The 72,089-nt window shown below is 38.4% G+C and overlaps 1 protein-coding gene across 1 annotated transcript; it reads left to right on the forward strand.

Annotated features, from left to right (window-relative positions):
- Positions 1-7,383: 7,383 nt before the first annotated feature.
- On the forward strand, positions 7,384-44,060 carry LOC134309156 (solute carrier family 45 member 4). Its single transcript, XM_062990790.1, has 7 exons — positions 7,384-7,705; positions 23,783-23,971; positions 32,791-32,970; positions 36,191-37,257; positions 39,920-40,019; positions 41,134-41,345; positions 43,495-44,060. Exons 1-7 carry the CDS (start codon positions 7,402-7,404, stop codon positions 43,873-43,875), a joined length of 2,433 nt encoding a protein of 810 aa, XP_062846860.1. The 5' UTR covers positions 7,384-7,401; the 3' UTR covers positions 43,876-44,060.
- The last annotated feature ends 28,029 nt before the right edge of the window (positions 44,061-72,089 follow it).

The raw sequence follows: 72,089 nt of genomic DNA on the forward strand, positions 1-72,089 counted from the left end.
TCACATTTCTGCAAATATTTCATTATATCTTTTCATGGAACAACACTATAGAAATGAAACTTGGATATAACTTAGAGTAGTCAGTGTACAGCTTGTATAGCAGTGTAGATTTACTGTCTTCTGAAAATAACTCAACACACAGCCATTAATGTCTAAATAGCTGGCAACATAAGTGAGTACACCCCACAGTGAACATGTCCAAATTGTGCCCAAATGTGTCGTTGTCTTTCCCTGGTGTCATGTGTCAAGGTCCCAGGTGTAAATGGGGAGCAGGGCTGTGAAATTTGGTGTTTTGGGTACAATTCTCTCATACTGGCCACTGGATGTTCAACATGGCACCTCATGGCAAAGAACTCTCTGAGGATGTGAGAAATAGAATTGTTGCTCTCCACAAAGATGGCCTGGGCTATAAGAAGATTGCTAACACCCTGAAACTGAGCTACAGCATGGTGGCCAAGGTCATACAGCGGTTTTCCAGGACAGGTTCCACTCGGAACAGGCTTCGCCAGGGTCGACCAAAGAAGTTGAGTCCACGTGTTCGGCGTCATATCCAGAGGTTGGCTTTAAAAAATAGACACATGAGTGCTGCCAGCATTGCTGCAGAGGTTGACGACGTGGGAGGTCAGCCTGTCAGTACTCAGACCATACGCCGCACACTGCATCAACTCGGTCTGCATGGTCGTCATCCCAGAAGAAAGCTGACGCACAAGAAAGCCCGCAAACAGTTTGCTGAAGACAAGCAGTCCAAGAACATGGATTACTGGAATGCCCTGTGGTCTGACGAGACCAAGATAAACTTGTTTGGCTCAGATGGTGTCCAGCATGTGTGGCGGCGCCCTGGTGAGAAGTACCAAGACAACTGTATCTTGCCTACAGTCAAGCATGGTGGTGGTAGCATCATGGTCTTGGGCTGCATGAGTGTTGCTGGCACTGGGGAGCTGCAGTTCATTGAGGGAAACATGAATTTCAACATGTACTGTGACATTCTGAAACAGAGCATGATCCCCTCCCTTCGAAAACTGGGCCTCATGGCAGTTTTCCAACAGGATAACGACCCCAAACACAACCTCCAAGATGACAACTGCCTTGCTGAGGAAGCTGAAGGTAAAGGTGATGGACTAAACCCAATTGAGCACCTGTGGCGCATCCTCAAGTGGAAGATGGAGGAGTTCAAGGTGTCTAACATCCACCAGCTCCGTGATGTCATCATGGAGGAGTGGAAGAGGATTCCAGTAGCAACCTGTGCAGCTCTGGTGAATTCCATGCCCAGGAGGGTTAAGGCAGTGCTGGATAATAATGGTGGTCACACAAAATATTGACACTTTGGGCACAATTTGGACATGTTCACTGTGGGGTGTACTCACTTATGTTGCCAGCCATTTAGACATTAATGGCTGTGTGTTGAGTTATTTTCAGAAGACAGTAAATCTACACTGCTATACAAGTTGTACACTGACTACTCTAAGTTATATCCAAGTTTCATGTCTATAGTGTTGTCCCATGAAAAGATATAATAAAATATTTGCAGAAATGTGAGGGGTGTACTCACTTTTGTGATACACTGTATATATGACGAATAAAGTATATCTTCTATCTTCTTCATCTCCTAGAGACTAGGAAGGCAAATGTTGCATATTTTTAATAACTGATCATCATCTGTCAGCAGTTAACCGCTAACCAACAAGCATTTACCTTAAATGGGCAAAAGTATGGGGACACCTCTTCTAATTATAAAATTCATGTGTTTCAGTCACAACAATTGCTAACAAGTGTAATACATCCAACTTTACAGCTACAGTTTAGAAAAGGCCCTTTCCTATTCCAACATGACAGTTCCCTGTACACAAAGCAAGGTCTATAAAAACACACTGCATTGTCAGAATATTGGCTGTTGTTATAGCTGAAAAGAACGCATAGAGGTCACTCTATTTTAATACCATTTGTTTTTTTAGAATTGGAAAATTTTTTTAAATTAGAATGTCCAACAAGTTCATGGTCAGGTGTCCAAATAATTGTGGCCATATAGTGAAGCTTCTAATCTCCAACTTTCCTTAAAATAATATATTTGATTATGAAGTCAGAAGTCTTCTTCTTTTCGATACAAGACAAAAGTATTATGACAACTATTCCAATTATTATATTCATGTGTTTTAGTCACAACAATTGCTAACAAGTGTAATACATCCAACTTTACAGCAACGGTTTAGGGAAGGTCCTTTCCTATTCCGACATGACTGTCCCTTGTACACAAAGCAAGGTCTATAAAACATGAAGAACCAGCATCACTGCCTAGCCAATCAAATGCTCTTTTGACTGAATGTGCACGAATTCCCACAGACATACTTCAAAGTCTTGCGAAACCTTCTTAGAATAGTGGCTGATGTTATAGCTGAAAAGATTACATAGAGGTCACTCTATTTTAATACTATTTGTTTTTGAAATGGGATGTCCAACAAGCTCATACCCAGGTGTCCAAATACTTTTGGCCATATAGTGAAGCTTCTAATCAAATATGAAACATGTCACTGAGCTTCACAGCAACATGTCTTTTATAATATAGTAAACACAGATCCTCACGTGCTGAGATTAACATGCAGTCAGACTCCAAACTGGCACTAAACAGCTTCTGTTTGTGATATTAATGCATAAGAGTTCAATAGTGATTTCAATAATGCAAATGTATTTCCTGTTTGGATTAGAACTGCAATGTGTTTGCTGCACAGCTGTATGCAGAAGTGGTGCATGTTTACTGAAGGTGGGTGAGAGTGAGCACACACAGAAGTGCCGAGTGGGCGATTTGTAGCTCCATTATTTATTAAAATCATGTCAGCTGTTGGAAATTAATTAAAATTTCAAATAAGATAGCCTCTTGTGAGAAGTCATGCCTAATGTTTGAGGCTGGTATTAATACAGATTGTGTTTATAAGAGCAGTTAATGCTCTAGACAGTTCACGTGTCTAGAGCCTCGAGCTGAACGCTGCATGAACTTGCTTTATTAAGATATTTGCAGGAGGCTGTAAAACGTTTCCCTGAACTTAATCAAAATGAACAAAGGCACCAAGAGAACTGAATGTGGTGGTTGGGATTTAAGTAAAGGACGTTATGAATCATAGTGACTGCATGCTAAGAATTCCCTTTGCTTCTAGAAAAGCTTAGTTTCAAGTGGACTGCTTTAGATTATTTTTTTATTCATTTATTCATTCATTCATTTAATGCTATCTATCTTATTGAGGGTCACAGTACGTCCAGTCTACTGGGAGAAAGGTAAGAAAAACACTCCGGACAGGTCGCCAGTCCATCACAGGATTATTTCTGAATGTGCTTTATTGAGTGAGGCACAACAAAATACAACTCTTCAGGCTGGTAAAATACCATCTAACATCTTTTAAGCTTCTATTTTTTGGACACACATTTTTCCGTATATTGAAAACGACACAGCTAAATGCAGATCTTCACCCTAGTAAAATGCCATAGTGATTCTCTCAAGATTTCTCTGAATGTCTTGAATTTTGCACAGTGGCTTGGTAGCACTGTTGCCTCACAGCAAGAAGGTCCTGGGTCCGATTCCCACGTGGAGCAGCCCGAGTCCTGTGTGGAGTTTTCATGTTCTCCCTGTGTCTGTGTGGGTTTCCTCTGGGAGCTCCGGTTTCCTCCCACAGTCCAAAGAAATGCAGTCAGGTTAATTGGAGACACTAAAAAGTCTTTGTGTGTGTGCGTGCGTGCGTGCGTGCGTGCGTGCGTGCGTGCGTGAGCGATAGAGAGAGAATGTAAGTATGGCGACCTGTCCAAGGTGTTTCCTATCTTTCGCCCAGTGAATCAGACCCACTGCGACACCGACCAGGATAAAGTGGTGGTAAAACAGACAATAAATAAATTAATGATGTTTTAATGACTTATACAAACTAGAGAAAAAAATAAGAAATTAAACTTTTTTAAAAAATTTAAATTTACCATACTTCCACTTATTTACACAAAACGTCTTTGTTCTTAGAAAAATAATGTATTACAAAGCATGAACCAATTTATGTAATAAATAATTAAGTACATTAAAAAGTATTCACTGTATTAAAAAATATATTTAATGTTTAATGTTTTGCATAAAACTAAACCATGTTGTTGTGCAAATTGAATTTGGTTTTATAATTAAATTTGTTGGCGTTAGTTAAGAAGATTTCATGCAAGTCCTGTAGCAGTCCTGATGACAATGAAAGAAAAACAAAACAAACAAGTCAGATTCATGGAGGTCCCACCTCACAACTTACAAGAGTTAAAGGATCTGCTTCTAACATCTTGGTGCCAGATACCACAGCACACCTTCAGGGGTCTAGTGGAGTCCATGCCTCAACGGGTCAGGGCTGTTTTGGCAGCAAAAGGGGGACCAACACAATATTGGGAAGGTGTGACACACGTGATGTAATGACATGCTTGTAGACTTATGATAATATGGGTAAAAGAGAAGCTAGCAGTTATATAAGAACATGAGGAAATCCCAAACCTGCAGAAGCAACAACAGCAATGAACTGCAATACAACTATCTCTGTTCTTACACCTTATTTTAAAAAGAAGCACAGACCCTCATACTCACTTCAATTGGACCCATTTTTGGGAGTAGTAACTTAGTCGTTATGGCTCTGGGCTATCAATCTTATTCTTGAGGGTTTGAAAAGAATTTCAGTGCCAGTTGTACTGTGTATGACTATGTATGTGACAAATAAACCTTGATTTGATTTGATTTGATTTTTGATTTGAAAAGCTGCTCCCGGTCCTTGAGCAAGGCCCCTAACACTATTGGTTTCATGGGTGCCATATGATAACTGACCCTGTGTTTCCTATGTAAATATGTAACAATAAAAATGCTTTCTGTTCATTTTCAGCCATTCTGTCAAACACTGTGTATCTTAATCATTACAAGTGTACCTAAGTTATAACCTGTGGGAAACTAAATTGATTTTGGAGGTGAAGCTGTTGGGAACCCACAAAGCACTCCTACAGTCTCAAATCTTTTATAAAGAAGAATTGGTTCCATTAGCTAAGTGCTGAAGTCTGGTCTCCTACTGCTCTGGTGGCTGATGTGCTGCAATGTAATTGAGAGGTGTGATCGTCACCAGACAGCCTGAAATAGAATAAGATCACTGAATGAGATATGAGTCATGTTTCAGGCTCAGTGGAGATTGTTTTGTGGATTGAACATTGGATCTGCACATCCATTTTGAGCTCAGAGCAGGGTCTCATTAATCTGGACTATGAAGGCTAACCATTCAGTGACCTCTACGAATGTGAAAAGCAAACGAACTGTAAATTGACTGTAAATTAACTGAAGCGGTGGTTGCTGAATTAGCTGCAGGGATTGGACTTGGGGCATTTTGAACAGAAGGTAATCAAATCCTGTAGCAATCCTTTAGGAAAAGATTTTAACCTGTCTTGGGTTGCTGTTATACTGATTATTCTCTATTTTAAGCCGTGAATTGTGTTATAAAGGTTTTACATCCTATTGCATTTATTTGAAAGTCTAAGGTTTTTAAAATCACAAAAATAGTGGTTTAAAAGGTAATTGTGTTACATCAACTTTGCTTACTACAGGTATACTGTGTAAAAAAAAAAAAAAGTATGTGGACACCTGATTATGAGCTTGAACATCCTATCCTACCCTTTAAAATCATAAGCATTACTATTAACTTTGCCCCATATTGTGGCTATAACAGCCTCCAATTTCTGATAAGACCCCCCCCCCCCACCCCCATCAAGATTTTAGAGGCTGTTTAAAAATGTGTGTCGATTCAGTCAAATGAGTGTTTTGAGGTCAGAAATGAACATTTGGATGAGAAGACCAGGCCTGGCTCACAATCAACAAAGATGTTCAGTGGGGTTTAGATCAGGGCTCTGTACAGAGACCACTGAAGTTCCTCCACACCAAACTCTTAAAACATGTCAGCATGAAATCACAGACAATGGCACAGTCATGATGTAAATAAAGTTGTACTGATGCCATAAAGCTAGAAGCATGTGATTTATTAAACATACCTTACGAATACCTTAATTGTCAGACTTTTTTATATTGTTAATGTGAAACAATAAACCTATTTCTTACCCTATATTTTCCATTAATTCTGGAACTTCCTGTATATGTATCTGTGGGAGATGGATACAAATGTAGGTTTCAAGTCTGTGCAGATTTTTAAAAAATTATGTTAACTTTTTTGCATACTTTTACTAAAGATCTTAGCAGCTGATATTGTTCTTTTGGTAAACGTGATCTTACTTGGGTACAAGTGCGTACTTGCTCAAACCGGTCAAACATGCTAATCCACTAATTATTCGAATATGAGCCAACAGACCTTGATCTGTGTGTATTAAAGTTATAATCAAGGTTGCTGTTCCTAAGTTTTCAGTAAGTGTGTGCACGTGTAAGTGCACGTGCATAAACAGAAAGGTAGCTTTTATATGTGAAAGTGTATGGGAATTATGTTATTTTATGTGACTGTTGGACACAGAGGTGATCCTATATCCAGAATCAGTTTTGGGTGATGGCAACAGAAAATTGCCTACAGGATGAAAAAAAAGTATAAATCCAATTTAGAATTGGAGACAGTGGTAGCCTATTGGGTAGAGCTTTGGGCTATCAATTAAAAGGTTGAGAATTAAAATCCTGGCTCTTCCAAGAAGCCACTGTTGGGCCCTTGATCAAGGCTTAACCCTCTCTGCTCCAGGGTTGCCATACATTGGCTGACCCAGTGTAATTTTGTTGTTTTGTACATGTGTATAGGCATATATGACAACTGAATATATTCTGTTTGTTCTATTATATGTTAATAATAATAGTGAGATGTACAGAATGCTAACCAACCCCACTCTCTTTGACAGATTGATCAGCCACTCGATGGGGATTTACCGGCGAGCTCCCAGCTGTGTCCCCTGCCCTTCGGCCCACTGCCTGCCCTCTCTCTACAGCACCTCCTCCACCAAAATCATGAAACTAGTACTAACTGAATGGCAATTGATATGGATTTTTACCATTTCCAGTAGACAGTAAACACACACACACACACACTCATACACACACACACATATTGACATATACACACACTCTCACATACACACACGCACACACTTACACACACCCACATATACATGAACACATTCCTATGGTTATATACATAAATTAAAATTTTGCTCACACCAAAGGGAGTGACCTCATAAAGCCATTTCACAAGTGCATACCAAAAAACCTGATGAAGCTCTGCTACATTTTCTTGAGAGATCTATACGGAATGTATTTTCTGCACTGAAATTTTAATTTCTTCAACGTTCACCAAAAGAAGCTGCTTGGATTAAATCTGCATCGTTTTTTAAACCCTCATTTGGTTTCACTTTAATTTTGCACATCCTTCCATTGCTGATTGCATGCCGACGACGATGGCACCCCAGAACAATGATGCGGATGCTATGCAGGTGCAGGAAGTCGTGGTGGTTCCTGCTAAAGCAGCCAATGGATCCACAAAAGGAGTAAGTAAAAGAGAGGGTGCAGCTAAGGAAGCAGGTGGAGTCGGCGGGCGGCATGTGGAGAGTCAGGACGAGTCGGCGAGCGAGGGTTCTATAGACCGCATCCCTATACGCCAGTGGGTCATGCATGGAGCCATCATGTTCGGCAGGGAGTTCTGCTACGCGATGGAGACAGCCTTGGTCACGCCCGTATTGCTGCAAATTGGTAAGATGATCAGTTATTAAGACAACCACACCAACCTACAAATAAGCTACACGACCCCAGTCGAGTACATACTGATAAATAAATTGTGTTACCATTCTTTTTTAACCCATCAAGAGTACCAAGTAGGGAAATCATTTGCTAGAAATATTGCTAACAATATATTGGTTACAGCTACAAGCACATTTCTACTGGACACTGCAGCACAGTAATCAGTATTAACCAGTTTAATAGGCAATTGAGCTTGACTTTAGCATCTTGGCTAATCTAGCAATTAATTTTATGTCAGTGCAATTTTACATAACATTCACAATATATATATACACTGGAACCTTGATTTAACAGTCTAAAAGGGGAGCACTGGTCTGAAAAATGCGAATGTCCGAAACAGGGAGTTTTTTTTTCCAGGGGGTGGGCAAATATACGAAAACACAGCACCAAGGTCCACAAAGGTGCTAAACACGCACATATGTTAAACCGTAAAATAAACAAAGGAAATAGACATGTAATACAAAACCTGTAAAAAAAATATTAAAATTGATGTACTGTACTACTTTTTTTGCCGTAATCGTATATAGAGGGTACTCAGAGTATCTATTATTCTGAATTTGAAGCACTACTGGTGGCTACTGGAGCAGTGTTGGTGCATAACTAAGCACTAGAACTGCAAAAATTAAGCATAAAGCACTGAGAAAAAAGTGAGAACAAAGTGAGCCTCCTGACAAAAGCCTATTACTCATGTAAACAGAGAGACATGCGCAGGCTAGCGGACAATTACTGAACTACTGGTGTTGGTACGCTTCTTGCAGGAATTTTACTCAATCGGACTGGAAATTTGGTTTTCCAGATTTTGTCCGTTAAATCCGAAATCCGTTAAATGGAGGTCTGTTAAATCGAGGTTCCACATACAGACAGACAGACAGACAGATAGATTATAATTCAAAAAGAAGCTGTGTACAGTGCCTTTGGGCATCTGGTAATAGAGCCCTGAAAGGGAGGGTTTTGCATCAACCTGATCCAGTTACAATTCAGTTAACATTTTACATCAGCCAGGGTGGCCAGAGTATAAAAGCTGCACTCACAACAAAGATTTTACTACAATACATTTTACATATTACACAGTGGAAGTGTTTTTGGTTTCCTTGTTCCTCCTTTAATATTGATCTGGTCTTATTGTACCAGAAGTCTTTTGTTTTGTAGATGTTCCTTGTTTGTTTATATTTGTGAATACTTTAAAAGCTACAGTGTATCACAAAAGTGAGTACACCCCTCACATTTCTGCAAATATTTCATTATATCTTTTCATGGGACAACACTATAGACATGAAACTTGGATATAACTTAGAGTAGTCAGTGTACAGCTTGTATAGCAGTGTAGATTTACTGTCTTCTGAAAATAACTCAACACACAGCCATTAATATCTAAATAGCTGGCAACATAAGTGAGTACACCCCACAGTGAACATGTCCAAATTGTGCCCAAATGTGTCGTTGTCCCTCCCTGGTGTCATGTGTCAAGGTCCCAGGTGTAAATGGGAAGCAGGGCTGTTAAATTTGGTGTTTTGGGTACAATTCTCTCATACTGGCCACTGGATATTCAACATGGCACCTCATGGCAAAGAACTCTCCTGAGGATGTGAGAAATAGAATTGTTGCTCTCCACAAAGATGGCCTGGGCTATAAGAAGATTGCTAACACCCTGAAACTGAGCTACAGCATGGTGGCCAAGGTCATACAGCGGTTTTCCAGGACAGGTTCCACTCGGAACAGGCTTCGCCAGGGTCGACCAAAGAAGTTGAGTCCACGTGTTCGGCGTCATATCCAGAGGTTGGCTTTAAAAAATAGACACATGAGTGCTGCCAGCATTGCTGCAGAGGTTGAAGACGTGGGAGGACAGCCTGTCAGTGCTCAGACCATACGCCGCACACTGCATCAACTCGGTCTGCATGGTCGTCATCCCAGAAGGAAGCTGACGCACAAGAAAGCCAGCAAACAGTTTGCTGAAGACAAGCAGTCCAAGAACATGGATTACTGGAATGCCCTGTGGTCTGACGAGACCAAGATAAACTTGTTTGGCTCAGATGGTGTCCAGCATGTGTGGCGGCGCCCTGGTGAGAAGTACCAAGACAACTGTATCTTGCCTACAGTCAAGCATGGTGGTGGTAGCATCATGGTCTTGGGCTGCATGAGTGTTGCTGGCACTGGGGAGCTGCAGTTCATTGAGGGAAACATGAATTCCAACATGTACTGTGACATTCTGAAACAGAGCATGATCCCCTCCCTTCGAAAACTGGGCCTCATGGCAGTTTTCCAACAGGATAACGACCCCAAACACAACCTCCAAGATGACAACTGCCTTGCTGAGGAAGCTGAAGGTAAAGGTGATGGACTAAACCCAATTGAGCACCTGTGGCGCATTCCCAAGTGGAAGGTGGAGGAGTTCAAGGTGTCTAACATCCACCAGCTCCGTGATGTCATCATAGAGGAGTGGAAGAGGATTCCAGTAGCAACCTGTGCAGCTCTGGTGAATTCCATGCCCAGGAGGGTTAAGGCAGTGCTGGATAATAATGGTGGTCACACAAAATATTGACACTTTGGGCACAATTTGGACATGTTCACTGTGGGGTGTACTCACTTATGTTGCCAGCCATTTAGACATTAATGGCTGTGTGTTGAGTTATTTTCAGAAGACAGTAAATCTACACTGCTATACAAGTTGTACACTGACTACTCTAAGTTATATCCAAGTTTCATGTCTATAGTGTTGTCCCATGAAAAGATATAATAAAATATTTGCAGAAATGTGAGGGGTGTACTCACTTTTGTGATACACTGTATATTATTGATGACTCCATCGTCCCATATGTTGCCATTGCAGTTTCTGTACAATAGATGGATTTTAAAATGAAGCTGTAAAGTGCCACTGGAAATGGAATTGGACAAGCAAAAAAACTAAACTAGTTTTAAGAATGTACATTACTGATAGCTATTTCATACAACTACATCCACACATCTAAACCTGCACTAATGTACACCTACTGCTCTGACTGGATAGTACATTGCTGACTTGCAGGATCTGTAGGAACTGAAATTTATGCAGTTCTTTACTGTCACGTTCTTCTCCAAGCAATTAAAGCTTACTGTTGCAGTGGACTGTGGAACCAGCTATGTGCACATGTGTAAGGATCAGCCATGTAAATGCAAAGGATAAAGACCTCATGGGAATTAAAATCTGTCAAACCAAGCTAATAACAGAGTAGGTTGCTGAATCAATTGGCTCTACAACACATACTACAGATGATGCTTCTATGTACGAACTAAGGCTGTAAAGTTTGTGACATGACATGACAGTCGGCTGGGCGGCATCTAGTGGGCATTTTTGGAAGTGCCTGCAGCAGGTACTAAATGGCCACCGTGTCTGCAGGGTGGGGGCCGGACTTTGTGTGGCTGGGTCTTCGTACTCTGTGTAAGGACCCTGATTGGTGTAAGAGACACCTGTGCAAAGTGCATGGGCGAGAAGAGGAGGGCTGTGCAGGTGTTGGAAGAGGCGTGTACAGTGACGTGCTCTCCTCGGATGCAATCTGGTATCCCTCAGCAGCGGAAGACAAATTGAGTGTTATAAAATCAGGAGGAAAATAGGGAGAAAATGCATTAAAAAAAAGATATGCATAATGGACATGTTATGTGTAAAAACAAATGAAGAAACTATTGATTGGCTGATGTTTACTTTATTTTTTTATTGTCTTAATATACAGTAGAAAGGCATAGAGTGATCAAATTATTGCAATTTTTTACATATTTCAGCATACTGTTGTCTTTTGGATTCATTTTATTTATTTCCTAGACATGCTGACATGTCATTTACAGATCTGCTGTATGTGATCAACCCCCAAACAAGAATAAGGTTATGTTGTTTGTATTTTCATCTTTAACTTATAGTTATAACTTATAGTTATGAAGTCTATAGCAAAAGCTAGGCCATCATGCTGTTTTGAAGTTTGGACTGGAAGTCATAAAATATTAAAATGTTATACTTAAAGAGGATAGAGGTACAAAACAGTTCTATAAGCTTGTAAATGCAACACCATTAATAGCTTTGGCGCATCTGAGTGATTGCATTCCACTTTGTGGGCTTTTGAAGGTCAGCTTTCGTGTCAGGTTGTGTTTGTCACATGAGTCTTATAGTTGTCACGTGAACCCTTTCCACTTTACACACTGCTGAAAGAGGAATAAAGTATTTGACAGATCCCCCACACACACACACACACTTCCCAAGCCTGTTGTTTAAGAGAGAGAACTGTCAGTCAACTGGCAATGATTAAATGTAAATTTGGACCTAATACTTAAAAACTATCACTGATGCAATTGGAACCATCTTAAATACCTGTTTAAGTAGATAAAAGATATTAATAACTCTTAAATTATTTGTATGGGTGTTTGTTCTGGGTCCAAGAAAGATTGTCACATGCACAATTACTAGACACATTTTGTTACTTAGGATAAATTTTATTGTTGAAGGCATAAAAATGCTAAAATCAAGAGCTGAGATCTCGAATACATCGTATCGATGCCGGCTGAGGCTGAGCGGCCATACGAACAACGATTGGCCTGTTGTTCAGATAAGGGGTGGGATTAAGCCGGATAGGGACTCTCTCCCAGACTAGTGTGATTACGACCTCTGCTGGCTGGTTGGTGGCACCTGCACGGAAATGGGAAAGGAGTGCGGTAGAGGGTGTGGCTCTCCATACACAGCGCTGTACTGCAATGCACTCGTCAAGTGTAGGTGATAAGAAGTTCGATTGCTGTGCACGTGTCGGAGGGGGTGTGGAGCAGCCTCGTCCTCCCCAATCAGGAGCAGGGACCAGCATTAGTGAGAGGATGATTGACGGGCAGAAATTGGATGCGCTAAAGTGGGAGAAAAAGGGGGGAAAAAATGCTAAAATGCTCTGTCAATGTAATATTATTCAACCTCAAACATGTATGTTTAACAAAGGAAAAGTAGGTACTGTGTTGCTCAGATGAATATATATATAACTTCTTTAAGGTTATACTTCCCCAAGAACTCCCAAGGACTGTAAAAGCTGTTATAGCTGCAAATTTGGCTATACAACAAAATATGTTTATTTATTTATACTGATCTGTCCTAATACATACAATGATTATTATCCCTTAGGTCTTCAGTAGTATATTAGGTATATAGTAGTATACTGTACTTTATATATAACATACAGGTGTACCCACTAATGCTTGACCAATGACAAGTGATTTAGGTATTTTACTAGGGCAGTACGGAGACCACACTGTAAGCTGAGCCCATGGAAATACACAGGGTTCGTACACAGACACAGTTTGTGGGTAGAGTTACAATGATGTAAAAGACAGCCTTTGCTAGCCTAGCTGATTTGTTTTTGATTAGGACACAGAGAACCTTCTCTTGTCCTTTTTTACTTAATTACACCTTCATTAAAAGCATTAAAATAAATACAATGCTAGTAAGGTCTAGATTGTTTTAAGTTTAAAGTGTGATTAACTATTGAAATGCAATGTGTAGCACTATTGTTATCAGTTTAGCTTTTTTTTTTTGTCTTATCTTCATGACTGATTTTAGTCCAGTGCTTTATCCTGTACTTTTCGATATATTGACACCAAAACAACTTTAGAATTTTATGTCTGATTGTAAGAGCTGTGCTTGCGTGAAGATTCTGATTGAATGTTGTTACGCAGCAACAGTTTATTTAAAGTTAATTTTTATGTTCATGATACAAGAACACTTGCAACATCCTAATAACCACCAGGAATACAGTAGCAAACATTCAGCAGCATCCTGGCAATCACATGTGATACAATAGTGTTAGGTAGTTAGCATGGTATACCAGAGGTTGCAGGGGTGTTAAAAGCTGGTTGCTGTTGTATTCCAAAATCTTATATGACAAAAAAAAACTGCCTAGCAACACTGTAGCAACTATCTGAAGGACCAAAGCAACTCCCTAGCATCGGCCTAACAAAACTCTGGAGACCACCTAGCAACATCTTACTTGCCATCTAGAATACCCTTAACACATACACTTAGCAACACCCTAGCAACCACCACAATTACCACGGCAACAGATATTGGGGAATTGCTTAAGCTTTCCAGTCACTGTGCATTGACTGCGATACATTTACTTTTTTGCACTTGTTATTTTTCTATTCATCTCGTGTCCATTGGGAATCTTTGCTTTTGCTCTTATAGTATATTTCTATTAATATCTTATCCGTTGGGAATCTCTTATTAAAACTTAGTCTAGCCTTTTAACTTTAAGAAAATATAATTCATGCCCTAGACTTAAAAGTGGGAACTGCCTCTTTACCAGGGAAACTGTAAGTGCTACGCTTCTGACAATTTGAATGGCTGCTATTGCTGGTTCTCTGTACTTTAAATGTAGCCAGAAATGAGGAAATATATATTATATTATTTAGGTTTGATAATGCAACTATGTAACTTTACTTAGATAATGTAAAAATACAATCAATAATAAAATTATTCTAAATCTTATAAAATAAGATCAAGTGAGGCTTTTTATGGAATTCCTAAAGAAAATCATATTGGCTGACAAAAGATTTATAATGTGTATTTTGGGGGCATAGACAAAATACAGGGCAGGGGGCCCTTATTTAACTGTGTTTACCATAGCATGTGCGTGTGTGTGTGTGTGTGAGAGAGAGAGAGAGAGAAGACACTCCAATTTCCAACATAAGACATTTTGGTTTGTTTAGGGTGATGTACAGTACAACCGGGTTCATTTGGCTGGGTTGAAGCTTTGGAGCATTGCCTATTGGCTGGGATTAGACTAGTGCTAGATTAGTGTGTGCATGTCAACATTAGCTGGTCATCACAAGAATACATTGTGTTTAGTAAGCAGAAAGTACAAGTAGCTGATCTGATTTAATGATGCAGGTTGTTTGTTGACCGCATTGAATGTAATGGCTCGTTCATGAAGTGCTAGTCAAGATTTTTCCCTTTTCATTAATGTAATAGTATTTTGTTCTTATTGTCTACAGTGATAACTGATAATCATATAATGTTTCAACAAATAACATGCTGTACATATAGAAACAATGATCTGTTGTATGAGAGAAGTGGCACGCATTGTTATGAGCCAGCGAATTGTTTCAACCCTTCTCATCTATCCACAGTGCATTATTCCATGTGAAATGTGAGTCAGCAGTCAGGGCTGTTTGCAGATGTAGATAGAATGCCTCGGATGATTATCAGCAGCGTTAGAGAAAATGCTCCTGTGTAAGCCATGGTGAAAATGCATGGCTCGGCTGGTTCTGGTTGGTTCTTGGCTTAGGTGATGCTTTTTTCCAATTTTACGACTCTGCTGACAAGGGCTGCAGGCAGTAAATTCTTTTTCTTTAAACTTGTTGCCATTTCAGGACATTTTCTGCCATGTTAAGCACTGCACACAGTGCAGAAAGTGTCCTCTACACATGGTTAGAATCTGTGTTGGAGCTGTTGCTATGGCCTGGCATGGCTTGGCAAATGCAGGTCTGTGTTGGGTGGGGTTGGGATGTGAGATTCATATTTATCAGTAAGAGTGAATAGCTCTCTGACTCTGCACTCTTACAGCAGTGTCTGGGCAAGAATGATGATTCAATTGCTGAAATTATTATTTATCCATTACTTACAGTTAAAATACCTTTATTTTTGTTGCCCACATTTTTGTACTATTATTTTATCAATTGATTTCTAAATATTATTAAAATATTTATTATCAATCCCCTTATTATCTGCTACATAATGTAGTTGTGTTATGCACATCACTGCAGCAGCTAAAATGTTTAAAGATGCAGAACTGATCAGCTTTATATGCGAAAGAGATGGTATTGTGAGGATGCTCCTTTTTGTCTTTGGCACAGAGAACTCGACATCTGTTTTTTTCCCCAGAACAGTCTAAAATATGGATTTTATCTGAGCATAACACTTGTGTTTCCACTTTGTTTTGGTCTATCTGAGATAAGCTTTGCCCCAGAGAACTTAACATCGATGTACGTTTTTTTTGGCAGTGGCGGACTGTGTTAAGTGACAATGGTTTTTAGAAGTATAGAAGTTTTTTATGCAATGCCATTAACAGTGGTTTCTAGCCTTGCCTTATATAGACTAAGGTTTCTCCGGTTCCCTGAATCTTTTCACAATATTATGTATGGTGGATAGTAAAAGACCTCAGTTATTTGTAATCCTGCATTTTCAAGAAATTTGATTGAAAATACTTTTAAGAAGGTTGGCACAAAGTGGTGAGCCATGACCCATCATTGCTTGCAATGACTAATACATTGGAGTATTGTCCTTTTATATTCCATCATTAATCCTCGCCATTAATCCTTACCAATTCACCTGCGGTATGAAGTGTGTGGGCATTAAATTTGTTAAGATTTTTTATTTATTTATTTATTAGGATTTTAACATCATGTTTTACACTTTGGTTACATTCATGACAGAACAGGTAGTCACTCGTTACACAAGGTTCATCAGTTCACAAGTTTAACATCAAACAAATTGTCATGGACAATTTTGTATCTCCAATTCACCTCACTTGTATGTTTTTGGACTGTGGGAGGAAACCGAAGCACCCGGAGGAAAGCCACGCAGACACGGGGAGAACAATCCAACTCCATTTAAAAGGACCTGGACTACTCCACCTGGGGATCGAACCCAGGACCTTCTTACTCTGAGACAACAGTGCAACCAACTGAGCCACTGTGCAGCACAATCTGTTTAATAACAAAATACAATCAAGTTGGTCAGACAATTAAACTTTAAGCACCGGAGACTATTGTTTCCTGCAAAACCTTTTTGGTCACTCTCCAGCATATTGCTGGGTTTTTCACATGGCCGCTGAGCAGTTTTGCTTAAACAATGGTTATTGCCCTGGTCACCCCAGCCATCTGGAACGACAAAAGCAGGAAATGGTGGGTGCTATGAGAAACTGTAAGGGTTTTTTTTCCTCCATGCTCAGGGTGGGTAAAGAAAGGGCAAGGTGCTATCAAGCTGTGCTGAAATCTAGAACAGGTTTATACACTGTCCAAAAGTATGTGAACCCCTCTCCTTATTATTATATCCAGGTGTTAGCCTTGGTATAAAATGGTACACTGATTGCCAGACAGGTTTTTTAATCCAACATTAGTGCCTATTCATGCAAATAATCTTTTGACTGAAGGACCAGTTTAAACAGACACTCTTTCCCAGACAAAGAAGGAGTATACAAGCAACAAAAGTGGGTGAAGGACTCCAAATTATTGCCTATGGTTTTGGAATAGGATGTTTAACATGTTATTTGTTCATATAATGTAGTTGCTCTGCAGTGACAGAGCTGTTGTTTCTCCGCAATGCGCTAAATGGTAATGAGTTTTCTCATCACTTTGCAGTATGTGTTAGTGGGGTGGAGATTAAAGAGATTCTCTGGTTGTCCTGTTCCTGTCTGATGTACTGCTGCAGTGTTACATAATGTAGCTGACTCAGAATTACGAGGTGTGTGTGCGTGTGCACGTGTGTGTGTGTGTGTGTGTGTGTGTGTGTGTGTGTGTGTGTGTGTGTGTGTGTCATAGACCAATGCAGGTTAGCTTTACTTATGGCCTACAGGAATTGGAAAATAGGTCCAATTGCTTCAAAAATAGGATAGAATGTACTTGTAGCTACTTACAAATTGCTAGTGCAACAGGTAGGGTAGTCACCACACAGCTCCACAGTACCATGTTTTAAATCTTTTATACATAATTTCAGTCTAGGTGTATATATAGCCTAAAGCAGCCACTATTCTTCCCGAAACATACATTTTATGTTCAGTTCATACAAATATTATAGACAAAAATAGCAGGTTGCAGAATTATTAGATTTTTTTAGGCTAACAGTATGTGCTATCTGTACCTTTGTTTTTATTTCATTTTTCTTGTTTTATTTTTATATGTATGTCTTTAGTGTTTTTATCATTGTTTGCTAAATAATTAATAACTGTCAGGAGTAGAAACAGTAAGCTCTGATACACCATATAAATATTTTATTCCTCCATCTGTTGGTGACTGCAGAACTTAAATAGGCTGCTTCCACTTTACCCCTTAGGATACCTGAGCTAATCAGAGCTGCAATTTTAGGTGTTCTGTCAACCTCCAACACTAAGATCTCTGAAATCTGAGTTCAGAGGTTCTATCGACTGGACAGGCGTCTACACAGACATGATTGACAGTGTCTGAGGAGGACTGCTAAAGTCCTGCAGTTAATTGCCACCCTGTGCAGTGTGTTTCTGCATTGCACCCATTGCTTTCTAGTGGAATCAGCTCTGACCAGGATAAAGCGGTTGATGAAAATGAAGTGAAATGGAAAAACACACACATACAATGCTCGCTTTTGGTGAGGGAAATGTCAACAGTCTATAGTTATCTTCACCATAATAGGTGCACATAACCTACAGTTACTACAGTGTAATACCTCCCCCTTGTGGACAAACTTTCACCTGACCAATCTCAGGCATAATAAATATTTATTAAATATTTAATTTAGTTTAAAATATATGATAAAAGATCAACAAAATACTACTCATACAACAACAACTAATGATATGTATTGCGTAGTATTGCATGAATTCCTCAATAATTTTTGTGATATTTTTGTGATTTGAATTTGTTTCCTGCAAAACACAACACACTCCCAACAAAAAGTTGGGACAGAGACAAAATAAAAGTGTAATATGAAATGTAAATGTAATGTAATAACTATGTTTAATAATATAACATTAAATTATATTAAATAATAAAAAATATATTAAATAATATAAATTATATTAAATAATATAAATAATATTTAATTAATAATATTTCATTCTTAACACGCACATGATTTACCATCTACCACACAAAATATTTGTTGAAGATTTATAAAATTCTGACCAATCTCAGTCCCTGTATTACAAGACCAGAAACCACAGTTAAATGTGGTTGGCCTACACCTGGCACAATCATATCAGAATAAAACACTTTACCTTGTCATCACCATGTAGGTGTCATTGCAATGCTGAGAATGTTCCAGCCCCCAACATAATTTTGTCAGTGGAGGTCATATGGACGGGACGCTTTTGATTGACAAATGGGATACAGAGTGGTGACAGAGTGTACAAAGCTTCACTGAGTAATTGTATAACCGCAAAGTTGATCTGTATGGTAGTTAAAGCTTATACAATATTTAATGAACCAAAGTATATATATATACATGCATTTTTGGGTGTCACGGTGGCTAGCACTGTCACCTCACAGCAAGAAGGTACTGGGTTTGATCCCCAGGTGGAGCGGTCCAGGTCCTTTCTGTGTGGAGTTTGCATGTTCTCGCCGTGTCTGAGTGGGTTTCCTCTGGGAACTCCAGTTTCCTCCCACAGTCCAAAGACATGCAAGTGAGGTGAATTGGAGATACAAAATTGTCCATGACTGTGTTCGATATAACCTTGTGAACTGATGAACCTTGTGTGATGAGTAACTACCGTTCTAATCATGAATAACCAAAGTGTAAAACATGACGTTAAAATCCCAATAAACAAACAAACATACATTCTTAAAGAGATTTTATTTATGTTTTATATCTATATATACGCTCTGTCGTACTACATTCTGTAAATACTTTAAAATTCTGATCCTATATAGTGAAGCCTGTTTTTCTACTGTAGAGCAGCTGATGATTAATGACTGCAGTAGTGTTCATGCTGTATGACTGCAGCAGTATTTATAAAACCAGGCTTTGGGCAAGTTCTTGATAAGCATGCAGTACATGCATATTAAAAGAAACTAGAAAAATAGATAAAGCACCTGTTTCTTGCTGCTGTTTTCTCAAGGGGTAAAGTGATTGAACACTACACTCCCCAGCACTGTTGCTTACACACAAGTGTGCGCACACACACAAGCACACACTGCAGTCCCATGACCTGAATTACATGTGGTTCAAACCACAGGATAATCCAGCCTTTTTAAGACTGTTTCCTCTCTCCTGCCAATAACTGAATGTTGTAATATCTTGTTTAACATCCCTCTCATGGGTTTTTATAATTCAATCCTAACCCCCATGATGCAATGTGGGTCCCTCAGATTTTAAATCATTAAAAATACGTTTTTGAGCGTTGAGTGTTATAAGACTCATCAAGCTGTAGTGGGGTGTGGAAGATGCTGACTGTCATGTCTAATTCATGTTTAAGAATTAAATAAAGTAATAATAACAAAAGTTATACTCTTAAGGTTGGGCAGATCTTAAATTCTATTATGCTGCTTAACTGAATTTGCTTAATGACAAGTTACATCTTGGGATGCTATGAAACCTCAGATAAATACTGATTTTGCTATTTTAGATTTATTATAAGCAATTTTTAATTCATAACTAATAAATTATAGCTTTGTATAGGCTAGGGCTGCTGTATAGTCTAGTCTCTTCAACATAATAAATGCACATAACATTAAGAGTTACTACAGTCCTAATACCTCCCCCTTGTGGACAAACTTTTACCTGACAAACTTCAGACAGAAATATTTAATAAATATTTAATTTATATTCCGCTAGCACACCAGCGCCGAGATTCTGAACTCCTCGGTTCGAAACTCGGCATTGCCACCAGTCGGATGGGTGCCATCTAGCAGGCATAATTGGCAGTGCCTGCAGCAGACACGGTTCTGCTAGGGCAAGATGACCGGGCTATGTGGGTGGGGTCTTCAAATGCTGTGTAAGGACCCTGATTGGCAGATAGAGAGGCGCCTGTGCAGAGTGCATAGGTTAAAAATGGTTCCGCAAAGGGCTGCGCGCGGGTCGGAGGAAGTGTGGGCAGCAATGACATGGTGGTGGTGTGTTAGTGTGTGCTGTGCTGGTATGAGTGGATCAGACACAGCAGCGCTGCTGGAGTTTTTAAATACCGTGTCCGCTCACTTTCCACTCTATTAGACAGTCCTACCTAGGTCCACCACCCAAATAATACCTGCTCTGTGGTGGTCCTGGGAGAGTCCTGACCATTGAAGAAAAGCATGAAAGGGGGCTAACAAAGCATGCAGAGAAACAGATGGACTACAGTCAGTAATTGTAGTCTACAAACTAATTCCTTTTCCGTCTGCCACCATGTCTGTCTATGCTTTCTGGAGTCCTACAACTCACAGTGCTCTCAGTATTGTTAGCCAATTCTGACCTGCCAAGGAATAAACAAAATCCCAGTCATTATTTACTACGATCTGTCTAGCTTCCTGTTTAGTTGTTTACTCATTGTACATTTTGAGGAAAAAACAAATTGCTCACCAGTGAAGTTCTGTTACTGCTGCTTGGTCATTTTCCCCAGGAATTATTGTCATGTTTGTGAACAATTATCAGGCAAGTATAAAAATAACATGAATCTTTTGCTAGATTGAATGATGTAAGTTGGTGGCGTATGGTGCACATTTAGTACCAATGTGACAGAAGTCCCTGACTTTGAGTTAAGCAGAGACATGTTGTTGTGGTACATGCACTCAGGCACGTTCCTGCTCCCACTATGAACCTGAGAGGAGCTTTCATAAAGTTTTTCTCATGACTGCTGAGCACATGCTTTTCCTGCTCACAGACTTTAATATGTTAACACTTTCTGCTTTAATGGATGCAGGTCCATAGCAGGTGCCGGAATCAAGTGCAGGACCTGTGCCAGTATTTGTGTGCCTACATTCCTATTGTCTGGGCGCTCTCCACACCACTATCGTACAAAGCATGTACCCCGATCAGCCAAAACATTAAGACCACCTCCTTGTTTCTACACACATTGTCCATTTTATCAGCTCCACTTACCATATAGAAGCACTTTGTAGTTCTACAGTTACTGACTGTAGTCCATCTGTTTCTCTGCATGCTTTGTTAGCCCCCTTTCATGCTGTTTTTCAATAATAAAAACCCCCACAGGACCACTACAGAGTAGGTATTATTTAGGTGGTGGATCATTCTCAGCACTGCAGTGACACTGACATGGTGATGGTGTGTTAGTGTGTGTTGTGCTGGTATGAGTGGATCAGACACAGCAGCGCTGCTGGAGTTTTTAAATGCCGTGTCCACTCACTGTCCACTCTATTAGACACTCCTACCTGGTTGGTCCACCTTATAGATGTAAAGTCAGAGACGATCGCTCATCTATTGCTGCTGTTTGAGTTGGTCATCTTCTTGACCTTCATCAGTAGTAGAACTACAAAGTGCTTCTATAGGGTAATTGGAGCTGATAAAATGGACAGTGAGTGTAGAAACAAGTAGGTGGTTTTAATGTTATGGCTGATCAGTGTATGTAAAGGCCCAAGAACCTGCCCTAGAATACAGACACCTGAAGCTCGCTCTTCAGTACATTGTCAAACTTCGAAGAAAACCCACTAATCCAGCATATGATGCCACCTTCATCCGTCTGTGCCCTTTGCTGTACAATGCCAGGCCAAACTATATACAACCCTTTAGCCAAATAATCAAACATCATCTTAATGCACTGAAAATAGAACCAAATACCGTATTTCAACCATACACCAATACACCTCCTCCATGGAAACTTTCAAAACCAAACATCATGTTGTATTTTGCCAAACTTCATAATAATAAACACACACCCAAACAAATACATAAAGGAATTCTCTGACATTAGAAGAAAATTCCCTACCCACACGGAACTCTTTACAGGTGGCCCAAAAAACCACAGACTTGGTATCAGCAGCAATAGTACGGAACTAGTTTTTAAACTGAAAGTTACTTAATACATTACTAAAAGTCAGACTATAAGTCAGTGGATGTGTTTTGGAAGGGTCCGAGTTTGACTTGTTGAGTGTTCCTTATATTCTCTAGGAGTCTGAATGAACTGTACAGCATTTAATAATAATTATAATATTAATTTTCAACATAAAATCCAAATTCAAGCCAAACAGCATGTTTTCTGATTTACTTGCATTTAAGATTAGCCTTACTTTTTACTTTCAAACAAATGATCACTAGGAGATTGGGGTCCTCTTATAAAAGAAAGTTGTTTTATTTTCATGATCTAATGTTGCCCCTGACATTTAACAGCATTTATAGCATGATGATTCACATGCCATTTGGTTATTGGCCCAAATGTATTTGTTCTGAGTGTAAAACACTATTTAAATGCATATAGGCTAATACCAACCACTCTCACCAGTACATGGACTTCTCCATGATTTTGACCTTTTTCCTAAACAGCCAATAGGATTCAAGACATCCATTACACCCTTGTTACGTCCCTGTTTGCTAAATGTGGATCAGAATTTCTCACTTTTCTCACTGCCAACTTTGCAGATCAGATTGATATCCTAGATGCAGAGGCCCTGTTTGTTTTTGGAACAAAGCTGTACATGTGAGATTCTCAGACAGAGTTCATGGGTGGGACATATGCAATTTCAGAAAGTCTTTAATTAAGTGCACATGTCCCTGGGTGTACGATGTCTCATACATATTTAGTTTGATCACTTGAGATGATGTGTACAACAGGCCCAATTAATGTCTGAGGGAAGAAAAGTTGGCAACTCCTATTGTCTGGTCGATGTGCTGGCAGGTTTGACTAAAGAATACAGAGAGCATAGCAGGGTCCTCTGTACATGTTAAGGCTCCCTTTTGAAAAAATACTTTTACGAATGTGGAATACATGGCACTCACTTCAATCTATTTTGAGTCACTAACTATACAAGTCTTGCTAATTATATATATATATATATATATATACAGGTATATATACACAGGGTGTCCCTAAAGTCTGAACGCATAGGCAAAATGCATCTTTTTAATACATTTCGATACATTTTTAACAACATTTTATTTCTATTATTAGAATATTAATGACATCTTCAATGTGTTTTCCACTATTTGTGATGCAGTATGTGTGTGTATTTTAGTAACCATATAGTTAGTAATAGTTAGTGATACTGCCTTTGTGTCCAGACTTTAGGGACAAAGTTTTTAAAAAATGTAATAAAAAAATCACAACAAGTATTTATTTATTTCCTGTGATAATCCAAATTATGATCAGGTGGATATCTGAGTTAATGTTAACCTCTGGCTTATGCTGTTCTCTGCAGGTCTTCCAGAACAGTATTACAGCCTGGTGTGGTTCTTGAGCCCTATCCTCGGCCTAATGTTCACTCCTTTGATTGGATCAGCTAGCGACCGCTGCACGCTGCGTTGGGGCCGCCGGCGGCCCTTCATCCTAGCCCTGAGTGTGGGTGTGCTCTTCGGCGTAGCGCTCTTCCTTAATGGATCTCTAATAGGTGAGCTCCAGGAATGGGGTGGATTTGGTTATGTATGTTAAATATATTATATTTGTTTGTCTATAAATACACAACTATTTTAATTTTTTAAAATGCTACAGATGATCAGTGTTCTTCTGATTCTTGATTATTTTCATCAAGACATGATAACATGATAATTTTCATGTGCTGTCTGAATTATTTCCATCAAAATACTTATATTATAAGCATTGTAACATATAATACTATGAACATTAATATAATATATTTATGCATATGTCTAATTCTAAGACCCTAATTTTAAACTGTTATAGCTATATGTTAAAATAATTTATTTTGTGTTTATCCTGCTATTATACGTACTATTAAGTTAAACAGAAGTAAAGTTTCCTTACAGGTATTTTAATGTTCCACCAGAAACAGTCCACAAAAATAGTATGGAAATATTTAAGCCTGGAAATAATTAAATGTTAAGTATCCATTGAAGTCATTTTAAATGGTTTAAACACAAATTTGGGTTATTGCTTAGCTAAACAGTTTATGATTTCAAATATTTCTGTGGAGCACAATGGCATTACTCCCTCACATTCTTTCTCTGTATGACAAATTTCACTGTCTATAGTATCCATGGGTGTCACAATCTTGTAAGAATAAACAAAATCACAGTATCTTTTCAGTATTTGGTATTAAAGTTAACAATAAAGCCATTTCTAAGTTGCTCTGTGGCACAACTGGCACAAATGATACATCTGTCTAACACTTTCTTTGTGGTGCTAGACCCATTTATTTATTCACTGTCCGGATCGCGATGGGACTGATTCATTGGACGAAAAAAAGCAGGCAACACCCTGAGCAGGTCACCAGTCCATTACAGGGCAGACACACACACACACACACACACAGGGCAATTTTAGTAGCTCCAGTTGGCCTGACTGCATGTCTTTGGACTTTCTCTGTATGACAGTCCATTGGTGTCACAATCTTTTAAGAATAAACATAGCACAATCTGCAGTATCTACAATTACAATCCAAATTTCCAGAATTAGGATGTTTTGTCCAAACTTTTTTATGTGTGTATAGTTACAAAGTTCAATTAAGTTGTTCATTAAAAACATTTGATTTTTTTTCTTCGAACTCTTGTCAGGTAAACAAAGGATTCTTGTTTTTATTGCACTTCACAAAATGTCCAAACAATTCCAGAAATAGGGTTTGTACTGCAAACTGTCATATTTTTATTGAGCAGTTATCCAGTCCCTACATAGCTGATAACACTAAGTGTGTAATCATATGTGTTTATCAGTCCAGGTTTTCTGTTCTTTTCTCAACAAAAGAAATCGATGTAATGATTTTCTGTGGTAATTGGCTGTATTGATTGGTGCAATGGATATAGGAGAATACCCCGAAAGAACCCAGGGAAGTCTGCAGTTTACTTAAGCTGTGGTTCTGCTGGTTTAGGAATCTAGGAGCTGGTATGTGTTACACTGCAACATGTAAGTGTAAGACTTTTAAGAATTCTTACATTCAGTGGCCCTGAGTGTGCTGAGCCTTCCACAAATGCACTTTTGTTGGGAAATAAAAAAACACTTTTTTTTCCTTTTTTTAAAAACCCCATAATGTGTGATTATTATATCAATAAAAAGAGCCTATATTGTGTCTGCTGCATCCATGCTGATGAATCAGTGCCTGAATGCTAAATCATATCAGGATGTCAGTTTATGCTTTCTTAGTGTCAGTGCATTTTTAATGGTAATCAATGCACACATGCTTTAGGTCTCCATTAGCTAAAGCTAAATCAGACAGTACAAGCAGTTAATCCAATCTTAGATTTGAGTCCATAAAGCTAGATATTTCTGTTGTCTCTTACTGTCCTGGACTCATTTAGAACTTAGGGCCTTAGAGTTAAAGGACTTACAGTTAAGGGCCTTGCTCAAGAGACCAACAGTGGCAGCCTGATAGCATTACCTTCTATTTTTCTCAGTCTTTGTTGTTTCCATATGTTGTTTTTGTTTTGTTTGAGACATATTTGACCCTATCTAAAAGCCACTGCTGCTGAACCTGTTACAAACTGATCTTTTGTATATGTATTACTTCCTGAATAAGTTTATGTATTTGTGTATATGTTATTTAATGACTATATTACTATTATTGTTGCATTCCAACAATCTAATTGTGGTAAAAGTACATTTCTCACAGAACAAATGACAATGCAAAGAAGATAAGAAGAGTTAACATCTTATTTTATGATAATTTTATATACTGTATATATGTGTATATATATATATATATATACAGTGTATCACAAAAGTGAGTACACCCCTCACATTTCTGCAGATATTTAAGTATATCTTTTCATGGGACAACACTGACAAAATGACACTTTGACACAATGAAAAGTAGTCTGTGTGCAGCTTATATAACTGTAAATTTATTCTTCCCTCAAAATAACTCAATATACAGCCATTAATGTCTAAACCACCGGCAACAAAAGTGAGTACACCCCTAAGAGACTACACCCCTAAATGTCCAAATTGAGCACTGCTTGTCACTTTCCCTCCAAAATGTCATGTGACTCGTTAGTGTTACTAGGTCTCAGGTGTGCATAGGGAGCAGGTGTGTTCAATTTAGTAGTACAGCTCTCACACTCTCTCATACTGGTCACTGAAAGTTCCAACATGGCACCTCATGGCAAAGAACTCTCTGAGGATCTTAAAAGACGAATTGTTGCGCTACATGAAGATGGCCAAGGCTACAAGAAGATTGCCAACACCCTGAAACTGAGCTGCAGCACAGTGGCCAAGATCATCCAGCGTTTTAAAAGAGCAGGGTCCACTCAGAACAGACCTCGCGTTGGTCGTCCAAAGAAGCTGAGTGCACGTGCTCAGCGTCACATCCAACTGCTGTCTTTGAAAGATAGGCGCAGGAGTGCTGTCAGCATTGCTGCAGAGATTGAAAAGGTGGGGGGTCAGCCTGTCAGTGCTCAGACCATACGCCGCACACTACATCAAATTGGTCTGCATGGCTGTCACCCCAGAAGGAAGCCTCTTCTGAAGTCTCTACACAAGAAAGCCCGCAAACAGTTTGCTGAAGACATGTCAACAAAGGACATGGATTACTGGAACCATGTCCTATGGTCTGATGAGACCAAGATTAATTTGTTTGGTTCAGATGGTCTCAAGCATGTGTGGCGGCAATCAGGTGAGGAGTACAAAGATAAGTGTGTCATGCCTACAGTCAAGCATGGTGGTGGGAATGCCATGGTCTGGGGCTGCATGAGTGCAGCAGGTGTTGGGGGGTTACATTTCATTGAGGGACACATGAACTCCAATATGTACTGTGAAATACTGAAGCAGAGCATGATCCCCTCCCTCCGGAAACTGGGTCGCAGGGCAGTGTTCCAGCATGATAATGACCCCAAACACACCTCTAAGACGACCACTGCTTTATTGAAGAGGCTGAGGGTAAAGGTGATGGACTGGCCAAGCATGTCTCCAGACCTAAACCCAATAGAACATCTTTGGGGCATCCTCAAGCGGAAGGTGGAGGAGCGCAAAGTCTCGAATATCCGCCAGCTCCGTGATGTCGTCATGGAGGAGTGGAAAAGCATTCCAGTGGCAACCTGTGAAGCTCTGGTAAACTCCGTGCCCAGGAGAGTTAAGGCAGTTCTGGGAAATAATGGTGGCCACACAAAATATTGACACTTCAGGAACTTTCACTAAGGGGTGTACTCACTTTTGTTGCCGGTGGTTTAGACATTAATGGCTGTATATTGAGTTATTTTGAGGGAAGAATAAATTTACACTGTTATATAAGCTGCACACAGACTACTTTTCATTGTGTCAAAGTGTCATTTTGTCAGCGTTGTCCCATGAAAAGATATACTTAAATATCTGCAGAAATGTGAGGGGTGTACTCACTTTTGTGATACACTGTATATATATATATGTGTGTGTGTGTGTGTGTGTGTGTGTGTGTGTATAAATAATTTTTTTTTACTTAGAACAAGCTAAAAATACAATATTTTTATTAACATTTTCAGCATTTAGCGGACGCTTTTATCCAAAACAACTTAAAGTATACAGTCTAAGCCTAAGTCAATTGAGGGTTAAGGGTCTTGCTCAAGGGCCCAACAGTACCAACCTGGCCGTGGTGCGATTTAAACCAGCAACCTTCTACTTACTAGTCCATTTACATACTTAAACGCTAGGCAACAACTACCCTATATTTGGCCATGTGTGTATGTGTACACCCTTTTTTTTTTTTTTTTTTTCTTTTTTTTTTTCAGTTCAGGTGTTTTAGTCATATTCCCTGGTAATATCTATAATGCCAAGTATAAAAATGTACATTCAACATTGTGGCAACAGTTTGAGCATGGATTTCAGAGGAACTCCAGTGGCCTGCACAGAGCCAGGACCCCAATAGGTGGTCGGTGTCACCCCGTTTCAAATACTTTAGTGTTTGAAGGTTAGAAGAATGAGTATGTTTAAAGTGTGTAATGTACTGTATGTGTTAAGCTGTATTGTTAGAAATTAGCCATTGTTCGTGTAATCGGTTAAAAAGCTCTGAAGCGGGCACAGGAATCAGAAGGGTATCTATGGTCACTAAAAATAAATTTTACTGTATAAAATAAGGCAGAACTGCATGGGATTCTTATTAAGGATATGATTTTATAATAAAACTACAGTATAGATTGTTGGTTCTATTTTCTGTCCAGAATGAATGCACATTACCAGCAGTTAGGTTTTTTGGGATTTGTTTTGTATGTATGAGAAAAGTTTGAACTTTTTCTTGTAGTTCTGAGAATGACCTTAAGTAACCTCACACAGTCAGCTGTTGAGTGTGATGGAAAGAGGAAAAATAAGAGTCATTTATCAGCTCTCACCCTGTTTGTAGGGAGTGCTGTGCGTTTGTGTATATATTTTTCTGGGTGAGATTGTGAACCCTTTTCGTCTCTGTGACATGGGAAAGAACTAGGAACCAGTTCACAGGGAAATATTTCCTGTTGTGCCACTTTTTACCTTTTCTTGGCTATCTGAAACAACTTCCTGTCTCCTGTCTGTAGTGTTAGCACACTGTGAGCTGGCTCCATTGTGCAGAAAAAGTCTTTGCTTACTATCCAGCTTTCTCAAACTTGACTAACAACGTGCTGTATGTTACCTATTTTAGGATATTTTTCCATTTATTGTTTTTCCCATTTTTGGAAAACTATACTGTAGATCGTTGGGAGAATGTGAGTTTGGATCCCACTGATGGTTCCTGTGGCTGGGAAAGAAAATAATTGGCAGCGCTTTAGTCAAAACCATCCCAGTTGATATAAAAACAAGACTAAGATTAGAAAACAATCAAGATTAGGACATGTGAACTGACATGTTAACTGTGAAAAAAACATTAATGTTTTAATGTTTAAATGTTTTTTTTTTTAATAAACACCATTTGTCTCTTAAAAACATTTAATGTATCTTTACTAGAAACTCCATTTCCATAAAAGTTAGGACATTTAAATTTTCGGCATTTAGCAGACGCTCTTATCCAGAGCGACTTACAGAAGTGCTTCCATAGTAAACATTACCTTACTCTAGTTTAAGTAAACAACAGTCAAGAATATAAATTTGCTGAAATCCTGTCAGAACCAAAGTGTTTTTTCCCCAAAAAAATGAATAAGAGCGTTAGTAAGTACATGTCAACTTAAGTGCTTAGTAAAGAGATGGGTTTTTAATTGTCTTTTGAAGACAGCAAAGGACTCAGACAGACAAGGGAAGCTCGTTCCACCACTTGGGTGTACAGAGTACAGAGAAGAGCATTGATGCTTGTCTTCCTCGAGTTCTGGATGGAGGATCAAGTCAAGCAATAATAGTGGCACGGAGGTCGCGTGGTACAGAGCGGGGTTTTATTAGACCTCAAAGGTAGTGGCTTTGTAGGCGAGCATTAGTGTTTTAAACTGAATGCGGGCAGCTACAGAAAGCCAGTGAAGAGAACGCAGCAGTGTTGCAGTGTTTAGGGTGTTTTTTGTAAAAGAATCCTTGTTTTGCTAATTTGCTTGAATCTTTATTTACTTACCTTTTTGTGCTAAACATTGTGAGAGAATCGTAAATTATTTTAAAAAGGATATTTTTCAACAAATGATTGCAAATACTTTTGTGAAAAAATTGATAAAACCTGTAGAAATCTTAGTCCAACTAGAGACCACTTTTGAATGTGCATAATAATAGCCACATGGACACGGGAGCACTTTGGAAAACCTTTGTCATATAACACAGTCTACCACTTTATTAAAAAATACAACCTAAAACTATATATCAATTCTGTGCAGAAAAGCAGACAAATTTTCTGGGCCTGAGCTCATTTCAGATGAACTGAAAGACAGTGGAACCATTCTGTAGTCAGATGAGTACATATTTCAGCTTGTTGTTTGGGAATAACTGATGTCAAGTTCTCCTTGCCAAAGACAAAAAAAGGCCAACCAGAAGAATGTTATTAGCGAAATGCAAAAGCCAACATCTGGCATGCTATGGTGGTACATCAGTGCCCACTGTGTGGGTGACCTGCACATGTACAAAGGTACCACTGGTGCATAGATGTATACTGGGATTTTAACGAGACTTATGCTGCCATGAAAGCTCATGATTATCTCAGCGAGACAATGCCAGGCCTTATTTTGCATGCACTACAGCAGTATGGCTTTGTGCTTGATGGGCCTGCCTGCAGTCGAGATACGTCTCCTATAAACAATGTACATACATTTTTATGTGTTACAGGCATCACATTTAAGATTTGTTTCTGTTTACAGAATACAATTAAGTTGCTCAGTGAAAACATTGGAAATCTTTTCTTTGTACATTTGTCAGTTTAATAAATTGTGTCTGGTTTGTTGTGCACAAAATGAGATTTTTGGGTTTAGCCTAACCTTTTGGTCAAAAATGATTGCCTTCTTAAAGTATATGTATTTCACATCATTTTTAATGACTATATATCCCTAAACCATGAGGAACGATTTTCATTCATCCCTTTTCTCTTGTAATGCTTTACAGCATTCAGTGGAATTGATTGGTATTCGAGACTCGTGTAGCAAACACTGTCCAAGGTCACTGCACAGAGATAGCAGTGAGAATACATTTTGGAATGTGTGTCTTTATTACGGGAATGTACAACAGATGTCCAGAAAAATTGGGACATTTAAAATGGAAAATCCAATAAAAACAAGAAATGTTGGTAAAATCCAATAAAAACAAGCATGTGTGCTTTTACTGTTATTTATTTATTTTTTTATATATTTTCTTTATGCATTTTTCCCCTTTTTCTCCGTTTTTAGCGCGTCCAATTGCCCGATTGCGTCATGCTTCCTCTCCACCAATGCCGATCCCTGCTCTGATTGAGGAGAACGAAGCTAACCCACGCCCTCTTATCACCTACACTTTGACGAGTGCAGTGCAGCTCAGTACTGTATACGGAGAGACACACCCTGAGAGCACTCTTTTCTCATCTCTGTGCAGGCGCCATCAATCAGCCAGCAGAGGTCTTAATTGCACCAGTCATGAGAGAGAGACCCCATCCAACTTAGCCCATATCTGAACAACAGGCCAATCGTTGTTCATGTGGCCGCTCAGCCTTAGCCGGCAGGCAGAGCTGAGATTCGATATGATGTATTCGAGATCCCAGCTCTGGTTCCAGCGTGTGTTTTTACCTCTTTTACTGTTTTTTGACTGACGTACAAAAAAAGATTTCTAATATTTTCACTTAGCAATTTTTTTGTAAATATAAAATAATATAGAGTTTAATCCCTGCAACACACTCAAAAAAGTTGGGACAAAGGCAGTCTACCCCTGTGTTTCATCACCATTCTTATTAATGACACTTTAATGGTTTGGGAACTGAGGACACTAATTGTTGCAGTTTTGCAAGTGGCATTTTTACCCATTCTTACTTATCAGTCTGTGGTCACGGTTGGGCAGTCGTAGCTAAGCGGTTAAGGTACTGGACTAGTGGTAGCTCAGCAGTTAAGGTACTGGACTAATAATCAAAAGTTTACTGGTCCCACCATCGCCAAGTTGCTACTATTGGACCCCTAAGCAAGGCCCTTAACCCTCAATTGCTCAAACTGCATTTAATCATAATTGTTTCGCTGTGGATAGTGTTTTGTAAGTGTCCACTAAATGCTACAAATGCTGCACAGTTGTCTGATTCACCTCATTATGCCCCTTTTTTCATTTAATTTAATTTTCATCAAATGACATCGCCCCACACCCCAGCCACAACCCATCATGACATAGCCAGTAGCATTTTTGTAGATGCCTGGTTGGCCAATGGCTGCACTGAGATTCAAACCTGGGTAATTAGAGCAATTTTAGCAGCCCAGCCACTGGAATGATTTACCTTTATTGCAACTTTATCTGACCAACAATGCTATCTTTGTTTACATGTTCTGCACACACCTTGGAGTCTGATTAATAAATGGCAATTAGATTTTACTTACTGTGGTTTGGTAGGTCATAGTGCCTAAAAATGACTTTGTAACTCTTAATAGATTAATATATTTTAACAAAGATCTTGGAATGTACTTGTTTTCACTTACTTTCCTCTGTGGAATGTGACATCTTGTTTAAAATCCAAAGTTATTTAGATTATCATTCACATTAAACACTAGAAATTGTAAAAATGTGATCTGAGGACTTTGATTGTAATGAGCTGGTTTGTTTAAACCAGAAAGGGCCAATGTCTTGGATTGTTAAACACACCTTTTTTTTTTTTTAGGTAGCAGGGTGTGGTGCAGCTTTTTTTGTCTAAATTCAGGTATAAAAATGATCATATGCTTAACATGTTGTCCACTGTTGTGTTTATCTTTGTAGGCTTGGCTGTTGGTGATGAACCCAGCAGGCAGCCTATAGGCATTGTGCTGACGGTACTGGGAGTGGTGGTGCTGGATTTTTGTGCTGATGCTGCAGAAGGGCCGATAAGAGCATACCTGCTGGATGTAGCTGACACAGATGAGCAGGACATGGCCCTCAACATCCATGCTTTTTCATCAGGTACACAATATAAAAACACAATGTTTAAAACCTTTTCCATCTATACTATCAGGTACATTATGTACATACAAACACTGCTCTCAACATTCTGTCTGGTTCAGCATCATGTCAACGAAACATACTCCCAATACACACTGCTTCAACTTTATTAATTGCTACATAATACATATTACCCTGACCAAATGTAAGTTTTTCCAAAAATGTAAGGACAATTAGGCAGGATGACAGCACAAGGCAGATCAGTGTGTAGGAGGTTGGGGCTTAGAGGGTAAATAGTTTCACCTTGGCTATGTGTATGTGGTTGGTGGGGGGTAGCATATTGACAAATGCCTTCACAAACCATGCAGCTGACCAATACCAAATGCTTCCAATGCCTATGTGGCCTGATAATTTTATTAATTTCCTGTTCGCCTTTTATATTTCTCTTAAAGGCAAAAACCCTTTCTGCTTTTATTACCTCTTACAGAGCATTTATTTTTATGGTCATGAAGTAGAAATAAGTAGAAATTCCCATGTTCATTTGACCTGGAAATATTATTGTAACTTTTTATTAATAATTTAGGTGTACATTTTTTTATATTTTGTTGGAAATACACAAACCCGTGTAACAACATATAAATTATGCATTTCTATGTTTCAGTTGTCTAATTTAACTGCCAATGCAGTTGACTGTGTTTGATGGAAGGCCAGATGTGGTCTCCCACTTCCCGTTACCGCTGCGACATGCGATCTCTGGTTAGCTACGCATGTGTGGGGGAAGTCACATGGCACATAGTGTTGTTCTCTGTACATGATACAGCTCTGTGTGGGAACCCAACACTGAAAGCTGATAAGACGTGACTACAGATTGTACATGTAGCGTGTGGTGATTCAGCTCTCCTTAACCATATCGGGGGTTGTGCAAGAGGCAGCAGATTGACAATTGGGAATTAAAAATGACTAGATTGGGAGATAAAGCGGGAAAAATCCAAATATGCATTTCCTTTGCTTATTATTTAAGCTTTTTTCTGTGCCATGCAACTCCTACAAAAAAAGCTGAGGAGAATAATCAATAAACCGTTTGACCAAGGGGTATGTAGGGTGTGTACATAATTGACCAGTTGTTGCATGTAAAACAGCAGGAATGCATAATATATTTCACATTGATTGGTCTGTCAGACCGTGATGGAGAAATCAAAGTCTGTCATAATCTTGGTCATCTGTGTCAGCCTATAGACACCCAACTCAGCATGTGACACTGCTGTGCTTTTTTTTGGGTGTCAGTTGCTTCAGTTGTATTATGCCTAGTTCACACTACACGATTTTTGCCCTGATTTTCGCTCGCCAACTGGTCGACAACTCGGTGTTTGCTCGGCGATCGAAACTTGGCTCTCGATTGCTATGTGTGAACGGCTCAATGACTCGATCCGAGCCGCTCGCCGACTGAAGAGAGATATCTAGCATGCTAAATATTTGGATATCAGTCGGGCCACTGGCAGGGCAGGAGTTGTAAAACATAGGTCAGGGGCATAATATAGTTTCTATCAGAATACATTGGCACACACATGTTTTACAGTATTTCTGACCTTATTGTTCTAGACAAAACATAATACCAGTATTGCATTGCAAAAAATATTTATTAACCTCCAACTAACTACAGAACAATCCATGCTGGTCGTGTAGCCAAATCAACTTAAATTAATTTATTTTCCCTCTTTGCTTTTATGCTGCACATCAGCACACAAACAACTTTGATTGCTCGCTTCTTGTTGACATGCATTTTTGGACATAGTATAGTTAAACCCCTTGTCACTTCTTGCATTTGTTTTAGTTTTTCAGTGTGACCCTTAAAATGCAAACTAGTTTTACACATATTGTAATGTATTACTTTCTACATCTAGAAGAAGAGTTTTAATCCTGTCTGCAGAGAAGGATCACACCAACAGTCTCACACAGAGACTCTGTGAATGTGATATAAAGAAAAGAAATAATCACCCTTTATGTCACTATCCTTGTAGGACAGTGGAAGATTCCACCGTTAACAGAGATTTCTTAGCTAGAACATAATAATAATAATAATAATAATACATTTTATTTATGGGCGCCTTTCAAAACACTCAAGGACACCTTACAATACAAAACATCAGTACATAATTAATTACACAGATTAAGGGTAGGCAAGTTTAAAGAAGTACGTTTTAAGGCATGTTTTAAAACTAGGGAATGAATCAATGGTGCGAATGTCAGCACCAACATATGAACTGGTGTAAACCAGCTAGAACTGGGTTTTGGAGGTCATACAATGCAATGGACGCACTTCTCATCACGTACACCATGTACACATCCAGTAACATTCCATTTTAGCAGTATTTTTGGAATATCAGAATTTGGCTACTGTCAATCATGCCCTGAATATACCTACACACTCTAAGTATCAATAATACTTGTAGTGTAAATTATCATTTTTCTTCCACAAGTGTCTCTTGGGCTGATAATCATACAACCACTAGTTTGTGTTGGTCTTTTTTTCTACATTTTCTTCAATTTTATATATCATGGGTGCCACTCTCACCTCTTTGCATGTTCCCTCCCTATATACATTGGTTTTCTCTGGAGTACTACATTTTCCTCACACCTCCTAAAAATACCAGTAGTTTGACTGGCTGTTTTAGAGTACCCTAGGTGTAAGTGATTTGAAATCACGAAATGAGATGCCATGCAATAGTTGGTGCACCAACTAGGATGTATCCCTACTTTGCCCCTAGTGTTTGGGGTAGGCTCTTGTTCCACCATTGTCAGTATCAATAAATTAATAAATTTTATTTTAGGTTCTTGTTTTACTGCCAATTTATCCTGGTTGGAGTTGCGGTTGGGCCCAGGATTTACAGAATCATTGGGTGCAATGCATTACCACACCCTGGACAGGTTACCAATCTACTGGGCATTGGCCATACCCCCACCAAACCCCCCATTCCAGAAATATAGCCAATCATGTCTATATGTAGACACCCGACTAGCCAGGTTCACCACTGGGAATTCAAACCCTGGATCCCAGCGATAGTGGGCTAGTGTTATTTACCACTGTGCCACACAAACACCACAAATCAATAAATGATAAATAAAAATAGCTATGAGCATTACTCTTGAAGTCACATGAGAGTGCCATCTGAATAGCCACTGTCATTTCTGTGGTATAATGTTATTAATATTATAGTGTGTGTGTGTGTGTGTGTGTGTCTAGGATTGGGTGGTGCAGTTGGCTATGCTCTTGGTGGCCTTGACTGGACTCACACCCTGCTGGGTAAGGCCTTCAAGTCTCAGGAGCAAATCCTGTTTGTGTTTGCTGCTGTGCTCTTCATCATCTCAGTGGCCCTGCATCTCTTCAGCATTGAAGAGGAGCAGTACATCCCACAGCAGGACCGACTGGATGAGGAGGTGGATGCAACATCTGTTAAAATCAACAGCGCCCTGGGTCTTCCAGCATCACAGCCGAAGTTGGAGGTAATCCAGGAGGACGAGCAGTGTGAGCACTCTGTGCTCTCAACTGAGCCAGAGCTCAACTTCCTGAATGTAGAGTTGGTGCGCAGCAAGAGCGACTCTGTGCTGGAGATGGCCGATGCAGAACTGGAACAGCTGGAGTATGAGGCACTTTTCCTGCGCCAAATAGAACCCTCCATCTTCCAGGAGCGAGTGTCACCCTACCCCGGCAGTGAGGAGTTCCTGCATGATCGATTTAGCCTAAGAAGCTTATCTTCGGTAGCGCCTGAGCCAGACGGTGAAGACGTACCACTTCATTCAGAACCCAAACCGTCCAATGGCCAGTCAGCAGGGCACAGCACTACCGGCAGGAACTCTGAGCAACTTCCATCGAATGGCCTAAAATCCTCCAGTGCTAATGCTTCCATCCGGCGCCGGCGCCACACTTTCTACCGCCAGTCATCCAGTACTTTCTCCTACTATGGACACCTGGGCTCGCATCGCTATCGCTACCGCCGTGCCAATGCAGCTGTCCTGATTAAGCCATCGCGCAGCATGAATGATATCTACGAGATGCAGAAGCTCCAAAGGAGAGACAGGAGGCACAGAGCCCGACACCAAAGCGGCAACACCACATCCAGCGGAGATACTGAGAGTGAAGAGGGTGACTTTGAGACCACTGTGCGCCTCCTCTGGATGTCCATGCTGAAGATGCCCAAAGAATTGTGGCGACTTTGCCTATGCCATCTGCTTACCTGGTTCTCGGTTATCGCTGAGGCTGTTTTCTACACTGATTTTATGGGACAGGTCATCTATGAGGGCGACCCAACGGTGAGATGAACAAGAGTGTAAACTTACAATAATAGTATATAACATTAAAACCACCTCCTTGTTTCTACACTCACTGTCCATTTTATCAGCTCCACTTACCATATAGAAGCACTTTGTAATTCCACAATTACTGACTGTAGTCCATCTGTTTCTCTATGTACCTTTTTAACACCCTTTTACTCTGTTCTTCAATGGTCAATGGTGGTGGGTCATTCTCAGCACTGCAGTGATAGTGACATGGTGGTGGTGTGTTAGTGTGTGTTGTGCTGGTATGACTGGATAAGACACAGCAGCGCTGATGGAGTTTTTAAACACATCACTGTCACTGCTGGACTGAGAATAGTCCACCAACCAAAAATATATCCAGCCAACAGTGCCCCATGGGCAGCGTCCTGTGACCACTGATGAAGGTCTAGAAGATGACCAACTCAAACAGCAGCAATTGATGAGCATCTCTGACATTACGTCTACAAGGTGGACCAACCAGGTAGGAGTGTCTAATAAAGTGGACAGTGAGTGGACACGGTATTTAAAAACTCCAGCAGCGCTGCTGTGTCTGACCCACTCATACCAGCACAACACACACTAACACACCACCACCATGTCATTGTCACTGCAGTGCTGAGAATGATCCACCACCCAAATAATACCTGTTCTGTGGTGGCCCTGTGGGGGTCCTGACTATTGAAGAACAGGGTGAAAGCAGGCTAAAAAGGCATGTAGAGAAACAGATGTTTGTTTGTTTATTAGGATTTTAACGTCATGTTTTTACACTTTGGTTACATTCATGACAGGAACGGTAGTTATTCATCACACAAGGTTCATCAATTCACAAGTTTATATCAAGCACAGTCATGGACAATTTAGTATCTTCAATTCACCTTACTTGCATGTCTTTGGACTGTGGGAGGAAACCGGAGCACCCGGAGTAAACCCACGCAGACACGGGGAGAGCATGCAAACTCCACACAGAAAGGACCCGGACCGCCCCACCTGGGGTTCGAACCCAGGACCTTCTTGCTGTGAGGCGACAGTGCTACCCACTAAGCCACCGTGCCGCCCCGGAGAGAAACAGATGGACTACATTCAGTAATTGCAGAACTTGAAAGTACTTCTATATGGTAAGTGGAGCTGATAACCTGGACAGTGAGTGTAGAAACAAGGAGGTGGTTTTAATGTTTATCTTAACAAGAAAACTGTGCTGTGCAAAACAGGAGATGTTTCATGTCTTTCTGAAAAAATTTATTGTTTGGTGGTAGCAAATCTTATAGGTCTGTGTATAATTGTGTACATTTTAAAGTGTGGATGGGTGAGTAATCGGATAAGTGAGTAAAAGTTAAATAAGAGTGATTTAGTGATGCTTGATTTGAAGCAAAAACAAGAACTACAGGAAAGTTGATGATACACTGTTAAATTGAGATTCATTGATGCATTAATGAATAAACGGATGACTGCATGGTTTAATAAATGGGTGAGTGCAGGAAGTGGTGGGTGGGTAAATAAACTGATGAATTAATTAATGAGTTAATTAATTAAGTTTATTGAGGATGAATAGTTTAGTATATGACTGAGTGAATACGTTTGTATAATTAATTATCTGATAATTTATCCATCAATCCAGAATTAGTGTTTGGTGCCTTGCAATCAGTTTACCGGGGTGTATGGTGCAAAATACACCGATCAGGCATAACATTATGACCACCTTCCTAATATTGTGTTGGTCCCCCTTTTACTGCCAAAACAGCCCTGACCCATTAAGACATGGAGTCTGACACCTTTCTATCAGAACCAGCATTAACTTCTTCAGCAATTTGAGCTACAGTAGCTCGTCTGTTGGATCGGACCACACGGACCAGCCTTCGCTCCCCACGTGCATCAATGAGCCTTGGCCGCCCATAACCCTGTCGCTGATTTACCACTGTTCCACTGCAGACCAGGAACACCCCACAAGAGCTGCAGTTTCAGAGATGCTCTGACCATCTGAGATGGTCTGAGATGTCGTCTAGCCATCGCAATTTGGCGCTTGTCAAACTCGTGCAAATCCTTATGCGTGCCCATTTTTCCTGCTTCTAACACATCAACTTTGAGGATAAAATGTTCACTTGCTGCCTAATATATCCCACCCACTAACAGGTGACGTGATGAAGAGATAATCAGTGTTATTCACTTCACCTGTCTGTGGTCATAATGTTATATCTGGTCGGTGTATGTTAACCATGCAACACAGAATCCTGAATTTGCTGTTCAGATTAATCTAAGATTAATCTCATTAAATAATGAATGACAGAAATTGAATCAAGGCATGCACCAAATCGATCCTAAATTCTGGAATTTTAATAATAGTTTATATGAAATCATAGAGAGCTTATGAGTGAGTTACTGTATATATATCTGTTCATGTATTTTAGAAGAAAGACTCAGATAAGTGTTTAAGCTAATTGTAATTGACATTTAACAGAGTTTAATTCAGTGCTTTTAACCTGCAGTGACTTAAAAATGAAATTTGAACTACACTATTGCAGACGTAATAAATAATAATTACTTTTATTTAGATTATTTGCTGCTTGTTTGCTGTTGTTTTTAATATATAGTACTATATAAATCAAGTATGTAGGTATGGTAGGTTTGTTTAAAATATCTAATGTTACGATTGTACTTGCAGGCTGCATCAAACTCCACCTTGCTGCACAACTACAATAAAGGAGTACAGATGGGCTGCTGGGGGCTTGTCATCTATGCTGCTACTGTGGCTATCTGTTCAGGTCAGTTACACACAATACCACAAATATAAGAGATTATGCAGACAAGCTACAAATACACAAATATCCATGTAGGATACAGACGATGTAGAGCTCTGGCTTTGGTCTTATTAGAGTTTTGTTTAGTTTTTTCAGATATTTTTGGCTGTGATTTTGGCTGATTGTATAATTCTAATTTAGTGTAGTTTTTGTTGTATCTTTGGTAATTCTATTCTTGGACAGGCCTGTGAATTATGTTTATGTGCACTTTCTGTGTGCAGTGATGTTTTGTTTTCCATGTACAGTGTATTATTAGAAATTGGATGTAATTTTCCATGACTAAGAGCAAATGATAAATTATAGAATAAAATTCACTCTCTCTCTTTCTTCCAGCTTTTAAATTCTTTACTAACTAAAACCCAAGTCAGGCAAGTGTTGCATATAAAAATAATAAGCAAATGACTAAATAAATGTATTTATTATTCAGTGTATTTAGTTCAGTTAGTTAAAAAAAAAGCCTTTTGTCTGTTTTATGGCAGATTTTGTGAGCAATTGTATAATTTTGTGAGTGGATGAGAGAATGAATGGGTAAGTGAGTGAATAGGTGAGGGATCGAATGGGTTAGTGAATGAAATAGTTGGGTAAATAAGTCGGTGAATGAATAAACCACTGAATAAATAATTGGTTGGAATAAGAAATTGAATTAATAACTGTATGGTAAGTAAACACTAAAATAAATGAGTAATGTAGAAATTAATCAATAAATAAATATGTTGGTAAATAACAGTAAATATAAAACTGGAGTTATTTAAGCAACAGAACACAAGAGTGGGACAAATGTATTGCTTCTATAAAACAGTTTTACAAAAAAAAAAAAAAACGTATTACCTATATTATTATATAGACATTATTTTGACCAACTAAAGTGTCTACTATCAAGAGAAAACCAGTATTCAGGGGTGTAAAAACATTATAATATAGTAAATTCAATTTTTGGTAACAGTTTTCAGTACAGCTGTTTTTCAGGATCAGCAGTTCAGCCTTTATAAGCATGTATTCAGAATAGAACTGTATTACTGTGTTATTAATGTTTGCACACAGTTGTATGTACTAATTCAGCCTGCTTTCTCTTTTAAAGCTTTACTCCAAAAGTACCTGGATAACTTTGACCTCAGCATAAAAGTCATCTACATTCTGGGAACACTGGGCTTCTCTGTCGGCACAGCCGTTATGGCCATCTTCCCTAATGTCTATGTGTCTATGGTGATGATTAGCACCATGGGAATCATCTGCATGAGCATCTCTTACTGCCCATATGCTTTACTTGGCCAGTACCATGAAATTAAAGAGGTGAGATGCCAAATACTGTTTAAGTTCAGGGGTATAGTGTGTTTGTTTTTACACATCATTTTTTATTTTAATTGTTCATGTCGTTTGGCTGTAATAAAATAATCTGGCTTACTGAGTGACACACAAACATAGCTCATCCATCTGCTACTGTAATAGAATTTAAAAAACTACTCAGTGTAGGGATTTGAACCTTCAACCCTCTAATCAATAGTGTAGTAACTTAACTACAGAGCCCTCAAACAATGCATCAGAATGAAACACAAAACAAAGTATACTTTATATAATATAGTAATAAAAATGGTGAGAATCTGGTTCCACTGTGGTTTACAAGATGTAACGTAAAGCCTTCACATGGGGTGTATGTGGACAAGATTTTTTTATGTTTGTGCCTGTTAAAATTCATTTATTTGATTATTATTATTATTCAATTTACTGTGACCCATTTTGCCAGTGGGTCGCAAACCAGAGTTTTAAAAAAATCCTGTACTATGCAATAGCTCTAAATTAAACATAATGGACCAAAGTTTCATAGCCTATGTAGCTTCTTTATTCTGCTAGATAGCCAAATGTGGGTACCCTTCTAATTATTGAGGTGTTTTAGTCACACTTATTGTTGGGTTAAAAAATAAATGATATGCTTCTGACTTTGTGACATCAGTTAGGGTCCGTAGGGTGCAGTACATAAAGACATGGTTCGCTGTGGGGAAACTCCTTTGGCCTTCACATAGCTTTGACATTAACCCCATGCAACACTGGGATCAATTGGAGCATAAACTCCTTTTTGAAGTCAGTGTCTGACCTCAGAAATGCTGTTTTGACTTAATAGGCACAAATTCCCTCAGACCAACATCAAATTTCGCAAAAAGTCAATATTAGTGTTAATAGTTTTGAGATTGAACATTCAAGAAGCTTACGATCAGATGTCCACACACTTGTCATATAGTGTATACACTGAAGAACCACATTGGAGATTTAATCAAAAATTAAAATAAACTATTTAAGTTTTTGTCTCAATAGGGTTTAAATCAGGTCTTTGAAAAGTCGCTTAACCACTTGAAGGTGGACTTGCTCTTGTGATTCAGATTGTTGGTTGGAAAACTTATCTGTGCATTACAGACTGATGACTGGATTTTATGATACAAAGCCAAATTTATGGTTCAGTCAATAATGGCCCACGGGATCAAAGTTGACCAGGCCCTGAAACAGCATTCTTATACTATCACACTACCACCACCATTTTTGGCTGTTGGTTTGATGTGTTTTTTTTTTCTTAAGTATAAAATGCTCTTTCAGTTTTGTGACAGATGTAACAAAACACATTTTCCAAAAACTTTTGACTTACCAGCTATCCCAGAAGGCTTGGGGTCATCAGGATATTATTTAATAAATATGAGACGAGCCTTAAAGTTCCTCTTGCTAAGTAATGGTTTTCATTCCCATAGATACTGTTTTGGCCTAGACTTTTTCTTATGGTGAAATCAGGAACACTGACCTTGTCTAAGATGTGCAAGGCCTGCAGCTCTTGGGATGTCTGTCTGGGTTCTTAGTGACTTTCTGATTGAGTTATGAATTTAGTTTGATCATGTAATATTGTGTTGCATACTTCAAATTGCTAATTTATTTAAGTGATATTTAAGTGACACACTGGGTGTGTCCAGTATAATTGAACCCTATTTTGATTACATTTTGTTCAACTGTTCAAAAAACTAAGGAACCAACACTTTTTTACACTATGCTTTAAAATAGCCCAAATTATGAAGACATGATAAAAGCAGACAAAAACATAATACCTATCTTGTCATAAAAAGTACACATGTTAAACATGGCATTAAAATTCAAATGAATAAAGTTTTTGCTAATTTTGTAAGTGAAATGGGGGTGGCATGATTTTGTTTTTAATTAAAACAATTGTGAAAGAACATGCAAAAGTAGAAGAAATTAGAAACAGAATAAACAGTTTATGTTATGTGACATAGGAATTATAAAGTACACTAGCACTTCATTATATCATTCACCCAAATCACTAAAGGTGGAATCTTCTGTGGTTTTGTACAAAGCAGATAATATGGAAATAATGATCATTTATAATCACCTTAACAGTTACTGCATTATGATTTATTAACAAAGCTTTTTTTATTACTGTTCACAGTATATCCATCATAGCCCTGGCAACTCCAAGCGAGGCTTTGGTATCGACTGTGCCATTCTGTCCTGCCAGGTGTACATCTCTCAGATCGTGGTGGCATCCGCGCTGGGTGCTGTAGTGGAGGCCGTGGGCAGCGTACGGGTCATCCCCATGGTGGCATCAGGTGGCGCATTTTTGGGGTTCCTGACTGCCAGCTTTCTGGTTATCTATCCAGGGGAGGGTGAGGGGGTCAAGTCAGAGCAAAACAAAGCCCTTACCTCAACCTGCAGCGGGCACGGCGAGAATGGCGTCACCGCCATTGAGAAGCCCAGTGTCTTGAAACTTACACGGAAGGGCACCACCACCACCACAACCTGCCAGCTGGAGGTTGAATCCACCCTGTAATGAAGATGAGAAATGCTTTTTCCTCTAGCTGTTGTGTTTGTGGAGGGACTGGTGTTTCTTTTCAGGGCCACCAGAGGGCAGCTCTGTGCGGAATTCTATAAAAAATAAGAGGGCATTCTGGTCTTTTTCGACATGCACTTCATCAGACTTCAATCAAAGTTCCTACTTCCACTGTAAGCGCAAAATCTGATCTAATGTAAATTATAATTATTTATATAATTAATAACTGTTTGTTTTCTTTGTTAAGGATGGTTCTTCTCATTGTCAATGTGATTACCAAAAGTTGTATGTACAATGATGTTTAGTTTTTATATTTAATCAACTTGTTAAGCTATAAATTTTATTGAAATATGCAGTAAGAGAATCTTTAAAATTATTACCCAAAAGTTAAGACCTGGACATGAATCCTTACCCTGTTTCATTGTTGTATTTAATTTTTTAGGTCAGTGTAAGATATGGAATTCCGTCTAATTTAAATATTCCTATATTTTTCAGGGTTCTCTGCTTCAACCATAAGCTTGTGCTGTATGTGTGTCTGTACAATTACTTCAAGCTTGTATCCCAAAGTGTTTCCTTTGGTGTAAACACTGCTTAATAAGTTGTCTTTATTTAATTTAAAAGTAATCATGACTTTGATATATACCTCTCAAAAGGCTACCCAAAGTCAGAAAGGTTCAATCTATAAATAGAGTGAAATAAAAGTAATAAAAGTAATAGAATTACAATCGCTTCACAAATAGCTGGTGTGGGGTGTGCTACTTTCAAGTCTTCTCTGTGAAGCTTTGGAATGGTCTGCAATCATAATCTTAATGCTGCAGCCAAATCCTTGGAGCATTTACCAAATGGAAGAACTGAAGTATGTGAATATTACAGGAGACAGGATTTTGTACTGTAAAACTTCTAATGTCAATCAGTGTCTCTCCTAGGTTGTTTTTTTCTTGTAGGGATGTGTTATTACAGTTGGATCTTTTGGGAAGGTATTATTGGTGTGCTTATGCGTTTATATATGGTGACTAAAGTGACAGGGAAAGTGCTTGAGAAGCATTTCAGCATGTGGCCTTTAAATGGTCCTTGCAAGTTGCACTTTTTGCCAGTATTTGAACTGTGTGGTAGATTCAAATGACACAGCTTAACCTAGGGTCTGCTTCAGTCTGGCCCAAATCTTGTAGTACTTCCATGAAACGAGGTATTAGAACTTTCACTCTGGGCTCCCTGTTGATGCAACAGTTTAATTTTTGCCTCATTTCTGGTAAAGTCCTGAAAATTTCTGAACCATCTGTGGCCGGAGCCAGAGGAAGCATAACTAGCTCTTTAGTCTTGATAGATATATTGCATTGCACTGTGAGCAACACAGCACGAATCATGTGTGCATTCCCCTGTTAATGTGTTGTGCTGGCCTTCGACATCACATGACCAGGACCAGTTTTTTTTTAAAACAATTGTTGGCCCCTTCTCTTTCCAGACTGGTAGATGTGGTACAAACTCATCTTAAAGGTTAGGATTGGTTTTAACTAAACTTTAAGGACACTGGATTTATTTTGTTTATTTTAAATTAGCCCTGAGCATTAATCTTGCATTAAATATACTTACCTTTTTTGGGGTAATTTGACATGTTGCTTAGGACCACAATAGTCATGTGTTTTATGTATCTAAAAAATTAAATATACCAACTGTTGCAATATGAATGCATTTACCCCATCATTGGGAGTTTGCTATGTGGCTGGAAGTCCTAGAGAGCATAATTAGTCTTCCGCTCTTGGTTAACTGGAATTCCTGTCTGCCAATATTATCAGAGCATCAAAATGGACATTGAGTAGATATTTATATACTCAATAGGGCAAATAGTGCTCTCCTTCAAGTGTGTTCAGCTGCTTAATAGCAGCAGTTAACAGGGTGGTGATTGTGTTGAAGAAACCTAGTGTTAGCCTTCATCCTTTCAGATTTGTAGCTGTGGTGTGGTTGGAGTTACTGGATGGGAATTGGCAGTCTTCATTTTGAGACAAAAATATTGGTCCATTAAAGGTGTAATTTAGCCTCTAAATTTATTATAATGTTTTGGTTAATATTAGGTTTGTAACTAACAAAATAAACCATGGATCTGATAACAGGAATGCTACACCCTCTATATTATTGTTTATAATGATGTCTACTTTCTGCATGTTGAAGGTGGTTTAGACTCCCCCCACCACACACACTGAAATCTCCCATCATTTCATCTACAACATTATGGCTCCTCTGTGGCCTAATTGTACTTCACATCCAGGCAATACACTTAAAGCAGAGGAATCCTTGGTCGTTGCCGTTAGTTTGAAGTGAAATGGTTTTCAAGGCTGGTGATTTTCAGGGCTGATGTGTGCTGTGACCATGTACATTGGATCAAACATGGTAAATCTCTGCTTTTACTTGCTGTTTCTTGACGTTACTTCAGGATGCTGTCAGTTTACTAGACACAATACTGCTTCCATTTTGCTGTATGGCATGTCAAAAAATTTGAAGCATGCTGACAACTGACAGTTACGATGCCTGCTTTCCTATTCAAGTGGTTTTGTACTGATGTAAATGTTTATACAGTATTAGTACTTAACAATGAACTGAAACTGTTTTTGGAATATTTAATAAACAAGAAACTAAACTTGAAGACATAAAATGATACATAAACCTATTTTCAGACAAATCAAAGTTGCAATAATAATGTTTCCTGCCTCAGAACTTGATAAATTGTTAAGTTTTTGCATGAGTGGATGTTTTATCCTGATTACAAAAAGAAATGTACTCATGACTTTACAAATGTAAGCAAAAATTCTCTCTGAAAATAAGTTTGCTGTGCTTGTTTTTGAATGATGTAAGGATGTGTAAAACAACTCTCCATGGACGGTTTGGTGCAGTTGGACTCACTTTAGCTGGTTTTGTACAAGCAGAGGGCATGTACGAGAGAATAACGAATGTATCTACTGTTATTTTATTGTTGTACAATGAGCAAAAGATCTGACATTGCAAAAAACTTGCATAAACAGGACTGTTTTTCTGACTTGGATTATGTTTATTTCTAGACAAATCATTGATGGTGTAAACCAGTTTAAGCTAAGCTTAATCGTTGTCTAGAAAGATGCTGCAGAGTTTTAAGAGAAAAACTGTGGATATTTATTTTTGAGCTCCTTCTTCTACCTTTATTTAAAGATAAAACTATTATTATAGAGATATAAATATTTGCACTGTACTGAATGCAAATGTATGTATGCTTTGCAAGATCAGAGCTGTGAGCATGGGTGTCAGTGTATTTTATTTAGCTGGTCTACAATTCCTAGTTTACAATGCAAATTTTATTTTAGCTAAATATCACGCTTTAATTAATAAGACTGTATTCTCATTATATGTAGTCATATGTGATTACTAATTTATCGTTCACTTTATCATTAGAAAAAAGTCATTGTATATGACGTGTATTTACATTGACTTCTGTGTTTGTCACTTTAAATAAAAGAGATGGATGTTAACGTTAGAAAGGTATGGAGAGAACTGAACATTTGCAGTGTACTTTATGCCTTGTCATTAGAAAGTTGTATATATTCCTATAATAGTTTCTTTTGCTGCTATAAAAATTGATTTTGTTTTGTTTTATTTTCTATAATGTATAAACCATATGTAAATATGTACAAGCCTTCAGATGTAATACTATTCAGAAACACTGTAATTAATGCACCTTTAAATAATCATTGAAAACAATTCTCTGGATCTGTTTACTTTTTGTCATGGATCTTTGTCTTGTTAAAATGAATTGTTTAAATGTAATGGCAGTGTGAATGTCTTATGGCTAATGTCCATATGTTGTCATGACATTTTAAAACACAATTTACCTCAACCAATAATGCAGTTATTTTAAACTTTATACACTTGCCATATACTTGATATTGCCAAACATATGAATTTACCCTATTATGAGCTTTTGGGCCTATTTCAGCCTATTCCAAAACCATGGGCGTTAATATAACCGCTTTCACTCTTTTAAAAAGTTTTGGAGAGTTTCTGTTGTAATGTGTGCCTAGTATTCATTCAAAAAGGCACTTTTAAGGTAAGGCACGTGAATGATAAGAAGGTGTTTGTTGGGGTTTATGTCTTTGTGACTCTGCTGAGACACCATAATACACTATTCTTCCCTTAAATAATGTTTTGATGAAGGTGATGGAAAAAGCATGGGGGTAGTATTACAGTCATTGGAACCCTTCACTGTAAGGATGCATTCAGGCCTGTAAAGTTCTATTGGGGAATACCACACATGCACTTGCCACTTGTCAAGAATAAAAGGTCACTCCACAAAATCTGCCAAGGTATGTATTTTGATTTTTGCATTACTAAACTTTACCTCTTTACAGTGGTAGCCTAGTGGGTAGGGCTTTGGGCTATCAACTGAAAGGTTGAGAGTCCGAATTCCAGCTCTGCCATGCAGCCACTGTTGGGCCCTTGAGCATGGCCCTTAACTCTCTGCTCCAGTGGTGCCGTAAAATGGCTGACCCTGCGATCTGACCCCAGCTTCCAAACAAGCTGGGGTATGTAAAGAAAGAATTTTGTTGTACTGTACATCTGTATATGTACAGTATATATGACAAATAATGGCTATCTATCTGTCTAAGAGGGTCGTTTCAATCTGCTTAGAACTGTACACATCATGAAACATAATTTGATAATTGCATATTTGTATCAAGAAGTACACCAGTCTGGATGAATTATTCATATACAAAACAAATAAGTAATGACAAACCTAAATTGAAACTAATGGCCAAAATTATGTGGACTTCCCTCTTTATAGTGAGTTCAGTGGTTCTGCCATAGCTATTTCTAAGAGTTGTGTTTAATTAATTGTATCAGGCCCAAGATATTATTCTAATTTTTTATTAATATTGGCTTGTTTCACAATGCATGCATTGCAACCTGAGGTGTGCTCCAATCCCCCTCCCCTGAAACATCAATGTATAGGACAGCAGTCACTCCACAATTCTACCACACCAGTCATATCATCAACCATGCTAGCTGTGCTTCAGCAGCAGTCCAACCAATATACTGCAGCTAATGTGGCCTGTTGTTATATAAATATTTTTCAATTTTTTTAAAAATACTTTATAGATTTATGTAATATTTTGAGATCTGCTTTAAGTGCCTATATTCTGCTCTTGCAAAATATCAACCATGGGCAGTTCATGTCATAGCAATATGTTATTCAAATGTGGAGTTTGAGGTTCCTATTTTAACATACTGTATACTGGCGATATAGTGCATATTACACTGGTCAACAGAGATTTTGTTTCTTGAACACTTTTGGGTGTGTCTTAGGTATTTTGAGCTGCTGATAACAAAAATCACCTCAAATTTTTCCTATCACGTACCATTTTATTGATTCATGCCTCAAGGCTGTCTTGTTATACAGTGACAATGTCTATCCTTCAGTACCTGTTGGTATGCTTTACACATGAAGGAAACATACCAGAACATGGAACTGTTGTTGAAACACATCAAGTACAGCAACTACAACTGAAACAGCTGGAGATTTAGAGTGGCACTGCTTCTTGGATTGCAGCTCAGATATACCAAGTATTGCTGCTTCATTTGCAATTGGGACAGTCATAAGAAGAATCATATTACACTAAAAATAACTGGCCAATTCATCAGAATTTGACCCCAGGGCAGAACAATATTGCACATAAACCACTTGTGGACCCAAAAAAAAAAAGATATTCACTTCACTTAAAACTCGGGCTGATGAAAGATTTTATAAAGGCAACGAACAAATAAAAAGCAAGAAGAGTTCGCAAGAATAACTGATACCATGATTAGTGAAGGCATTTCTGTTGGTCCACAAATGCGACACATCATGAATGATCAGTTCAAAGAGCTGGTGGGTGAGACCTGAGAAAATCACTTGGAAATCATTCCAGGATGTTGTTGAAAATTTTTTTTTTTTTCAACTATCGAGCGCCAAACGTCATCAAGCTGGGTGACAACCTTCTTCAAGCTTACAAAGTGATGAAGTGCAACGTCACTGAAAATTCATTTCCTGCATTTCTTCCCTAATCTTGGTGCAGTAAGTGATGAGCATGGCGAATGCTTTCACCAAGACATTGCCACAATGGAAAAATGTTACCAAGGCCACTGGAATCCGTCAGTGCTGGCTGACTATTGCTGGACACTAATACGAGATGCACCAGATGTTGAGTAGAAACGAAAATCAGCAGCAAAACACTTTTATCTCAGTTGAACTAATGACACGTATAAGATTTAAATGTGTTATAATCAGTAAAGTTAATCTCATGTTTCTCAAAATTTCTATGTGATACAGACAATCAGAAACTACATTTGTGTTCAGATCAAATGGGTCTGTCACAATCACCAAAAAAATTCAAGGTAACAGAACTTTGGCAAAAAATTGTTGTCCAGTGTTATCATTTAGGTTGGATTGACGTCCTCCAGTGGTCAAGGATAAATAATAACTTATATTGTTGAGTGTTTATTAGGGATGTAACGATGCACCACAAGACAGTTACAAATCGGTGCACATGTGCCACGATTTGAATCGGTTGTTCATTTAAGATGAATCGATATTCACTTTAAACAGCAGAGGGCACTGGTGCTATTTTTATTTTTTACACAAAAGGTGAAACCAGCATTGTTTTGCATAGTTTGCACCTACCTCAGAAATTAAAGGGCATTCATTATTTAGATAAATAAAAGATAAGCACAAATACAGTATTTTTTAATTTTATTTTAAAGAAAAATAATAAAAGGAAACTTTGTCATAATTTGTCTTCAATTTCATTTTGTTTAAAAAAACGAATCTTCATGTACCAGTTACTTAAAGGCCTGTACTTCTCCTATCAGTCCCTAGAAGTCTATGAGTTTAGCTTGGGGCTGACCCATCAGCCTTCATGAGGAGTTTAAAACACATATGCATGTTCAATGTGCTTTCAATGATTAACTGTGGGGCACACTCATGTTGGCCTTGTGCTGAAAGCAGCCAATACAATTAGATTTACATATTCCGACATCAAGACATTTAGTAAACATTGTTTACATTATCAGCGCTGCTACAGTAAGCCAAAGTTTTCACAGTTCTGATTGCCACTAACAGTAAGTGACATGACCCATAACAGCATTTGATCTCACAACTAGTAAATTACCTTGCTGTAGAGCATCACATTACAAATCCAAGGTTATCAAGCAATTTACAAGTGTTTTAAACTATACACCTACAATGACTGGGTGACTGGGATGTCCTCTTTTTATGAGTTTGTAAACACAGGGTGCTGACAACTGAAACTTATTCTATTAATTGGTTAATTTAAGCAGAATTGGTTAATGACCAAACTAATACATCTAATTCAGTTATATCTTTCTATTGATAGATAGGTGAGGGTGCTGATAGCACAAAGGGGTTCCAGTCAGTATGTATGTTAATAAATAAGGTCGGCCTACCTGATAAAATCGTCAGTGAGGGTAGAACGTCACTGATGGAGTACAATAATCCAGTGTTGTAATGCAAAAAAAGACACCAGGGGGCAGTGCCACAAAGAGTAACCTTAAAAGAATATTACTTGGAGGCATAACATATACCAGCTTACGTTAAAAGCAAGGTAAGGATTGGTTCGATGTTTTTATTATAAATGTAGTAGTTGGTCACAACACAATGGGGTCAATACCTGATCCAATTTTTATTAAATGATTGTACACACATTACAAAAATTCAGCCCAACACAGACACTGAGTTTTTTTTTATGACCCTGGAAAATTTAAAATTAATAATTAACTCTATTTATTTAATTATTCATCAAACAGTCAGTTTGTGCAAACAAAAATGGGTTGTTACTCACCACTTTGTACCAAACTTGGATTAAATGATTTCTTAATCATAGTGGTGCACACCAACATGGATCTTAAAGACCAGATTTCAATTCTAGCCTCCTATCACGCTGTTGGGATTTCCGCTTGTTCCCACTGTGTCTGTGTGGGTATCCTCTGGGTAGTCTGGTTCACTCCTGAGTGTATGTTGCACTGCGATAGATTTTTGCCCACCCCAGAGGGTAATGTTTCTGGTGCCCAATGTTTCCAGGTGGCAGTGAAGCAGAACAAAATAATACAAATGAATAAATGAGTTGAAAAGGCTAAAGGAACCATAATAGCTGTTGTTAGCAGATGGTGCCATTTCCTTGTCGGTTACCATTTGGACATTAAGGTTGGCAATATATTCACTTAGTAGCTCTTAGCCAAAAAGTGTTCATAGTAGTAAGTAGCTTAATGATTCATTCCAGGATGATATTACTTTTGTCATGTTATGATGTAGCAGAGATGTTTTGTTTTGTGATTAAGTACAGTAGTGTTCAAAAAAATAGCAGTGATTTTAAAAAAGTGAATAAAGCACAAAATCATTATAATAACTTTTATTTCCATAAATGCAAATGCACTGAAAATACTACACATTTAATTCTAAATCAAAACATTAACAACATTTAGCCAGTTTGTGTTCATCCTTTACAGAAAGTTAAGAAAAATGAATATTAGGCTGTTCAATGAAATAGCAGTGCCAGTATTTTTCTTTAAAAACTCAAAAAATGTATCTATAAACTGAAAATGTTTGAGGTTTCACTTTACTTTAAATTACTGAACTAATATTTAGTGGCATAACAATTGTTTCCAGGATCTGTGTTGCATGGAGTCGACCAACTTCTGGCACCTCTGAACAGGTATTCCAGTCCAGGATGATTAGACGACATTCCACAGTTCTTCTGCAATTTTGGGTTTTGCCTCAGAAAAACGCACTTCAGATGTCGGAACACAAGTTCTCTATGGGATTGAAGTCAGGGGATTGGGCTGGTCACTATATTACCTCAATCTTGTTTGTCTGTAACCAAGATGTTTTGGGTCATTGTCATGTTAAAACACCCATTTTAAGGGCATTTCTTCTTCGACATAGGGCAACATGATCTCCTCAAGTATTCTGATATATTTAAACTGATCCATGATCCCTCGTATGTGATAAATAGGCATAACACCATGGTATGATAAACATCCCCATATCATAGTTTTGTACCACCATGCTTTACTGTCTTCACAGTGTACTTTGGCTCGAATTCAGTGCTCGAGGGTCCTCTGACATACTGTCTACGGCCACTAGACCCAAAAAGAACAATTTTGCTTTCACCAGTCCACAAATGTTGAGCCATTTCTCTTTGGACCAGTCAATGTGTTCTTTGGGAAATTTGAACCCATTCAGGACACGTCTTTTTCTTAACAACTGGACTTTGCAAGGAGTTCTTGCTGGTAAATTGGCTTCACTTAATCATCTTCTGTACTCACTGGGAACTTCAGATGTTCCTTGATCTTTCTGGTGGTGATCATTGGCTGAGCCTTTGCCATTTTGGCTATCCTTTGATCCATTCAAACAGTAGTTCCACGCTTCCTTCTGCATCTTTCAGGTTTTGGTTGTCACTTCAAGGCATTTGAGATCATTTTAGCTGAGCAGCCTATCATTTGCTGCACTTCTCTGTATGTTTTTTCCCTCTAAAATCAACTTTTTAATCAAAGTACGCTGTTCATCAGAACAATGTCTGGAACAACCCATTTTACCCAGTATTTCAGAAGGAAATGCGCTATGACCAACCTGTGCAACATTTGCCACCCTCCTACCTTAAATAAGGGCCAAAATTGACACCGATTCTTCTGCAGAATGAATGACTTCACCAATTGAACTCCTCACTGCTATTATTTTGAACAACCCCCTTTCAATCAATGCTTCGATTACTCAGAATGAACGGCATGCATGTCCTAATTGTTGGGTTTGTTTTGTTTTCAATACTCTACTACACTTTCAAGTAAATTTTTTGCTATGTAGAAATAGCATTTCTACTAAAAACTTTGATTTATCAAGTTAATGGTGTTGGACTGCTATTTTTTTTTAACACCACTGTACTTGTAGTGGAATAGGTGAAAAATCAAAAAGTGTTCTTTATGAAAATTAAGCTCATTATGTGTGCTGCACCATATGGCCTGTTGGTCTGATTGTTTTGAGCATTGAATGTGCCTCCACACAAACACATATTTCTTTTGTTAACTTAGATTGTAGACAAAAACTGTTATTAAAATGTCTGTATGCACACAAAAATGCAAACATGAGCATAGGTGCCATTGATAAGTAATCACATTTAATATGAAGTACCTGAAGAAGCTGCAGGTGGTTTGAGGAGTTTGCCCTTCACCAGTGGTGTACAGATCAAGTAGCACTAGTGAACTAACCGTGGCTCTTAAAGCTTATTTGCAACATTAATTATTGATTGAAAGATCATTGGTTTAGTCCACCACTGCCAAGTTGCCACTGATGGACGCTTAAGCAAGACCCTTAATCCTCAATTGCTTGTGTAAGTTGCTTTGGATATAAGCATCTGCTAAATGCCATTAATGTAAAAAGTTATATGTTCCTGCTGATGTAATGAAACTATCTATCTATCTATCTATCTATCTATCTATCTATCTATCTATCTATCTATCTATCTATCTATCTATCTATATTAAAGCTGTAATTGTAAATGAAATGAACAAGATAACTTAATGCACTTAAGTGCAATACACATAATAGTGCACTTTGTGTAACTGAAACCTGGACTAGTCCTCTTGAGTATTTATGTTTGAAGGAAGCTCCACCTCCTGGTTATATTTAAGTTTACAAGCCATGTCTTAATGGTTGTGGAGGAGAAGTAGCCACAATGTATGACAGACATAGACCATACTGTAAAACAGCTATTGCTAACTGATTTAAAATGCTTATGGCTGATGTAGCATATCAACCTTCATTAGATAAAAAATTTAATATGAAAAACGGACCTAGGCATTTATAATTTCAGGGTCAGATTATTGTAATAGGGTGCTCTCTGTGGCACAGTGGTAAACAATGCTAGCCAATGACCACTGGGATCCGGGGTGCTATCAGCGGTGCTGATTCCCAGCGGTGCTATCAGCCACTCGGGTGTCTACATATAAACATGACTGGCTATGTCTAAGAAATGAAATTATTGCAATGCCCTTCTCACTGGGTACTCTGGTAGAGCCATAAACAAGACCCAGTTGGTTCAAAGCAGCAGCTTACTAGAACTAATCTATCATCCCTGCACTGGTTTTTAGTTAAATCCTACATTAATTACAAAATACATTTACTAACAAAATCTGTTCATAAATTGACATTTGAGCAGTGTTACTACTATGATGATTAAGCAATTTGTATCCTCTAAAAAGATGGTAGATTACGACATTTCACATGTAAATGCCCCATATTTTTCCATTTTTGGTAAGAAGGTGCCATGAGGCAGATGGTAGGTATAGGAAAAAAATAGCTAACAGGTTCTGACGAGTCGACACAGAGAATCAGCGAAGGACATTGGAAAGGAAGTGATGATGAATGACAGTCATTTTTAAAAATAGTACCTCTTTATTAATGTCATAAATCTCAACGCAGATAGCACATCCCTCTAATGAATGAATCAATTATTTATTCACTCTCACTTTATCTCATCAGACTCATATGCTTTGATGAAATTCAGGAAGCTATTTCCTGCATCATGTCATATACAGCGGAGGTGGAGGTTTTTATTAATGAACTGCTGTCTGGCGGTACTTTCGTTTTTCGTTCCTTAATATTCCTTCAGATTATTACACACAATGTCTTTTGATGTTTTGCTTGTAGCTAACAAACAAAAAAGAATGTATTTACTTTTAAAGCATAAGAAAATGTATTTCCAGGAAACCAGGTGACTGACAGTGTGATGATTGCTTCCTATTGTCCATGTGGGTGTCCCTTATGTAATATGGTTATCTTTCCCCCTTCAAACCATGCCAGTAGGTAAGTATGTGATACCCCACAGCTGGACTTTTCACTTTTCAATAATATGACGTTGCACCTTTTAATAATACTACTCACAGTTGATCAGGGAATATCTAGAAGGAGAGAACTTTAATGAACTGACTAGTGGCAATGGTGGCATCCTATTTCAATATCACTCTTGGATTCATTGAGTTCTCTTTGATTCATTCATTCTTTTACTATTTTTTGTAAATGCAGACTGCATGACAAGGTGCTTGATTTCCTACACCTGTGGCAATAGGACTAAGAAACACCTGAATTCATTGATTAAGATGTGTGTCCCAATACTTTTGCCCTATATAGTGTATGTTTGAAGGATACAAGTAATTTAAAACTAAATTAATACAACTGTTAGCAATTAGTGTGGCTAAAAACTCAATAATTAGGATTGGTGTCAACAAACTTGTGTATAACGAGTGTAAAATGCTAAATAAATTGCATAGATTATTAAACTATTGTAATCTTAATTATAAACTTCCACACTGTGTTAAAATTGTGAACAACTGTATCCATTACCTATTTGTGGTGGTTGCTGCATATTCCCTGAAGAAGCCTGTGCCATTTCTGTATTTCAGTGCACACCGCAGGGTGTGATGTTTGTTAGATTTGTAAGAGATAATAAACACTATTCAGCTGTGACAGCAGTAAGTGGTATACCAGAAAACAGCAGGCAATGATCATTATCTGGCATCCAGGCTGTTCAGAGATCCAGGCTGTGGATTATGAAGTCCCTTTAACCAAACCTGCAAATGCCCATGACCAACACGTCTAATATGATACTAAGAAAACCCAGTTTTCTACTGCCTGTGAATGATATCCATGTTTTATCTGTTCACATCATATTCCATGCAGGTCTTCCTCCTGTGGACACCTCCGGTCATTTGGTCATGACTCCTCATATATGCTCTTTCGCGTCTATTTTATTGCTATTCCTTTTGGGGATGGGGTTAAATTCCACATTGTAACTTAAATACTGGTGGGATCATGGATGCTGAAAACTACAGACAGGTATTAATTCATTATACTTTTTCTCCTGAAAAGTAGCTGGTTTGGGAATGTTTTTTGTTTTTTCAGAATGATAATGATCCCGAGTACACTGCTGATAAAACACTGACAGTCATGAACTGGCCTCCATAGAGTCCAGACCTGAATAATTAAGACAGTATGGGATCACCTGGACAGAGAATGAAATGAAAGACAGCCTAAATCTAAAGAAGTCTGGGAAGTGCTGAAAGAAGCCTGGTATAATATACCAGAAGATGCTTTTAGAAAACTTCAGAACAGTCTCCCCAAAACAGTTCAAGATGTGCTTAGTGCCAAGGGAGGTCAGACTACATACTGCCTTTAGAAGTATTTTTGTTTACAGAGAATTGTGTTTTTTATTTTGTGTACATATTTCCTGTATTTTTTTATTGTCTTAATAAAGTGACAAAAATAATATGACTGGCTTAAACAACAAAGCTAGTGGTGGTATATATACACTGATCAGCCATAACATTAAAACCACCTCCTTGTTTCTATACTTGATGTCCATTTTATCAGCTCTACTTACCATATAGAACCACTTTGTAGTTCTACAATTACTGACTTCACCCTGTTCTTCAATGGTCAGGACCCCCACAGGACCACTACAGAGCAGCTATTATTTAGGTTGTGGATCATTCTCAGCACTGCAGTGACGCTGACATGGTGGTGGTGTGTTAGTGTGTGTTGTGCTGGTATGAGTGGATCAGAAACAGCAGCGCTGCTGGAGTTTTTAAATACCATGTCCACTCACTGTCCACTCTAATAGACACTCCTACCTAGTTGGTCCACCTTGTAGATGTAAAGTCAGAGACGATCGCTCATCTATTGCTGCTGTTTGAGTTGGTTATCTTCTAGACCTTCATCAGTGGTCACGGGGCGCTGTTGGCTGGATGTTTTTGGTTGGTGGACTATTCTCAGTCCAGCAGTGAGGTGTTTAAAAACTTCATCGGTGTTACTGTGTCTTATTCACTCATACCAGCACAACACACACCAACACACCACCACCATGTCAGTGTCACTGCAGTGCTGAGAATGATCCACCACCTAAATAATACCTGCTCTGTAGTGGTTCTGTGGGAGTCCTGACCATTCAAGAACAGCATGAAAGGGGACTAACAAAGCATACAGAGACACATATGGACTACAGGCAGTAATTGTAGAACTACAAAGTGCTTCTGTATGGTAAGTGGAGCTGATAAAATGGACAGTGAGTGTAGAAATAACGAGGTGGCTTTAATGGTATGGCTGATCAGTGTATACTGTATATGCACACAAAAAGTATAGTCATAGTATAATGTGACAAGGCAAGACTCCCACGTATTATTATTTTCTCTAGGCATTGTGTAACATGGTGCAAAATTAGGCTGGAAGCAGTCATTGTAAGATTGTATGATACATTGCCATAATAGGATACACATGATCAGCAACAGTGTTTAAATTGACAAGACAGCAACCAAAGCACAGGAGCAGGTCCACCTTTCAATAGCAAGTGATGTAGACCTGACCATATTAATGCATTGTGTTAGGACCTTGAACAGATTTATGTTTGAAAGCCCTCCCGATGATGTGAAAAACTAATCTGCAGTTATCTAATGCGTTTGGTTGCAGAGTTTGCTGCTAAGATTGCATAACCAGTTATTTAGTTTAGAAGCACAATCACTTTTTACATGGGTGACATACTGTAGGTGTTGCATAACCTTTCAATAATAAATACGTTTGTACAAATAAGTGTGACTATGCAAAAAATCATAGAGTAAATTACTTTTTGTGGACACCTGGCCATGTGCTTATTGGACATTTCAGTGGCATTTATATGGAGTTGAACCCTCTCTCTCCCACCCTTTGTGGCCATTACAGCCTTCACTCTTCTGAAAAGACTTTTTCCAAGGTTTTGAAATGTTTCTGTAAAAGTTTGATTACATTTTTTGAGATTATTATTGCAGGTCTTCCTTCTGTGGACACCTCCGGTCATTTGGTCATGGCTCTTCATATATGCTCTTTAGCGTCTATTTTATTGCTATTCCTTTTGGGAATGGGGTTAAATTCCACATTGTAACTTAAATACAGGTGGGATCATGTTTAAGTCTAGACTGAAAACATATTTATTTTCTCAGGCTTTTCATTAGTATAGACAAAGGCGCAGAGCTTGGGGCTTCTTGGTCATAGAAACTTGTGGTGATCAGGGATGTTGGGTTGCTGTTGTTCTGCCTCTCTTGTTCGATCACTCAGGTTTGATGACGGTGGGGAGGTGGGCGCTGATGTCCTGTGAAAGCCTTCATGAACTTGTTACTTGCTCGCTCTCCCTTTTAGTTATGCTGTAATAATTAGGGCTGCCGGAGTCTAAAACTCTCTGTAAAACTGATATTTTACTCAACTCGCATTGTACATTTTAACTACATTTTCTGTTGTTTTACCCTGAGGGCGTTCTGATGTAAACATGGCTACCCACCCGAGGTTAAGGAATGAAGTCAAGACTGCTGTGCCAACAATGCTGCTCCTGCCGGACGTGACGGTATCCTGGCGTGTTTGCACCAAGAATGTCAAGAACTCACTACAGACTTTATTGCAGACTGGACTGAATAATAACTCTATTATTATTTATTTATTTATTGCTAGTTATAACTTTTAGTAACATTTTAATTCTGTGTTTGTATGAATTCTAAATCCTATTTATTTAAAGTATCCTCCAGGCTACCCAGGAAGGATGGGCCCTGCTGAGTCTGGTTCCTCTCAAGGTTTCTTTCCTTTTCCTTGCCACTGTCGCCCTCAGCTTGCTCAACAGGGGTTTTTGTATCTGTTAGTCCTGGATTTTGAAAAGCTGCTTTGAGACAATTGCTATTGTATAAAGCGCTATATAAATAAATTTGACTTGAATATATAAAAAAGACTTGACTTGACTTGAATCATGGATGCTGAAAACTACAGACAGGTATTAATTCATAATACTTTTTCTCCTTGAAAGTACCTGGTTTGGGATTTTTTTTTTCAGAATGATAGTGATTCCAAGTACACTGCTGATAAAACACTGACAGCCATGAACTGGCCTCCATAGAGTCCAGACCTGAATAATTAAGACAGTATGGGATCACCTGGACAGAGAATGAAATGAAAGACAGCCTAAATCTAAAGAAGAAGTCTGGGAAGTGCTGAAAGAAGCCTGGTATAATATACCAGAAGATGCTTTTAGAAAACTTCAGAACAGTCTCCCCAAAACAGTTCAAGATGTGCTTAGTGCCAAGGGAGGTCAGACTACATACTGCCTTTAGAAGTATTTTTGTTTACAGAGAATTGTGTTTTTTATTTTGTGTACATATTCCCTGTATTTTTTTATTGTGTCTTAATAAAGTGACAAAAAATAATATGACTGGCTTAAACAACAAAGCTAGTGGTGGTATATATACACGGATCAGCCATAACATTAAAACCACCTCCTTGTTTCTACACTTGTCCATCTGGACAGGAGCAGGTCCACCTTTCAATGGCTTAAAAATAACAACATAAAAATTTTAAAGTGGTGTAGAACTGACCATATGAATGCATTGTGTTAGGACATTAAACAAATTTATGTTTGAAAGCCCTGCCAATGATGAGAAAGACTAATCTGCAATTATCTTTTTCATTTGGTTGCAAAGTTTACAGCTAAGATTGCATAACCAGTTATTTAGTTTACAAGCACAGTCACTTTTTACATGGGTGACACAGGTGTTGCATAACCTTTCAAACTATTTGATGTTCCTGTCTAGCATTACATAATAAATATGTTTGTACAAATAAGTGTGATTGATTACATTTTTTGAGATTATTCCAGTCTTTAACACCGTATCTAGCAAGCACTTTCTCATCCCCTTTATTTCCTTCACCAACATGTTCAATCACAACTCCCTCTTCATTGGGTACCCTTTTACCACCTCATTTCACTCACTTCAAAAGTCTATTTCTCCTCCATCTCACAACCCACTTGTCGGGCGTATGCACTGATGACATTTATCAGCACTCCTCAATGTCCAGCTTCACACTCTATCAGACACTCTTTTTTTTCTCCACTACATTCTTGATGTACTTATCTTTCAAGATTAACCCTACTCTGTTTCCCCTCCCATCTACACCATGGTAGAACAGTTTAAATCCACATCCAGTGCTCCTAGTCTTTTCCCCTTTTCCCACAGTCTCTTGAACACACAGTATGTCAGTGCTTATCCTCTCCATCATATAAGCAAGCTAACAGCACTAGAGGCAGTCATTGTTTACCTGGGCTGTTACCCTGCCACAATGCAATAACTGTATTTCAGGAATAGTTTTAGGAACATGAAGAGATCAAGGTTTTTACTTGGCCTTTAAATTCCCCAGATCTCAGTACAATCAACCATCTAAGGGATGTGCTGGGCAAACAAGTCTGATGGAGGCCCCACCCTAAAACTTACAGAACTTAAAGGACACTCCCAACAATTTGATGCAAGATACAACCGGACACCTTCAGAGGTCTAGTGAAATCCATGCCTTAACATGTCACAGCTGTTTTGTAAGCACAAGGGGGGCCTACATAATTATAGGCAGGTGGTTTCAATGTAAGGACCGGGACTTACACAATATCAGGCAGGTGGTTTCAATGTGATGACTAGGACTTACACAATATCAGGCAGGTGGTTTCAATGTAAAGACCGGGACTTACACAATGTTATGGCTGAAACCTACACAACATCAGGCAGGTGATTTCAATGTTATGACCTGGACTTACACAATATTAGGCAGGTGATTTCAATGTTATGACCTGGACTTACACAATATTAGGCAGATGGTTTCAATGTTATGACCTGGACTTACACAATATCAGGAAGATGATTTCAATGTTATGACCTGGACTTACACAATATTTGGCAGATGGTTTCAATGTTATGGCTGGGACCTACACAATATTAGGCAGATAGTTTTAATGTTATGGCTGGGACCTACACAATATCAGGTAGCTGGTTTCAATGTTATGGCTGGGACCTACACAATATTAGGCAGATAGTTTTAATGTTATGGCTGGGACCTACACAATATTAGGCGGGTGATTTTAATGTTATGACTAGAACCTACACAGTATTAGGCAGGTGGTTACAATGTTATGGCTGGGACCTACACAATATTAGGCAAGTGGTTTCAATGTTATGACTAGGACCTACACAATATCAGGCGGGTGGTTTCAATGTTATGGCTGGGACCTACACAATATCAGGCGGGTGGTTTCAATGTTATGGCTGGGACCTACACAATACCAGGAAGGTGGTTTTAATGTTATGGCTGGGACCTACACAATATCAGGCAGCTGGTTTCAATGTTATGGCTGGGACCTACACAATATTAGGCAGATGGTTTCAATGTTATGGCTGGGACCTACATAATATCAGACAGGTGGTTTCAATGTTATGACTAGGACCTACACAATATTAGGCAGGTGGTTTCAATGTTATGACTAGGACCTACACAATATTAGGCAGGTGGTTTCAATGTTATGGCTGGGACCTACATAATATCAGACAGGTGGTTTCAATGTTATGGCTGGGACCTACACAATATTAGGCAGGTGGTTTCAATGTTATGGATGGGACCTACATAATATCAGACAGGTGGTTTCAATGTGATGGCTGGGACCTACACAATATTAGGCAAGTGGTTTCAATGTTATGACTAGAACCTACACAATATCAGGCAGGTGGTTTCAATGTGATGGCTAGGACCTACACAATATTAGGCGGGTGGTTTCAATGTGATGACTAGGACCTACACAATATCAGACAGGTGGTTTCAATGTTATGGCTGGGACCTACATAATATCAGGCAGCTGGTTTCAATGTTATGGCTGGGACCTACACAATATCAGGAGGGTGGTTTCAATGTAATGGCTGGGCCCTACACAATATCAGGTAAGTGGTTTCGCTGTTATAGCTGGGACCTACACAATATTAGTCAGGTGGGATCAATGTTATGGCTGGGACCTACACAATATCAGGCGGGTGGTTTCAATGTAATGGCTGGGACCTACACAATATCAGGTAAGTGGTTTTGCTGTTATAGCTGGGACCTACACAATATTAGTCAGGTGGGATCAATGTTATGGCTGGGACCTACACAATATTAGGCAGGTGGTTTCAATGTGATGACTAGGACCTACACAATATTAGGCAGGTGGTTTTAATGTTATGACTAGGACCTACACAATATTAGGCAGGTGGTTTCAATGTGATGACTAGGACATACACAATATTAGGCAGGTGGGATCAATGTTATGGCTGGGACCTACACAATATTAGGCAGGTGGTTTTAATGTTATGACTAGGACATACACAATATTAGGCAGGTGGTTTTAATGTTATGGCTGGGACCTACACAATATTAAGCGGGTGATTTTAATGTTATGACTAGAACCTACACAATATTAGGCAAGTGGTTTCAATGTTATGACTAGGACCTACACAATATCAGGCGGGTGGTTTCAATGTTATGGCTGGGACCTACACAATATCAGGCGGGTGGTTTCAATGTTATGGCTGGAACCTACACAATACCAGGCAGGTGGTTTTAATGTTATGGCTGGGACCGACACAATATCAGGCAGCTGGTTTCAATGTTATGGCTGGGACCTACACAATATTAGGCAGATGGTTTCAATGTTATGGCTGGAACCTACACAATATCAGGCGGGTGGTTTCAATGTTATGGCTGGGACCTACACAATACCAGGCAGGTGGTTTTAATGTTATGGCTGGGACCTACACAATATTAGTCAGGGGGGATCAATGTTATGGCTGGGACCTACACAATATTAGTCAGATGGGATGAATGTTATGGCTGGGACCTACACAATATTAGTCAGATGGGATCAATGTTATGGCTGGGACCTACACAATATTAGGCAGATGGTTTTAATGTTATGGCTGGGACCTACACAATATTAGGCGGGTGATTTTAATGTTATGACTAGAACCTACACAATATTAGGCAAGTGGTTTCAATGTTATGACTAGGACCTACACAATATCAGGCGGGTGGTTTCAATGTCATGGCTGGGACCTACACAATATCAGGCGGGTGGTTTCAATGTTATGGCTGGAACCTACACAATACCAGGCAGGTGGTTTTAATGTTATGGCTGGGACCGACTCAATATCAGGCAGCTGGTTTCAATGTTATGGCTGGGACCTACACAATATTAGGCAGATGGTTTCAATGTTATGGCTGGGACCTACACAATATCAGGCGGGTGGTTTCAATGTTATGGCTGGGACCTACACAATACCAGGCAGGTGGTTTTAATGTTATGGCTGGGACCTACACAATATTAGTCAGGGGGGATCAATGTTATGGCTGGGACCTACACAATATTAGTCAGATGGGATCAATGTTATGGCTGGGACCTACACAATATTAGTCAGATGGGATCAATGTTATGGCTGGGACCTACACAATATTAGGCAGATGGTTTCAATGTTATGGCTGGGACCTACACAATATCAGGCGGGTGGTTTCAATGTTATGGCTGGGACCTACACAATACCAGGCAGGTGGTTTTAATGTTATGGCTGGGACCTACACAATATCAGGCAGCTGGTTTCAATGTTATGGCTGGGACCTACACAATATTAGGCAGATGGTTTCAATGTTATGGCTGGGACCTACACAATATCAGGCGGGTGGTTTCAATGTTATGGATGGGACCTACATAATATCAGACAGGTGGTTTCAATGTTATGACTAGGACCTACACAATATTAGGCAGGTGGTTTCAATGTTATGACTAGGACCTACACAATATTAGGCAGGTGGTTTCAATGTTATGGCTGGGACCTACATAATATCAGACAGGTGGTTTCAATGTTATGACTAGAACCTACACAATATCAGGCAGGTGGTTTCAATGTGATGGCTAGGACCTACACAATATTAGGCGGGTGGATTCAATGTGATGACTAGGACCTACACAATATCAGACAGGTGGTTTCAATGTTATGGATGGGACCTACATAATATCAGGCAGCTGGTTTCAATGTTATGGCTGGGACCTACACAATATCAGGAGGGTGGTTTCAATGTAATGGCTGGGCCCTACACAATATCAGGTAAGTGCTTTCGCTGTTATAGCTGGGACCTACACAATATTAGTCAGGTGGGATCAATGTTATGGCTGGGACCTACACAATATCAGACAGGTGGTTTCAATGTTATGACTAGGACCTACACAATATTAGGCAAGTGACTTCAATGTTATGACTAGGACCTACACAATATTAGGCGAGTGGTTTTAATGTTATGACTGGGACCTACACAATATCAGACAGGTGGTTTCAATGTTATGGGTGGGACCTACACAATATCAGACAGGTGGTTTTAATGTTATGACTGGGACCTACACAATATTAGGAGGGAGATTTTTATGTTATGAATAGGACCTACACAGTATTAGGCAGGTGGTTTCAATGTTATTGCTGACCGGTGTGTATATTTATATTCTGTACATATACATTCATATACACATACGTATATATTCTACCCTAATTAAGAACCATTCAAGCTGGGTTATGCTCACCATGGCAACACAACATGTCCCATTGGGTAGCAGGGTTTATCACCAGGCTCTAAAATTAGAAATTACTCTCACTCAGACAAACACACTTAGACAAACACACACATCACTTGGCATGTGTTTCGTGCTCGCTCTCTTCTTTAGTTTAGTCCTTAGTGGCTTGACTGGAAAGTTGAGGACCAAGGGTCATTAAGCAGGGCAGGAAAGTGAGTTCAGCTGCTTACTGTAAAGACAGAAAAGAAAAGCTTTGAGAAAGAAACATCAAGCACCACAAAATAGATTTGAAGTATTATTATATAATGTTATGTACATTTATTGTCCGTAATAACTACATAAGTAATATTAACCAAAATGAAGCCAGTATTTACAAGTCTTTATTAGACATATACTTTGTAATTCGTGTTTTTTTTTATTATTATTTTTTCCTAATCAGAAACTGGTAACTTGCCATGTGTGTGTTTTTATAGATCATTAATGCTTGGCAGCCTATCTAAATGCAAAATTCAGTCTCAGAAAAAAACGAGGTGCATGTTTTGTGTCGTTTTGTTTAATTGGCTGCCACAGTGCACAGGTTTCTATTTTTACTGGGTTGATTAGGAATGTCAGTGGAAGACTCATAACAACTCTTAGTGCTATTGGTGCTATTGGAGATATAATCTGCTGACAACCATAATAACCATCTGTAACAATATCACTTAATAATTTGAGACCAAAAACTGCTGATTTTTTTATTTCAATTCTGTCAAAAAGTAATGCTTTATTTTCAGTTCTGGCTTTTAAATGTATCTACTTAATGGTGAAGATCAAAATTTTTTGGCTTAGCTACCTATTTCCTGACTGTTTGTCCTTGCCTAAGCCTTCACATTCCTTTTTTGCTCCAGGGCAAAAGCTAAGTGTTGTTGAGGGATAAACTGATCTATCAGGTTAGTTGGGAAGCAGTTATGGTCTTAACAGATGTTCAGTAAGGTTAAGATTGGGACTCTTTAGTCTTTATTTTATACCATGCCAATGCTGCTTTGGCATGCATTGGGTCATTGTCCTGCTGAAAGTCAAACTTTCTTCCCAATTTAAGGTTTTTGGCAGAAGAGACCAGGTCTCCATCCAAAGTATCTCCATAACATGCAGATGGTGATACCTGACTGGAGATTTTGGTCACACATACTAAGAATTAACAAAAATTCTTAGTTTTATTAGTATTAATAATTACTGTCTTGTTAGCAAATATTTCTGCAACGACATAAATATATGATTCATAAACATTGTCAGTCACTGATTTCTGCAACACAATCATTGATGGTTTGTGTCCAGTAGCCAGTCAAATAGATACCCATGTAATTTGTTAAGATAAAGAGGGGTGGCCTGACCTAGCCATTGTGGTTATAGACTTTCACTTTAGTCTCTGCAAGTGAAGTTTGTAAGTCTTTTTAGCAAATATTTCTACAACAACTTAAATATATATTTCATAAACATTAAGTCAGTCACTGATTTCTGCAACACAGTCATTGATGGTTTGTGTCCAGTAGCCAGTCAAATAAGTATCCATGTAGTTTCTTAAGGTAAAACGGGGTGGCCTGACCTAGGCAGTGTAGTTTAATATTTTCTATGTATTTATGATGGACTAAACTAAGCTTTGAGATATCTCTTCAGTGCCTTTTTGGACATTCTTGTATTTTGTCCTCTTCAGTTCAGTGCTTTAATAATGTAATCAGGGACTGGTTTTGAATGCTTCTTTAATGGCATTTTGTTTTGTGGTTAGTGTTAATAATACACTATCAACAAATTTAGACAAATGACACTGATATGGTGTTTGAGATCAAAGCTCTTCTTACCTGGAAGTCACACACTAAAGCCAACATCTCTCATGGTGTGCAACAGTGCCTACAGCATGGGTGACATGCCTACTGTATGTGTAGAATTAACATTGACACAAAGACGTACAGTCGCCATCAAGGTGATGTCTTTTTTTAAATCCATGGTTATTTCAACAAGACAATACCTGACCTAATTCTGCACACACTACAATACAATACAATAACAAGTGTTTAACTGGCCTGCCTGCAGTCCAGATCTGTCTCTTATTATTTGGCGCTTTTCATAAGGCGGAGAATCAGACAACAGTGACTACCCTTAAGCAAGAATGGGCAAAAATTCCAACTGCAAAATTGCAACAGTTAGTATTGTCGGTCTCCAAAATAAATAATTAATAGGAAAGGCAATACACAGAGAGGGGGTTTCCAAGGGGCGCTAAAATATACGAAAACACAGCACTAAGGTCCACAAAAGTGCAAAACATGCACGTATTGCATACACTTAAACAGTAAAATGAACAACATAAATAGATATGTAAATATGTCATGTAAAACCTGTAAATAAATATTAAAATTGGTGTAGTGTACTACTGGGGAGAAATTCCGTTTGCCTTGTGTGGTGGTGGAGTATCTATTATTCTGAGTCTGAAGCACTGCTGGTGGCTACTAGTGCAATGCTGGTGCATAACTAAGAACTAGAACTTGCAAAAATTAAGCATAAAACATTAAGAAAAAGGCAAGAACAAAGCAAGCCTCCTGACAAAACAAAGCCTATCACTCATGTTAACAGAGAGTACTGAACTACTGGCTTCTCGCAGGAATTCAAAACAATCGGACCGGACATTTGGTTTTCCAGATTTTGTCCGTTGAATCTGAAATCTGTTAAAACGAGGTTCCACTGTATTCACAAAATACAATTAAGTCGCTTGCTAAAACATGTTGGAAATCATTTACTTGTACTTTTTTTGGTTAAAGTTTCAAGAGAATTAACACATTACACACTCTTGTATTTAATGCATTGAAATAGAAACTTTAAACTGGATATAGGGTTGGTATGCACTAGAAGTATAACTTATTAAATAACTAAACCACAAATCGTTTTTCTCCATTGTAAAAAAAAAATAAAAGGGCTGAATACTTGTGTAAATTTTAGGTTTAAATCATATGTGATGATCTAACACTCACACTCTTCAGCTTCCTTTGGCTGACATTCAGGTTCAGATAAAATAAAATTGATCAGGAAATGCTGAAAGGGCCTTTTTGAAGTCTCAAGCCTGATAAATGTGTCTGTGCTTTAATCTGTCAGGCCTAATCTGAGCTGACTTTAATGAAGTCAGGACACACTGACCTGTAAGCTGATTATGTCACTTCTGTGTGCCTTCTAAACCATAACCACTTGGGACACGTTTTGCCAATTTCATTTACATGTTATTTTTGAAATTCTCCATCTTTGACAACGAGGCAGCTGTTTTGTGTCTCTGTATTTGATAAAACATCAAAGGAATAAAAGCATGGTGTGATTGGTTCACTGCTTATGAGTGGGGCACATATGTCTTTAAAATCCTTTGCTGATGAGATTGTTTAAAACTAGTGCATGGATGCTCCTAGTTAACATTAATTCATCACATTTGACTGAACCCTTTGACACGCGCTAAGATGTGTGTTGAACTGCACAGATTTAAAATCTGTCTCCTGCTAACAAGCAGTAATGTAATAGCCTGTTGTGACTGCCAAGTGGGTCAATTTATTTTGTACCTTATGTCAAGGGTTGAGTTCAAGCAGCATTTGAGCATTTAAAGCAATTTCCCATTTGGTGCAAACTCCATAATTTAATGTTATGTTTAATAGCAATCAGTAATGTAGTGGAAGTCTGGTCATGTCTCTTCTTATCATTCAAGGCTATGCCTCATGCTTTCACTGAGATAAAGCAAGACCATATACTTAGATGTCAAGTGCCTGTAATTAAAATTGTAAACATGACCAAGAACTCTAAAAAATGTGCTGTCATGTGTAGGACTTTCAGTTTTTAATGTTTTGGTTGGATATGTCAGATTTATAAAAACAAATAGTTTTTAAAGTCAGGTATTTTATGGCACATTTAATATCACAGATTTATATCATATAATTTATTTACTCATTGCTTTATTTTTGCACTATAACAAATGTTTCAGACATGCTTTGTACATGTTTTTTGATTGCTTGACTTCTTAATATTGTATTGTTTTTATTTGTGGTGTTATTGTACTTTCCTCTATTCTTGTGACACCACAAAAATACAAAAAAAAAAACCTACACAAAAGCCATGTGTAGGATTTTTAGTTTGTCAATGATTTGTTGGGCATGCTTTGTACGTATTAGTTGAAGTGTTATTGTACTGTCCTCTAATTTATGTGATGCCACAGCATATACAGTACAGTTACTTGTCTGTCCTGTACTTGGAAAATATAAGCATTCTGATTCTAAAAAGGTAAATTAAGTTTGATTTAAACTTAACTTGATGTGTTTTGATGTGACAAACATCTGCTCAAATATGCTCTAATCTGGGGGACAACAATTCAAACCAGATACACGTTAAGGGTACTATCCACAACAGCCCTACTTTCCTTATATAACTGTAATAGAGAAATATTGATCTGTATTAAAGCGTATAAAACCTGACCTGGACTCAGTGGAGGTAAATGTACAAAGCTTTAAGCTGTTAGCATAGACATGCTTTCATGTACACTTGTTCTCCAGTGTTTTTGACAGTTCTATGAGCTGATGTGTCCACTGTTCTTGCAAAGCAACCAGTCCATGCTTTGTTAGCTGAATAGCAACTCAGTTTGCTTGGTTTAGGAGTAACATTCAACAAGTGTGAAGGAAAAATCTGATGTCTTTGCATTGACACTTTACAAAATTGTTACTGCATTGTAGATGTCATTAGCTTACAAACTGTTCTTATAGAAAGAAAGCAGCACTTCTGCACCACTGACTTTGGAAATCATTCTAAACCACTGACACATGAACTAAGGAGTAATTTTGTAACAGTATGAATTACAGTTACCAATTAAACTGTGTTAATGAGCAAGAAATGAACAAGTGTGTATATCAGAATGAAGTGGTTAGGACATTTCCAAAAAATATTATCATGGTAATATAGGGTGAGTATAGTGGGATGATACACATGTAGGAGGATTCGAATTAGGGCAATCTGGTGACAGGTAACAACTGAGCAACACAAATTAGACAAATACCAAGAAATTAGATCTATATGTTCAATATTAGGTCAATATTTAAACCTAACATAACTTAATGCTGAACAATATGATCTACAGTGTGTACAAACTCATTGTTCATCATTTGAAACATTTACAGAAAAGGACTTAACAGAAAAAAATAAAAATACACTGTGCTGTCAAATGTCCTCAAGAGACTAGAGAGCAAAACACACAGTATAAAAGAAACATGAAAAACCCTTACTAACAAAACTAAGCTGTAGTTTGGCAGAATGAATATTTGGTAGTTTAAAAATAAAAATAATTACATTTTAATTAAGTGGTGTGATGGGGTCAGTAAAATTAAAATGCATGGACGATTGATGAATGATGATGGTGATTGATGATAAGTGATCCCGTTAGGGGTCGCCACAGTGAATCATTCATCAGCATATTTGACTGGACACAGTTTTTATGCCAGATGCCCTACCTGACACAAACCTTTTACACTGTAAGCCCAGATAAGTTCAATCTACTTAAAAAATTTGAGGAAACCGGTTGCCTTAAAAAAGTTAAGTAATGTATAATGAAAACTTGAGTTAGCATAACTTAAAACATTAAGTTATTACACCTAAAAGGCAAGTTGATTAAACTTTCTTTTTTTTGTTATACCAACTGCTTTTCCCAATAATTCTACTTAATATCTTGAACTCAATGGAAAAAACTATTGATTTCTTCTTAGTTTTCATGTTAATTACATTTTAAATATGAATTACAAATGTTTATAGAGAAACAGACACAATTATAAAATTATTTTTCTTTATTTCACTTCAGAAGTATTTACTTAAAATACAACGTCAAGAAAACATCTTTAAAACTGTACAAACTGTATATAAAGTTCTGATGAAACACAAACAGCTCCTCACAGTAACCATGAACCTGTAAAACAACAAAAAGAAACAGAAGTATTAAAATCAACATTAATAGCATTAATTTAAGGATTAAAATAAAGCAAGCCAGCACACTCTTTGCTTCGTATGAAGGCTAGCATGCTAACATGCTAGCATGTAGCCTAAATACGGCAAATAAAGCAGCGCTGTTTGATTATTTATTTAGTGTCAACATTAAGATCATTTATTTTAAACAAAATTGTTAAGTAAAGTACAACACTTACCAAAATTAGACGGAAGATGAAAAAGCCCCATCAGACTGGTGTACATGCTACTCAAAAATAGCATAATGAGGAAGAAAATGTTTGTCCACTTAGTTTAACAAAGGTTCCACTTCACAAAAGACATTTCAGGAAGACAAGTTTACTTTTGCAAAAAGCCTTCAATGAAAAGTAAAAAGTAATTTGCAACAACAGGTTTTAAAAGTTAAAACAAATGGCTGCCTGATTCACCAACAGCAAGCTGAAAAAAGGCGGACTTACATGTAAATGGGGCGTTTTTCTGTTTAATTACCTTAACTTAACTTTTTTAAGTTAATCTGATAGAAAAGTAATTTTTTTTGTTTAGTAAACTTAAATCTTTTAGCACATTTAAATGTGTACTCAAATTAGTACAATGTACTCTGCATTTTATAGTAGAGCAAAAAAACTTAAATAATTTATGTATGTTGTACTAAAAATGTTTGATTAAATATAAAGTCCGGGCTAACAGTGTACTTATTTAGACTTGGAACCAGCATTAAGGGTGACCTAATATGTGTCTCTCCCAATGGCTAGATTC

The sequence above is a fragment of the Trichomycterus rosablanca genome, chromosome 2 (genome assembly GCF_030014385.1).
Source record: "Trichomycterus rosablanca isolate fTriRos1 chromosome 2, fTriRos1.hap1, whole genome shotgun sequence".
In the NCBI taxonomy this organism is placed as follows: Eukaryota; Metazoa; Chordata; class Actinopteri; order Siluriformes; family Trichomycteridae; genus Trichomycterus; species Trichomycterus rosablanca.

Bases quoted from the DNA above. Each gene is read 5' to 3' on its own strand.
- LOC134309156 (XM_062990790.1), top strand. From the start codon at position 7,402: ATGCCGACGACGATGGCACCCCAGAACAATGATGCGGATGCTATGCAG. The intron at 23,972-32,790 runs GTGAGCTCCAGG...TTATCTTTGTAG, and splicing joins CCTTAATGGATCTCTAATAG to GCTTGGCTGTTGGTGATGAA. The intron at 40,020-41,133 runs GTCAGTTACACA...TCTCTTTTAAAG, and splicing joins TACTGTGGCTATCTGTTCAG to CTTTACTCCAAAAGTACCTG.